Source organism: Dipteris shenzhenensis, chromosome 22 (genome assembly GCF_047967505.1).
Source record: "Dipteris shenzhenensis isolate YYH24624 ecotype China chromosome 22, Dip_SZ_1.0, whole genome shotgun sequence".
Taxonomy (NCBI): Eukaryota; Viridiplantae; Streptophyta; class Polypodiopsida; order Gleicheniales; family Dipteridaceae; genus Dipteris; species Dipteris shenzhenensis.
This window is the reverse complement of record NC_141617.1, coordinates 11,141,628-11,213,716: the sequence shown is the minus strand read 5'-3', so window position 1 is coordinate 11,213,716 and position 72,089 is coordinate 11,141,628. Positions and strand designations below refer to the sequence as shown.

General features: G+C 41.2%; 1 protein-coding gene across 1 annotated transcript; it reads right to left on the bottom strand.

Annotated features, from left to right (window-relative positions):
- Window positions 1–43,311: 43,311 nt before the first annotated feature.
- Window positions 43,312–66,033, bottom strand: LOC147887725 (nucleobase-ascorbate transporter 12-like). Its single transcript, XM_087393166.1, has 10 exons — window positions 64,548–66,033; window positions 63,557–63,654; window positions 63,183–63,353; window positions 61,759–61,859; window positions 55,749–55,884; window positions 55,567–55,617; window positions 55,182–55,469; window positions 54,436–54,670; window positions 46,715–47,001; window positions 43,312–44,329 (listed from the first exon to the last, which is right to left on the bottom strand). Exons 1-10 carry the CDS (start codon window positions 65,092–65,094, stop codon window positions 44,108–44,110), a joined length of 2,136 nt encoding a protein of 711 aa, XP_087249292.1. The 5' UTR covers window positions 65,095–66,033; the 3' UTR covers window positions 43,312–44,107.
- Window positions 66,034–72,089: the final 6,056 nt, after the last annotated feature.

Here is a 72,089-nt window from a genome sequence, read left to right as displayed (position 1 = left end):
CACCCTACTTTACATCAGGTGCAACCCACTATATAGATAACATTCAATGATGTTCTTTTTAAGTGCCATGTCACAATTATAGATGTATCTAGTCACACAAAGATTGGCATTCTGCTTGAGAAGTTTCCAAATGCATTTTCAACTGGCAAATTGACTATCACTATAACCAAAATATTCCATGAGATAACTACAAAAGTCTCTCCTTTGATCTCAAGACCCCAAAGAAGCTCATCTCTAGAAGTCTCTAAAAGAGCATAAAGAAATAAATCAATAGGTTTAGAGTATTCTCAACGATGATATCAATCAAGATAAAAGAATTCTATTGTCATGCCAAACCCACCTCATTAATAAAGAAGCATTGATGTTAGGCCAACCAATAAATTGATAGGAAGAAATGTTGGGAGCATGTTTTTGACCAATCTGGTTAACAAATGACAACTCCGAGGGAGACTAGCTCAATGGGTTTTCCTTATTCAAGATTTAAGTATAAAATGCAATAATGAGATGGAAGACACAATATTCTCGTGTCAAAGTTGCACAAATGCAACTTCAACCCAAGGTCATCATATTCTATCAATCACTTCTGAGTTATCTCAAGAATACCCTTGCCAATTCCTTTGATTTAGATCTTTGCAAGCCCAAGCTCCTTTCATATAGTCTCTCTGGCAAAAAACTATTCTTCTAAACTGTAGTACTACTTACATGTCAATGATGATTTTGTTTACGTTAATGAACCCCATTGTCAATAAAGATTATTATTAATTAGCACTTTATTTCTATATCTCCATGCTTTTCATGCACTTTATTTCTATATCTCCATGCTTTTCATCATGACATATTTAGTGGAAACCTTAGTTTCATCAAGGTTTTGTCAAAACTCCATATAAGGATCTTTTAACCTGATATTCTCTTCATTTATAGCTCCAGTCATGTCATGTGTATAAGCACTATAAATCATCATCAAAAAAGCCAATAGGAGATATACTGTCTATAGCAGCTTGAGCCTCCTTTGAGCTTTGTCAAGGTTTTGTCAAAACTCCATATACGGATCTTCTAACCTCATATTCTCTTCATTTATATCTCGAGTCATGTCATGTATACAAGCACCATAAATCATCATCAGAAAAAGCCAATACCTGACATATACAATCTATAGTAGCTTTGAGCTGATTGCATGTGACATAAGAGGACCCTACCCTTCGTTGGAAGTTGGTAATTTATAATTGTACTAATAGATTGTGTGACTCGATGGGCCACATCGTAAAACCTTTGAAATATATTAGAGCATCACATGTAGCAAAATTTCTTATAGCGGAAGTCACTCTCAAGTATGGATGCCCCAACCAAAGTTTGAACCAAAAGTGATGAAATTTATGTCCAATATATTGTATAGTGTGCAACAGTTTGCAAGCCCTGACCATTCAAACTTAATAGTCTAATGAAGAGAATAATCAAGCTTATAAATACAAATATAGCCTTATAAGATTCGCCATGTCTCCCCTTACCTGATGGATCGACACTATGCTTATAATTCTTCACAGATGACACCATATGTCTATTGCTAGGTACATAAGAAAATATCAATAACCTACCGGGAGTTTCTGAGGAGTTCGCAATAGTTTCAGATTCAAAATATCAACACATCCACGACTAAAACTTTGTTCCTTGACTAGGAAGGATCCCTGGACTGGATAAATTGCTATCAGTTTCTGTGGGTGAAGTTAAGACAAATTATTAGGTTCCTACTCAAGTTGTCCCATTGGGTTGGTTGTTTCCTTGAATAGCAGGTTTGATTAATGCCTTCAAAAAATAGTTGGCAAATTTGCAAAATGGAAAAAACAAGAAACTTTCACTTGTAGGCAGGCTAGTGATAGCCAAACATGTCTTGTCCTCAATGGCAGTATACATTATGTCGGTGTTCCCCTTTTAGCAAGATCATGGTGACAGCTTGACAAGACTATCAGTGATTTTCTATGGAGAGATAAATGCCATGCCTTGCCACAATGCCTAAGATGGAAGGTGGTGGGCTAGGGTTAGAGAATGTGAAATATAAATGTGAAACTTTATGTGCTAAATGGTTCTTGCAAATCCATAGTAATTAGCCGTGGAAGGTCGCTATGGCTCACAGATTGGGCACTAAAGGGAGGCCTTCCTTTCATCAATAGAAGCCCCAAGTGGTGAAGAAGCTTGGCCTTAAAGGGATTGTTACCTTTAGGATCATTTGGGACGCTGGTGGAAGCCAATGGCATTTACCGAATTTCATATCACATGTATTCATGCTCACAAGAAGAGTGATTGAGGCCTTATTAGGTGTAATAAGGGGTGACTAGCCGACTTCTCAATCATTGAGGCCAACCACTAACTTTAGAGGATTTGTACTATAAAATGGAAAACCTTTGCATCAAGTCTGCATTAGAGATGTTAGGCTACCTACCACCAATTGGGTTGCTCAATCACAAAATGCATGAATAGTGGAATAATCAAGCACCGCGTGATGACCCAATAATATGGAAAATGAGGATAACGAGAGTGTGAAAGGCAACGCCCTCCTCTAGATTGAATATGCTATTATGGAGGCTAATTGTCTGTAAACTACTTGTGAGGGATAGACTTGCAAAGTGGAATCGAATAATTTCACCAATGTGCCCTTTATACGCAACGAAGAAGGAAACCCATATGCATATCTTTTGGGATTGCCTAACAATACACAATGTGTTGAGAAAAGTTTACAAGAGGCTAGCCGATCACTCATTTCTCATTCAATTTTCTTGGAAATTTGCACTCTTAGGCGATAAGAGCAAAATGTCAAATGACGTGGTATATGCAGGTTGGCAGCTAATTAAAGCAATTGTGATTGCTCACATCTGGAATCTGAGGCGTAATTAGGTGGTTTTTGATAAAGGAGCATACGTGGACTTTCCTGTTCAAGAAATTTTTTATCACATCTCTAGGACTTTTAGATACTTTGTTCAAATTTCGTCAACTTGCTGTGATTGCAAGCTGTGGCCTAGGGTCTTTTAGAATTAGATCCTACCCTTTTCAAGGACGTCATTCAACTTTTCTCGGTTTACATTCCTTATACCCTTTTCAAGGGGGTCATTCAACTTTTCTAGGTTTGTATTCCTTCTTTTTGGCGTGCCCCCAATGGATAGGCCTTAATAATCATTTGGCCTTCAAAGAGAAAAATCAAGTATTTAGTTATTTTTTATGTTCACTTTTTTTTTGCATGTATTCATTGGAGGAGCATGTGAGTATCCCATGAAATTCTTCACTTTTTCTCTCTCTCTCTCTCTCCTCTTCCTCTTCTTCATCCCTTGATATCCTCTACTTTTTTCTCACCCCTTCTTCTCTCTCTCTCTCTCTCTCTCTCTCTCTCTCTCTCTCTCTCTCTCTCTCTCTCTCTCTCAAGTTTGCAAATCGCCCCCTTTTCCGTTCAGCATTTAGGGGAGGCCACATGAATGAAATTCATCTTGTTTGTTAATAAAATTTTGATCCTCCTTTTCCACCATCTAGGGTAGGCCACATGAATGAAATTCATCTTGTTTGTTAATAAAATTTTGATCCTCCTTTTCCTGGCCACCAAATTGTGTGAACAGCACACTTGACGGCCATATTTCTCCTCTCTTTCTCGTCAGGTGTGCCATCCGCCTCGTCTGAACTGAGTCTAAAAGCTCTAGGGGTGAAAATGGGCCCTTGATGCTCGCAAAACGAATGGCCGAAAATTGCTTGCAGCTAGTTTTCTCCCTTGGTCCTTTCGATAAGAGTGTTCTATCGCATTGTGTGGTGATGTAGGCTGTCTAGATTAACGATCAATCTCGTGCAGAGAAAGAAAATGTCTCTCACAATGAATTGGAGTGCCAAAGTTATGATGCGTAAGGCATATATCAAAAGCTGGTAGTGCGTGTTCACCACGATAGATTGGAAGAGAGAAATCGTGAATCAGTTGGGAAATGAAACAGAAACACGTCCAAAGTTAAGCATATTGTCATCGTCCTTAAACTCTGCAACCAATCGTCCATCACTGCAATTTCTGTTGAGCGTTTGCTCTTGCAACGAGAGCCCCCATTATATAATAATTTTCATTGTCGTTAGCACTGCTCCTCCTTTGCAGCATGCAAGAATAAGAGTTGAAGAATGTGTCACCATTCCCTAGATCAAAAGGTCCCCGTGCAGGCCTTTCCTCGATCGTTTGATGACGACCATGCTCATCCTGCTGAAAGACCTTTTCCTCGTGGATCCCTTGTACCGACGCTGCCCAGAAACATCACAGTTCTAATTTCTTTCTTCACGATTATCTGCTCATATCTGGCGTTGAGACTCTTGAGACCCGTGAGTTCACATGACTGGTTCTCTGTTTGTTCAATACTCAATTTATTTGCTATGAATCTCGCGCAAATGTGTCTCACGATCCAGCTAGACTGTCCGAGATTTGGCATCGTGATGGGACGTAAAGCATAAGTCAAACACTGATCAGAATGAACAAGCAAATGTCCGGTACTGATGCACGATCGCCTAGAAGAGAGAAATCGTAAGTCGGTTATTAGAAAATGAAACGTAACAAGATGAAGGAAATAAGGGGGCTATGAGAGAAAAAATTCAATTAGCCGTTGGGGGAGGGGGGTGAAGGGGTTACGGAGAGGGGGGAGAGATGTCCCCCTGGGGACGACCTTCTAGAATTCTCTGAACCGCCATCGAAGCAGTATAAAGGGGAGAGAGCATGTGCCAGCTCCTTGCGCTAGCCTCCGTGCTCCACCTCAATTGGAACCCGTGCTTCGTATGGCTTCTTCGCATCGTAGTGGTTATGCTGGTGGCAATTAGTTGGAACGAATGGCGATCACCTGGGAGGGGAAATCGTCCCCAAAGTACTGTCGCGCATTTTATTCTTCGCTTCCATCAATATCATGCAATCGAGCAACAAACTCCAATGCACTGAAGTCTGTTGCTGTAGCCGGGCTTCCAGATAACATCGATGTAGACAACAGAGGAGCAAAGGCGACGATGGCAAGCGAGGCGGTGAGGGAGGAGCAAGTCGTAGCTTGGCTCTCGTCGATCCATTTCTAGGATTTAGGGTGGAAGGATGCGCATCAGGGATGAGGAAGGAGAGCTATCGACTGTAGGAACGGCAGGGCAAGGAAGCAACCATGGTAGATCCAATGAATCAGAGGGGAGAGGTTGCGAGCCGAGAGGCAGAGGGGAAGGAGTAATTAGATTAGCTAAATTTAGATTACATTAGCGGTTTAGCTTAGGTTAATGTTTAAATTAAATCACCAATGAATTTTGTCACTGAACCATGCAAATTTTCTAACTTTTGTTAATCCAATCCAAATTCTGAATGCCAAGACAGTTGAAACAAACCCAATGCAAAAAGTTTGATGTAAATCCAATGCTTGAGCACAAACTTAGAGAATTTTTAGAATTAGTAGACCCATTAGTAGTATAAGAGTGACAAAATTAGTTGAGACAACAAATGATGAGTGTGTTAATTCTAAAGTCTTTTGCTTATTATATGGGTTGAGTGGCACTTTTGGCTTTGCTGTTCTATTGCACAATGGTGTTTAGCACAGTGAGACCACCGCAGTAAATGCACATTTGCGAGACAATCAGCATGTACTTAGCAAGCAATAAGATAAAAGCAAAAGTAGCGAACTAGGACTAGGCATTCCGAACTAATACGCTAATCCTGCATGTACCTAACTTGTCTAATGATTCCCAATCCATGCACCTGACCATGGTCTCTCAAAAGGGTTACCTCCCATTTGTCAAAGCATCTATCACTTCTATAGGAAAATGCTCTAGCAAGATTTTCCCACCTTTGATTTTGTCTTGTGCATAGTGGAATCAAAGCCCAATGTGCTTTGATCTCTTGTGGAACCCTAGGTTCTTCCCAAGGAAGATGGCTCCCTAGCTATCATTCACGCGTGTGGTCCCTCCCACACTATGGAGAACAAAATCATCTAGCCTAGAAAGTTGCCATGTATTCGGCTTTTGTCAGGAAGAGTGTAACTATCGATTGTTGTCCACTATAGCAACTTATTTCTATACTAACGCATCATTGTTGTCCATTCTACGAACTTATGGCTACGTTTTCATGAAGAATAAGTACTAGAATGTTGACTCTTTTGTATCTAGGCTACCTCCAAACTCTGCATTGATATACAATGCCACTCTGCCAAGATTGGTTGCAAGCTTTGCAAAGTACCATTATTGTTGAGGCAATGTTTGGCTTGGTGGCCACCATCATGTACATCAAGAAACCCACAAGATTTTGATAAGGCACATTTTGCATATCTTCCTCTTTACTTGGTGTTGATCAGCTTACGTTTATGCAATATTGCTAGAGGTCACTTTAGTGGAGTTTTTATAACTTGCAAAGTTTTGCAATCAATTTATGGTGGAGTAATCTGTTCTAAGACACACATGCTCAATGTGTCAAATGTGATGTTTGCCAGAGACGGGTCAATTGTTAACACAACATCATATGCCACTTCAACCAAGCTATCCATGGGAAACATTTCAAAGTTGGGGCTTGGGCTATATCCATGTATTCAAAAATGTGGCTTAGTTAACAAAACAAGTACCATCATAGTGGCCACAGATTGTGCTACCAAGTCAGTAGAGGCCCAGGCATTGCAAGACAACTCGACTCACAGTACAACCAAGTTCATCTATGAGAATATCATTTGCAGGTGTGGTTGTCCAATTGAGTTTGTTAGTGACCAGGGAAGACATGAAGTGTTTACATCTCTGATGACAAAGTACATGGTAATGCCTTGGGTTACAACAACTTATCAACCTTGATGTAATGGCTAAGTCGACTCCACTACTATTCTCAGTAAAATTTTGACCACATTGGCGGGATTGGGACACCAAGTTGCATGCTATCTTATGGGCATATTGTACAGCATACAAGGTAACCACAAATCTAACTCCTTCAAGATTGCATTTCGTTTGGAAGCTATGGTGTGCCTGGAATTTCTTGTCCTGAGTCTCTAAGGCAGTAGCAGTTAAGCATCAACCTAGAGAACCCAAGGTGATCACCAAGTGATTGCAACAACTTGCAGAGCTAGATGAAATGAGTATTTGTGCAACTTGGTTGCGGCATGTGATCAAAGGAGAAGGAATACTTGGCACGACAAGCACAGCATCCCAAAGAATTTCAAGAAAGGGATGCTTGTCTTATTGTATAATACCAAGTTGGGTCTACTAAATCCAAATCTCAAGCTTGGTTGGAATACACCCTATAGGCTCATCAAGGCTTTCAATAATGGTATAGTGCAACTGGCAAACCTCCAAGCACAAGTAATTCCAAGCTCCCAAATGGGATCTGAGTCAAGCCTTACCAAGCATCAACATGTTTAGTTGCATATATAGATTGTGTGCATGAGGGATTCACACATCGACAAAAATGTCTAAATCAAGCCATAATGATGAGTCAGTATACAAAAAATATGCAATTCACTAAGGTCAAGGTGTCACAAACTATTGTTGCATGAGAGATATGGGGAGCTTCATACACCAAACTTCTTAGGTCATTTCTTCCTACTTATGACATCATAGCCTTATCATCACATCCCCTTAATCCCATCAACACCTATTTCTCTTCACCCTTTCTTTAGTATGGTCTTTTCATTCCCTAAGATAGAAGAGAGATATGTGTCCCAATCGAGATCACTATCAAAACAAAATTCATGCTAAAGTGCAATGGGTTGCGCCGATTCTTGGAGCTTCCATGGGAGGAAGCATAGGATGCAAACACTGAAAAGGAGATGCTTGAATCATATCTGGCTACCAATCATAGCATTCTCATCAATGACCAACATGTTTGGATTAGTAAACCACTATTGTAGGAGGTATTCTTGCTTTCCCCAAGTCCAAAGTTGATGCCTATACCAAGCAACCTGCATTGTAATGGCTATTTTGAAGACAAGATCTACTCAACATCACAAGGTTACTTGATCGACAAGGGTTTAGAGGCGGATGCCCAACCTTTTGGTTTCCTTCGTAGATAGTAAAAGCCTTAGCTACGTATGAGGATAAATTAGCTATTGGCTGCCTTGTTATAACTGTTAAGAAATTTGATGGAATGCTCCAAGCTGTAATCAAGTTCCAAGCACATTGCCAACTTGGGCCCCATTTATGCATATTAAGATAAAGGTTGACCATAATCCAAGTACCTTAGCAGCATGCCTCCACTCAAGCTTTACTCAATAAACCTGGCACCTCAGCTGCATCCTAACTCTGTTGTTCCTTCTACCTAGGCCTCAACTGTTTGCACCCCTTCCTCCTTCAAATCTTGTAGAACAAGTGATACCCCTTCCTACCTCCAACCCCATAGATCAAATTTCTCCCTCCAACATGATAGATCAAACTTCTCCCTCCAAGCCTACAAATCTAGCAATACCCATGGTTCTGAGGAATAGCAACCACACACTCCTAAGAAACCTCTACTTGATGAGGGTGTTGACCACCTAGGTGAGGATGAGCTTAACGATGGAGAGAGAAGCCTCAGGGCAAACAAAGAAGATAGCAAGGTGGATTTAGAGCAACCTAACAATGAAGTTGAGCCCAAGAATGAAGGCAAGGAGCTACCCTCCAAATAGCCTCATTTCCAAGGAAATTCTGACAAGCAACATCAAGCCCTTGAGGAACCTAACAAATAGGGTGAATCAAAGTTGTCAAGCGGATCCCCAGCCCCAATTATTTAGTGCACCTATCACAAAAAGTTTCCATCTAAGAGGGCATTGATGACCTATTCTACTTTGATGATAATGTCTCCAAATGAGCTTAAAGCCAACCGATGGACATTGAGGGATGAAGTGAGCATTGCCACATGGACCCTACACTACATTGCTTAGAAGTGGGCTCCTCCCCAAGCATTGCGTTACAACAAGTGATAGCACCAAAACTATATGCACTAGCTCACAAAACATTTTGCTATTGAGATAACCACCAAGAATGCCAAGATCAATCAATTTCAAGGAGAACTTTGCACTCTAAGCATGGCCTTCAACACCTTAACTTAAAACCACAAGAAGTAATAGGAGGAGAACCAAACCTAGACCCTTTAGCTCCAAGAGACCAACTTATGACAAGGGAAATGGATATTATGCCAGGTCTAGTATCTCTAGATCAACTATTCAACAAAACAACAAAGCACCCCATTAATTGACATGCATAGGCGGATGTTCGTGCTGATATATCATAGTGGTTCTAGAAATAGTAGCCTCTAGTGGTGGATACAAATGGTCCACGTTAGCCATTAAACAAGAAGAGTTTGGTATCCAACGAAGCAAGTACACCCATGGCTCTGGCTTAAAGATGCATGATCAAATAGCGGAACAACTCTGCGTGGGAAGTGGTTCATTTTTTGGATCCGGATATAATCTTTGAGAAGATTTAAAGAAAAAAATTATGAAGATATCAATTGAGTAGTTTCTCTCCCTCGTCCCAGATTTTTGTCAGCAACTATGTCAATAGATCATGAAAGTAGGACAATTGGAGGTAGATCAGTCGCACATGTGTGTACCAATAGTCTATACAACACATCCATATTTTTCTACAAGGGGTCAAATGTGCCCATTTATGATAAAAATTTTAGGTTCATTACAACGTTAGTTAATGGCCGGTCCATTTGAGAGATCTACTTGATGGGGACATAGGTGTTAACATTCTATCAGATGCAGTGTGTGTGCAATTGGGATTTATCAATTGGAAGTCTCTCCATTTGTAGCCTACATGTTGGATCAATGGAGGGTGTCACCTGTGGACCTGATCTATAGGTTCACGATGACCATCATAGAATATGCATTTATTATCATGGTATTCATATTATGGTGGGAAGATATGAAAAGAGCCTTTTAGAAAAGCCATGTGGAGCTATTTGGCTTTTGTTAAACTTTCTATTTTTACCTGCATTGCACCAATCATTGCGGATGAGCACAATCTTGAGAGTGAGTAGTTATTCCTCAATGCCCAATATGTAGGGCTCTTCCTCTTGTATGTATATGTTTCTATTTTTGGGCATAAAATATGTTATCACATATTATTTTCCAAAAAGGATATTAATTATAGTTCAAAATAAAGTTTCACCCTCATGGGGGAATAGGATAAAAACAAAATACCAATGTAGCAGTCATGTACCAAAGGCACATTCATGGCTATACTATCAAGACACATAGCAGTGAACAAAAACCCATCATTGAAGTGAGAACCTGAGTAGCAATGGACCTATAGCACATTCATTGTTCTCCCGTTGTGGTAGTGGGCCAAAAACCACTATTGAAGTGAGCATCTATCTTAGCAATCCTATTTCACATTCACTATCATTCCAATGTGATTGGAATAGGTCTAAGGACTTATTAACTTGTAGATCCTGTCTGGGACAAATGATAGGGAGAAAATAACTTCTCTCCTTATTCCCATCCTTTGGGATAAGTTTGAATATGCCTCCATTTATATGTCCTGGAAATTATTGTTGAAGGACACTCTGTTGCTAGAGCATCAAAAGATAGGGCCCTATTACCTCCAGAATTCCTTGTGGAACTCTTTGTGCATGCCATCTTTCCTATATGTTTTCCAATTCGCCATGCCTTCAATAGCCTCTTAATCTCTTTCAGAGTTAAAGAATTTTGTAGGTGTAATTTCTCAAAGTTTTGCATTTCTTTCTCTCTTTCCTACTAACCCTTTTTCCTTGCATTTATGACCTCCACACTTGCTTGAATAGAGGTAGAGAGAAGATCTTGATAATGTTGGAAAATTATCATCATTCTCCTCTATGAAAGTAGAATTTGTAGAGTCCCCTTTTACCAAAAGAGGTAAATCTTCAAGGATTCTCTTCCTCCTCGAATAACCCTAAAAATTTCCTTAATGGGTCTATCTATTTTACCAACCCACCCATTTTTAAAATGTATTTTAGACTCATTAAGTTTAATTTGTTCTTGAATTTAAGTCCCTTTTGCATTCTTTGATCTCTTGCTATGTATTTAGAGCCTCTTGCTCCAACCTCTCAGTTCTTTCTCCAACCTCTCAGTTCTTTATATTATATTTTCCATTCTATAGGCTCTAATAACTACTCTATTTTTTATGGAATTTTTGAGGAGTTCGTGTGGGTATTTGCCACTAACTCTAACTATGAAAAAAAGGATGGTCTATGATCAACAAAAGATAATCTCTAGATAGTATTTATTTGCTCCTTCACACTCTTCAATTAGAAGATCTTAGGTCAACCTGAAACTAAGAGGGAGATATCTTGCCTTTGCCAAAATCACAAGTTGTTAGGAAGGGCTTGTGCTCTAACAATGTAATGGTAGAAAAGGCATGAGAAGAGTAATTGATGGTTTTTTCCAAAAGTAAAGTTTGTCCAATCTAGCCTCCCTCCTATTATCCTCTATTTTTCTATTGCTCTAAGAAAAAATGCATGCCTTTGCCAACATCAACTAACTATAGAGCATCCCTCATATTTTTTGAGACATGCAATTCAGCTCCTTGGAATAGAAAGCCTCTATACATCCATCTATCCACTTGACTCTCATCCATATTAAAATCCCCAACCATAATAATGTTAGCCCCAAGCAAGTTAGTGATTCCTAGGTCGATTGTGCCCCTATGGAGTGTACATAGAGATGATTGTGAACTATAACCCCCTTTACTTTGCATTGCTGGTTCAGCCACGTCTCCTCGGTATCATTCCAACATCTAATAATATTACCCTTAAATTGAGAGAGACCCCTAATTGTACTCCCCCCTCTACCTTCTTCATGATTCGTGTAGAAGCAAAACCTTCTTTTGTCCATTATTTTCAACCTCATCTCAAGACTTTATTGAGTGATTTTAACTTCCTATAAAGATACCAATGTTGGGGAAAGAGACTTTGACCTCAACCAGCTACTAGCAACTTCCCACTGGGCCTCTTGAGGGGTCAGTCAAACCAACACATTTGGTGTGAGGAAGGATAAGGGATTACTTATCATTGTTGCCATTTCCCTTCTTAGGCATGGGGGGTTTTAGGCAAGATTGTTACAAAAGCCTCTTTTGTTCTTCAACATTGCCATAGACTTCCCTCGTACTACAAATCTCTTTTCCAACCATCTCAGGGTGTGGGAACCTCCTTAGATTCATCTTCCTCACCCAATTCTGTGATCATGGCATCTCTTTGATTTATCTCATTCTCAAAATGCATTGACCATCTAGACCTAATCTCAATGTGTGACATTTATCCTTTATCTTCTTGACACTTATGAGTTTCCCCTTGGGTTAATGAGCTTCTCCTTTTTCATGCCAACTACCTCACTCAATACCCCATATAGCTTCGCTGGTTGGTTGGACAAAGAAAGAGAGAGGTCTAGAAGTTCCACCCACACTTGGATTTTTGTTAAACTAGACTTGTTTGGGGTAAATTTAAGAGACCAAGGCTCTAAATATAGGGGCCTATTTTCTTAGGTCCTTGATGATGCATTCTTTTTGATTTTTTATTTCCTTAATCATTTTATTCTTTCCAATGAAAACCACTCTCTATTGGATTCTTCAAGCTCGTTTGGATTGCTCCTTGTTATCTTGTGACCACCTTTGTATCCACCTCTCAGTAGCATGCCCGACATAAGTGCTTGGTGGTCTCAATCAAATGCATTTGGAGCATCTCGAGTTGTTTCTTCCACAATCAACATTCTCTCTTCTAGTAGCCTTTCCTTGCCATGGTAAGTAGCATGCCATTTTGGTGCTCTTCAATCTATCCCCTTGGTATCATATTCTTGTGTCTTGCTTTAATTGGTAGACATCCACCTTTTATTTGTGCTTATTGAACAAGTAGTCTTGGGTCGTGTAGCCTGAGCGATTGCAAATGTTGCAATACTTACCCGATCAACACTCATTCATATGTGACCATCCACTTTACACTTGTGGCACAATGCTTCAACCTTCTTGAAGGTGCCTGTGATGCCCATTTCAAGCTTCTTTAGCTCGTTCTCAATTTTAGTGTCCTTTTATATCACCACATCATCTTTGTCTTCTTCATCACTCACCACCTATTGGACTAGCACTTCTTTTTTTGGGGTTCCATGTTCCCCTTTTCTATTACAATTAGCTGTATTAAGCAATTTGTCATCCATTGTTCTTGGGTAGGTGAGAAACTTAACGTACATTGTCATTGGGCCAAATCTCACCCAAAATCATTGGAGGTTGGGTTTTTTGACTCTTTTGGTCACTTCCTCTCTTTGTTTGGCATTGGTTATGGCAAACTATTCGACACACTCACTTCCCTCGTTCAAGCTTCTTCTTATTTGGTGATTTTCTAGATTCCTCTTGCCGAATTTTTTAATTCTAGAAATCCACTCTTCTCTTTATTGTTGGTATTCTAGCTGAGGTCATATTCTTATGTCTCTCGTTTCTAACATTTACAACAAGTTAGTTCACTTTCACTCACCATTGGTTTCATTCTCTAATGCAATCCACTTTGTGTTCCCTAGTAGGATTGCCAAATGTTGATATCTATCTAGGTATATATACATGTGTGTGTGTGTGTGTGTGTGTGTGTGTGTGTGTGTGTGTGTGGTGTCAAGATCAATGTCATCACTAGAAATTGGTACTATAGAAACGAGGTCATTATTGGACAACCTTTTACATGTTGGGACAAGCAAGTTCACTATATGGATTGGGACTATAGGAAGGATATCACTATTGGACAATCTTTCATATGTTGGGATAGGTAAGTTCCTATTACTATCCTTGCACAAAACCTATCTCTGGACCCAATCATTAGGAATGTGTGACAATGTTTGAACATCCACATGAAAAATAGAAATGTTTATAGTCTCATTAATTATTATTCAACTATCGTTCTAAAAATTTTGTAGATTCTCCATTCAATTTAGTGACATTAGCACATGAACACAATTACTTACCATTGCTTGAGTAATATCCTACTACATTGTAGCTCCAAAGAAATCAATCAAGTGAAATATGTATAATAATGTTGTGAGAAGGTATAGACCGATTGATAAATAGAAACATAGCCTCAATGAATAGCTTTGGCCAAATTGATGGATTGAAAATAAGAAATACCTTATTTACATTTCTTTTCCATTATGGCCATGGATAGCAAGATGGAAAGATGCTCTTCAATTAATGTTTGGAGATGAGAATCCCTACATTGTTCTCCATGTACTCACATCATAGATCATACCTCTTATTAAAGTACCAAATCAACTTAAACCATGATTTCCCAAAGGGATTTGAAGGGAAAAAAAGATAGAATCCAAGAATTACTAAATTTAAAAAAATCAAAATAATATTAAAATTTGAGATACTATTTGTAGTAGTTTGGTAGTACTACAGGACAAAAAGTGTCCTTTTATTGAGGGTCTAGGAAAAAAATCATATCTCCTTCACAAATAAAAAAATTACAAAACCCTTTTCCAAGGCATACCTACACAATCAAAGGTATATGAATATATTCTAAAATGAGTGAAGAACAAGACACATGATGGTGAAACCACCCACAATGGACATATATGCTGTATTTTGTGTATGGCAAGATGAGGATTTACAATTTTATATGTAAAATGGAAAATAAATGTGTGGGAGGTGCTAGAAATTTTTGAAAAACCTTTGATATCCTATGATAGTGGAAAGTGCATGCTACATATACAAAAATAATAATTGTTCTTAGTAATTAAATTACTAAGTAAGGCATGGCTACATACCACTTTGTAAGCTAGTCTAAAGAATATGCTTCAATGCATCAAAACCTTGGATTCTATGTGTTATATTGTCTTAGCCTCTACTATTCATATTTTTATGTACTTAAATTGAGCCAAATCGTAATATAGTGACTCAAACTAGTATTATACACATGATTGGCCCTCTTAAAACTAAAATTTACTCCTTGAAATCATGTGAAAGGTACACACAAGATTTTGTACAACATGGATCCTAGAATTTAAGTGAAATTTTTCATCAAATCCAAATTCACCCTCGCCATTAACATTTTCAAAAAATAATGTATTTGCTATGATTGAATATGTAGCTTTGACATTAGCTCTTTTACTAAAAATCCAAATTTACCCTCGCCATTAACATTTTTAAAAAGTAATGTATTTTCTATGATTGAATATGTAGCTTTGACATTAGCTTTGATATTGTTATTAAGCTAGACACATTAAAAGATGAAAGGCCTTGAAAATAATGAAAAAGCTGTAAGTAAAATTTTCCATTTTACCCTTATGCTTTCATCTGTATGGCAACTTAGCCATTCAACTTTTGGTTAAAGTCAAATTTAGATTTATATTTGCTATTCCACCAAAAATTTAAGGCTTTTTCAGCACATTAGGTTGACATGACAACAATTAGGACTGCTTTTTCCTCTACCAATCTTCTACAGAGAACATAGATAGATCAAGATTTCCGCAAGCTATTCGTAAGGATAGAATTAAATTTGATAGTGTCATGCTTACTTAGTTTGAGATATGTCTCAAAATGGAATGGCTATTGGTTTATTTTCTTGTATCTTTGATTTCAACAAGAAATTGCTCACATACCTATTTGTCATGCTTCTTTAGATGTCCTGACAGTGTTGAGCTATCCTAGCATGACATCTTGCACATTCTGCTTGATCAAATGATATGCGCACTTATCTTTCTTATCCCATTCTGCCTATGCTCGAGCAATGGCAAGATCCGCTATAGGTGCGAAAACTACTGGTGTAGCTGGAGATCCCACTGTAGATCTCGCTACTGGTGCTGTGACAACAAGTGGAGTAGAGCTACTGCTGGCTAGATTATCCAATGGTCTAGGTGTAGATCCATCAACATACTCCCATTTGTCCAGAAGCACAAGAATGGTCTCCATTCGGTATTTCCATGTGCCGTAATTGGAGTTGTCTAGCTTAGCAGATGCCTCCACATTGAGGTTGCTAGTCGTAGACATGGTGCAAGAAATGTACTCAAAGTGTTGTGAAAATCACTATTTGAATCAACAGCAAAACACTGACTATGGCAAGTGAAATCTGAGCTGTTGATGAAGGTAGAACTACAATATATATAATCCAATCTGAATTACAAGGCTTGTGGGGCAAATGATGCTGGGAATAGCCAAGAGGCTTTACAAGGCTGAAATAAAGTGCACAATGCCATGAAATAGATGAATAGGATTTACAATGATGGCATGTGTGTGTGAAATCAAATCATGTGCTATCTGCCCCCACTGATCAATTGAAAATCCTCTAAACACTCTGAAGTCTGCTCACTGAACTGATGAACATCAGGTTTCAGGTAATGTGATGATGTGAAACCCTATGTGAGCATAGGGACTGACTTCAAGCAGCAACTAGTCAGGAATTTGGGGCATGGCTTAGATTGGCAACTTGGGGAAATTCAAAGTGTCCCCTCTATGGCGATCTAGTCTACTTTGATCTAGATTTATACCAACCTTTGATCAATGAAAGAACAATAAATAATTTCTTTTCTTTGGTTCTTTTTATGTGCTAGGTCAAATGCATTGATGTAGAGGCTGATGTGCATGTAGGAAGTGGTTTTGTTGGCGAGGCTCAAAAGTGAGTGATAATTGCACTAAAATGTGTGAGTGATGTGATGAGCACATAGAGCATAAAAAATTGAGCGATTTTCCTTTCTGGAGTGCCCTCAAATTCTTCTTGGATCAAGAGATACAACTTGATCTAGGTGGAGGGGCAAAAAAGAGTGAAATGTGCTGTGATGATGTGTCACTGTGAGTCACATGCAATGATGACGTGGCACTGTTCTTAGCAAGAGGTGTGGTAGTGGAGCCCTGTGGTAATGTGGTAGGTATGTTCACGTGCAGTGGACTGTGTGTGCTTGCCAAGGGGTAAGAGTGCTTGTTAGGGGACTGTGTGCCACGTGGTACTGATGATTGGATTGATGATGTGGTAGTCCACGTGGACCTAGTGACATGGCAAATGATATGGTAGACTGTGTTGACTAGGATGCTCATGTGGTAGGGCTGACTGGACCTACCTACGTGGTAGGTGATGATGTGGATGCCACATGTCGGTGTGACATGGCTGATAAGCCTGTTGATGTGGATGGATAAAGTTGACATGGCAGTCTGCATAGGGGTGCCATGTGGCAGATAGGGGTTGACACATGTCAACACTCACACCACACCTTGGTGTGTGGTAACCTCACTCTTAGGGTGAAGGTCTACCACCGAAATCTTAGAAGATTTCGTTAGGAATCTAAAGGTTATGTCTCTTTTCTAAAGATTTCGTTAGATGGAGTGGGCGGTTTGTGAGGCATCGTTGGCCGGTAGTAAGTCACGGTGGCCACTATGCGACTACTACTTGGAGTTTTGAGCCTTGGGAGATATAGCATGTGGTTGTAGAGTGTGGAGGAGTGGGAGTTGCAGTGTAGAAGGCATTGCCGTTTGGAAGCCGCTCGCTGAGGAGCTTGTTGTAGAGCTCTTGGGCTACCCGTCCATTGAGAGAGTAGCATGGGCTACCAGTTCACCTATCGCGCCATTTGCCTTCAGGAGCTGTGTGGTCGGTGAAGCATTGAGGCTGCTTAGGCTCTTCATCTACAGCTGTTGTAAGACGTGAAGAGCTGGAGTCGCCTTGTATATGCGTTGCAAAACGATGGCCAAGTTTCAACAATCAAGTGGAGTAATTGGAGTTGCTGGCTGATCCGTCATTTGGAGGCTTTAGCATGGATCGCTGGAGTCGTTGTCTATTCATAGGTGATAGAGGCATATCATTGGAGGCACGCTTTGGTAGAAGGTCTTTGTTAGAGGCTACTCTCATGACGGCCGTAATGCCAATGTTTGCTAGAATTTGCCAGAATCTGTTGAGTTCCCACCTGTGCTCCCAAGCTTGCACTGATAGTTTTTTGGCATTACAGGTGCTTTGGTGGAGGCGCATTTGCTTCCTCTCCACCCGAGCATTACGTGGTTGCATATCTTTTCAAGAAAAATCCAAGCCTTTAACTCACATGCCTCCAAAAAAGCTTATGTAATTCAAAGGTGATCGCTAGGTAGTGTGCCGCGGGCACGGGAGCTATGTTTTGCTTGCCATTTCCAGGGCTTGTAGTATATTTGCCAGCCCTGGCATACATGGGAAAGCTCTCTTAGGTGTCATTGCTTGTTGACTGCTCGTATGGCTAGAGGTGTCACCTGTTGAGCAGGGAGTTGCTGGGCACTTACAGAGAGAGAAAGTTGAGCCTGGAGTCTGTCGTTTGATGGAGCTAGAGCGTTGGCAGACGTTTGGGCCGTAGATGTTGTACACATCAGCTGCTAGCAGAGCTGCCTTGGAGATGGTGATCTCCTTCGTCAAGCATCACCATGGAATAACGTCTGGCTTGGGCACGCTGTGTTGTAGTCTGCTCGGGGGAGTCGGGAGCCCGTTGGCCTTGGAAACTTTGGTCGTGAAGACAACAGTAGGGTTGCGGGCTGTTGACGACTATTGACGGCGGGTTATTGCAGGCTGTTGATGGATGCTCACAAGAGTTCAATGAAGTGGCATGGCTGAGTGTACAGTAGGAATGCTGAAGTCAATGAGAGGCTTGTTGGAGACAGGGTTAGGGCATCTAACCCTTTCCTTTATAGCACCCTATTGGGTTAGTGCTATGCACATATGATCACATGATGGTGCTATGCACATATGATCACATGATGTTGAGCGTGAACTCTCAACATAGTCTACTTTGTAAGCCCCCCATTAAGAGGATAATCCATGAAGAGGAGAAGGCATTTGAGCAATGCAGATTCTTGTAGGTAGGTCCTAGTCTAGACATTGGATGGAGGCTGAGTGTGGCTTGGTGGTCAAAGATACAAATGTTAGTTGAGGTCCAAGACATAGCCTCAGCTTGGGGATCTCAAAGGGGGAGTGGCCGCTTGGTGGGAGTTCAAGGATGAAAGACCCATCTTAACAGTACGGGCTATTGGTCTACATGATTGTGGGCCTAAGCTGACTAATTCTAGGGCCGACTAGGTCATCCTTCGACTAAGCACCAATAGAGCTCAACGTCAGGGCTATACAATGATAGCCCGTGTAACCGTAAAATTTTCACTTCCAATTTCCCTTCTATTCACCTAGCATATAGCATATGTCGACTACTCTTTCCAACACACCATCAAAGCTGCTTTATTAAAGCACATGATTGGGAAGAAACTACCATGAATTGAAACAATTTGTAGTAATGTAGTTTTATTCTCCATTCTCTCTTTTGTATCTCTCTTTCATCTAGGATTCATGAAACAAAAGCTGTAACAATTGAGGTATATTTTTCAAACACTTTTTGACATGATAGGTTTAGGCATATTACATTTTACTTGGGCATTAAATTTGGGCAAAGCAACGATGATGTTCGCAGCTAGCTCTCTACGACTCCAAGAACACATCCAAGATTCTCACACTGAGAAACCAAATCAACTAGAGTTTTCACAAAAGCATCGAAAACGGTCATGTTTACATACTCACGATCAAAGGCTACAACAATCAACTCGACAGCAGTAGGAGAGACCATGAATCTAGCAGAAATGGTTCAAATCATCCTGAATGGACTAGGAGAGGGATATGAGAATCTAGTACAATGTATTGCCATTCGATGGCAAATTTTGACACTAGAAGAACTTCAATCAGTCTTACCTAGTGAAGAACTCAGGACTTAGGCCATTCATGCATGCAAAGGTCATTCTAATGATCAGGCATTCACAGCTTCAAATAGAAGCAGAGGGAGAGGTAGAGGTAGATCATTCCAGAGAAGTGGTCATCATCAATAACAAAGTCATGAGCAAAGTCAGCATCAACATCAGCATCATCCTCAGCAAAGAGGAAATCATTCCAATCGAGGAAGATTCAAACAAGGACAAGGGAATGCATCCATGAACGTGACAAACATCCAATGCAACTACTATCATAAGTTTGGACACTATGAAAGAGATTGCCGTAAGAAGCAGTATGACCAAGGCGGTCAATCTAGTAGCAATCAAGGGAATTTCCATGGAAGAGGAAATCATCGTGGTGGACATTCTAGTCATAATCATTTTGCAAACGAGGAAATGCAAAAGATTGATACAGCAGCGTACCTAGACACTGATTGTAATCCAAAAGAGGACTTCAGCTATCAAGTTGACCAAGTAGATCGTGATCCTTGGTACATCGATAGCGGTGCATCATGTCACATGACAAATCATCAAGAATGGTTCACACAGATGAAACCATTAAAAGGTCAAAAGAATGTCATCTACACAGCAGATAATACACTGAATCTAGTTCAAGGGATAGGCATTATCCTTATGAACAATTTTACTGGTACGAAGGTTTCTTGTTAGGTTTCTTGAAAACGAGGAAATGCAAAAGATTGATACAGCAGCGTACCTAGACACTGATTGTAATCCAAAAGAGGACTTCAGCTATCAAGTTGACCAAGTAGATCGTGATCCTTGGTACATCGATAGCGGTGCATCATGTCACATGACAAATCATCAAGAATGGTTCACACAGATGAAACCATTAAAAGGTCAAAAGAATGTCATCTACACAGCAGATAATACACTGAATCTAGTTCAAGGGATAGGCATTATCCTTATGAACAATTTTACTGGTACGAAAGGATTGGTGAGAGATGTACTCTACATTCCGAATCTCAGCAAGAACCTCTCAGTAGGTCAAATGATAGAACACAACTACCGAGTCGTTTTCGATGGAGATGAATGCACTATCAGAGATAAATCTAGAAATTTTCAGCTAGTAGAAAAAGGTGTCAAGGAAGGATGCTTGTACAGAATGCTAGCTATAGTACCAAATTTGCATGTCATGTCAGCTCAACCACAACAGATGCCACTATCTACAAAATGGCACAAGAGATATGGTCATGTCAATTTCAAGAGCTTGTTAGATCTCAAGAATCACAATATGGCAATTGGGATTCCAAAGCTACAGTTTCTTGGAAAAGTTTGCAAAGCATGTTGCTTCGACAAAAAAGAGTGGACCAACTTTGGCAGAAGCACCTCTCAAGCATGAGGTATTCTTGATTTGATACATACAGATGTATGGGGTTATGCCCAGACCCGCAACATCAATGGTTCACTTTACTACTTGATTTCATCAATGACTATAGCAGATATTGTTGGGTCTACAATCTGAAAGAGAAATCTAAAGTGTTTTCTAGATTTCAAGAATTCAAAGCCTTGGTAGAAAATTAGACAGGCAAAAAGATCAAAGTCATGAGATGAGATAGAGGAGGTGAATACGTCTTCAGCATTCATGAACTTTTGCAGAAGTCATGGCATTCGAAGACAATTCACTTATGCAGATACTCCTCAACAGAATGCAAGAACTAAAAGGAAGAATGGTACTTTAGCAGATAGTGCTAGAGCAATGCTTAAGGAAAAGCATCTTTCGAATCAATGTTGGACAGAAGCAATAGCCACTGTGAACTATTTGCTTAATCGGCTTCCTACCAAACCGATACAAGGTATGACACCTTATGAAGCATTCACTAGACACAAGCCACACATTGGGCATCTCCACATATTTGGTTGCATAGCATATGCCCACATACATGATGATCATCGCATGAAATTGGATGTGAAGTCACACAAATGCATCATGGTTGGCTACAGTGAAGAAGGCAAAGAAACAAGTTGTATGATCCCATCAACCACAAGGTCATTATCTATAGAGATGTAATATTTGATGAGGAATCAAAATGACAGGAGATAGATGCACCAATTTCATAGTCATCTATAGAAAAGCTTGATGAAGAAGAGCAAGAATTGCCAGAAACACATCAAGTAGGGCCACAGCAACTCAAACGATCTGCTAGGGAAAGCAGACCACTAGCTAGATTGACATATGCTCAGAAAGGCAAAGCAATTCAGGTTGAAACCACCAACTATGCTCTTATGAATACCATCATGGCCACAGAAGAGCGAGTGTACTTCGAAGATGTAGTAGACAACCTAGAATGGCAAACTACTATGAATGAAGAAATGGATGCTTTGTACAAGAATAATACTTGGATATTATGTGACCTTCCACCAGGAAAGAAGGCCATAGCAAACAAATGGGTATACAAAGTGAAGTACAATCCAAATGGAAGTATTCAAAGATACAAAGCCAGACTAGTTGCAACAGGATTTGCACAACAATATGGTCAAGGTTATGATGAGACTTATGCTCTAGTAGCAAAGATGGATTCCATATGGTTCTTGATATCACTAGTGACACTCAGCAGATGGAATGTGTACCAGCTCGATGTCAAGAATGCATTTCTCAATGGTTACTTAGACGAGGAAGTCTACATGCAACAACCAATAGGTTATGTTGAACCACGAAAGGAGAATAAGGTTTGCCATCTTAAGAAAAGTCTCTACGGCTTAAAGCAAGCACCCAAAAGTTAGTACAATAGAATCGACAAGTATTTTGCTAATTTGGGATACATAAAGTCCATTGCAGATCATACTCTCTACTACAAAGTTCAAGGGGAAGACATTACTATTACACTTTTGTACGTAGATGATCGAATTGTGACCAAAAGCAGGGATAGCTTCATTAGAAAGGTAAAACAAGACTTATCTACAAAATTCGACATGAAAGATCTTGGACTTATGCACTATTGTCTTGGAATTGAGTTCTAGAGAGATTCAGACGGCACCTTCATGAGTCAACTCAAGTATGTTAACAATCTCTTGAAGAAGTTTCATATGGTAGATTGCAAGATTGCAGCCACTCCCATGGAACAGAGTTTGAAACTTACAAAAGATTTATAAAAGCCTACAGTCAACGATAGGTACTACAGGCACCTCATCAGATCTCTTATATATCTGACTATCACACGGCTAGATATTTGTTATGCAGTAAGTTCAATTGCATAGTTTATGGCAAATCCAAAATAGTCTCACTAGAATTCAACCAAAAGAGTATTGAGATACATTAGAGGTACAAGACAGTATGGAATAGAATACAGAGGAAGTCATCCACGGTTGCATGGATACTATGATAGTGACTATGCTGGAGATCATGAGACCAAGAGATCCACATAGGGATATGCACTTTTCCTTGGTTAAGGTGCTATATCATGGTTGTCAAACAAACATCCAATTGTTTCTTTGTTTTCGACTGAAGCAAAATATAGAGCACTCATTCCATATGCATGTAAGGCTATATGGCTCAGAAGACTGTTGTCATAAACATATTACTTTGATGAGTCAAAGCCAACACAATATACTGTGATAATCAATCAGCTTAGGCATTGGCCAAGAATCCATTATATCAAGCACATTGATGTCAGATAGCACTTCATCAAAGAAAAAGTATTACGTGGTGACATCACACTGTAACATTGTGATAGTAAAGAGAATGTTGCAGACATCTTTACCAAACCAGTTGGTAAAGAGCTTTTCAAGAAACACCGACAAGCTCTTGGTTTGACGTAGAGGAAGGACATTCCCATAAAGGGGTGTGATGGAATGTAATGTTCACTCCTTCCTCAATTCCCCAGAATCATCATCTTGAGGGAAGGCTTACTTCATGATGTTGATCTTGAGGGAAGTTTTTGAGAGTTCACGCTCAACATCATGTGATCATATGTGCATAGCACTAACCCAATAGAGTGCTATAAAGGAAAGGGTTAGATGCCCTAACCCTAAATGGGTTTGTATATATTCTACATTTTCAACTAAATCTAGTGGACAATTAGTCATTTGTGGTGTGCTCTCTAGCTGTGCCCTCTCTCCTCATCTCCACTCTTCTCCTCTCCCCTCTTCATATTTTGTCAGACTTAGCCTCCATCCAATGTTTATACTAGGACCTACCTACCAAGAATTTGTGTTGCTCAAATTCCTTCTCCTCTTAAGGGGGGTCTTACAAAGTAGAGCTAGCCAGTACTCGCATAGTTTGCACCATTTAATTCTTGCTTTAATTCAAAGTCTATGATAAACATGATTATCTATAACGTGCAATGCAAATTTTTGGTGTGGCCATACTAAACTCTATCATGAATTTGATGAGTACAAGAGTAGCTATTTGTGTGTGTTTTTTTCTAGCAAAAGTTGTATGATTACACTATAGCCAAAATGCAACACTTCGAAGTAGTATTCAAGATGCATTTTACATGGGTGTCCAATAAATCTTATGCTCTTTCTCTTATCATATGCTTTTTCTCTTATCATTTGTGATGTAAAGGAATTTGAATATTCTATTATTGAAAATAAAATTTATAATCCCTACATAAGAAGTAAATTACGTATATTAAATTTCTTTTAATTATAAAATTTTGCTGTAACTCTAATTGATAAATGTTGTTAGATTCACAATCATATGTTTTTTACTACCTTCTTCTAGAGGATTATTTTTTCCCATGATGCTTCTTCCATTTCTCTATTAAAGGATGCACTTTCCATAAACATACTATGGTCATGGCTTATATCCCATCCATATATGTAAAGGTTTGGTTGTATTCTAGCCACTTTCAATCACATAACACATCAGACTTTATGTAATATAACACTTATAAATTTTCATCTCTCCTTGAATGTATTCCATCTTTAATTATTTTTATGTTTGTAGTTTGAACTTGAGGAACATCTAGATACTAAATACAATGGTTTCAAGTACAAGTTCATGGTGGTTAAAATAATTAATCAAATATGATCAAGCCTTATAGCAATGGGGCATACTTTGTATGGACTAATTCTAAAGTGTGGTTTTACTGTAATATCAAGTGACTCTTCTAATTTATAATTTTACTAGTACATCATCAAGCATGTTATTTCTAATGTGCATTTTATTTTTTTAAACAATAAGGCACTGTAGTTGCGCTTAGAGTGAACCATCCACCCAAACCTTATCATCACTACATATTATATGTGAGCATCAATCTGATTGAATGCCATCTCTATATCATCCTTATGAAACTAGATCATGATGTGTGCATGATGATCCTCTATTTCAAACTTTGTAGCAAATGATGTGATGTAAATATAAAATCCCTTTATCACTTAATATGCAACTAGCAGCTAAAGAAGATTTGTAGTTTGTTTGAACTAGTATTACACATTTTAGACAATCTCCCCATATGATGATCTCACTAAATTGTTTAACAAAATATTATAGGTGATTAACTTTGCTTCACCTCATACTTGATATCAAATCTACCATATTCACCTACCTACAATTTTTGTGCTTTGATATGAAGTTACAAATCGAGTGATGTATTCTTATGATTATGTTCATTAACTTGTTAGTAGAAATAGATGAGGTGGATCCCATGTGTCTACTATAGCCATAAGATCTTTTAATATCCTTCAATGCTCCTACAATGAAGGTCCTAATAGTAATCTTAAGATCCCAAATTTTAATATTCTTTTGATTCTTACAATTCTTGAATTCTCTCTCTTTTGCCTATCAATATCCCTATGCAAAATCATGGTTTGAGTTGAGTTGGCTATTGCAATACCTTGATGGATTTGGTACATTAAAAAGAGGTATGGCTCCTAATGTATAAATACAGAGAACAATTATCTTCAAAGAATTACTAAAGAGGATCTTTCCATCATGCTATCCATGGTCAAAGGTCTAGGAATGGCTATAAGGTTTTGTTTATTGTCAATCCATCAATTTGCTAAAGCCATCTATTGACACTAAAAGGTTTCCTATTTATTCATCATGGATGCTATTTCTAATGTCCCCATATAGCTCAACATATGTGTATTTTATTTCTTTTGACAAGGCATTTTTGTTGCATTATGAGTGAATATTGATCTAAATATGCTATGTGAGAATTGAATACCATCTCTATATCATCCTTATGAATTTAAAGTATGAGGTGCATATGCAATGATCCTCTATTTTGGACTTTGTTGAGAATCCTTTTTCATTTAATATGCTTTTGGCTAAAAAGATTGCAATTTGTTTTGAAATAGTACTACACATTCTATGGGAAATTCTTCTTAAGTTTCTTAATAAAATCTCCCAGGTGATCAATTTCAATCCACCTCATACTTGATACCTCATCTACTATATAGATAAGGTAGATCACGCATCAACCATAGACATTATAACTTCTACTTTCCTGAATCAATGTCAACATGATGGATACCTTGGAATTGAGCTTAATAGTGTAGCTTTCAATATTCTTCTCATTAATTTTAATTAAGTTAGAAATAGATTAGGTGGACTCCATTTATCAACCATAGATGTTAGACCTTTTAATGCCATAATAGATCCTCGAATTGACCTTAGCACTAGTTTTGTAATAGGAGATAAAAGTGTTCTCAGACACTTTTATGTCCTCTTAGTGACCAATTTCATAGAGACTTAAAGTTACAAAGGCCATTGGTGTTCTTAGTCAATGTGTGCAATGCTCTACTTTCAATTATTGGAAGGTATCCAAAATTTTTCTTTAATACATACAAGGTGCCAAAAGTGCTCTTCAATATAAGGTTACAACTACTGTTTGGCTTACTTATTGCATTATGGAGGAGATAACGATTTGAAATCCCATAGGTTTGTACATCTTGATTGGGTCTCCACCTTGTATAGATCCACCTATAGCCTATGATGATTGATGCCTCCCCACTATAAGATATTGTTTGCCTTTTGATTCCATTTTGTGGCTCAATATGAAGGAGAAAAATATTCCTTCTAACTAAGTGATGTCAAAATATCTATGATGGAATGCATGTGGTTGAGAAAGTTGATACATGATATAACTATACACAACATCTACTATGAAAACCAAAGGACTAAGTCTCCCCAGGTTGTGCTATGGATGAACCTAATGATGTCCACTGCAATGGGGAAGGACCACACTGATGCATCAGTATCCTTGTGCCAAGGAATGATCTGCTGATCAAAAGAGGTGGTGATAACTGGATCCAATGGTGGTGCAATGCCGCATGACTGAGCCGATGCTAGAATATCCTAAAGACTAATCCTCTTATCTAAACTATGGTAGGAACCATGTCCATGGTATGCTCTGTGTTAGAGATAAAAGCATCAAGGATTAATGCTGGAATGAAATCACCTAAAGAGCTGAATGCATTGTGGAATATATCTCCACATGCAGTTGGAGATGTGAGTGCCTCATACAGAGGACTTACCTTCTTAAAAAATGCATGTATCACTGGCTAGCTCCTGTTGAATATCTATTTATATAATTTATGGTGATAAATGGAGTCAAATCCATGCATGAATGTCATCGTTGTACATCATAAGAATTAGACTATGCTGTTGTAGATGAGATTTCCTTATACTAAGAGGACTTACTGTCAAAATTGCCTTATGTTGAGGGCTTACTACTGAGTGTGCCTCGTGCAGAGGACTTACCATGAAGTGTGCCTCCTGCTGAGTTCTTACCATCTAATGTGCATGATCAAAATTTATGGGCATGTGGAACATGTCTCCAATTGCTCAATACCAATGATCGGCATCATATATCGGTACATACCTTGTGGTAATGAATGGTTGAAGAAGGTTCTCTTTCCACTCATGGATCTTGTCCGAAGTCATGACTGGTGTATCATCAACTGCATGATGTGAATAGCTCCATGCTAAAGGTGGTCTAGTGCTCTATCCCAAGAGGCTTACACATGTACTAGTGACAGTGTCTACCCATGAGAACACTATACAAGAGCTGCCACTGGGGGGCTTACACTAAACTGTAAAAACCAAGTCATGTGAGAACATGTGTATGCCAAAGATCAAGCCTATAGTTAATGATGACAACTGGGTGTCGGGAGTAGCAAAGAGGCTATACAAGGCTGATGTGTATGCGTGTAGGAACCAATGCCAAAAATACTCAACAATTATGACTGTGCATGGGTGTGTGTGTGCAAGATGTGCAACAATCCTGAATCCAAGAGAGATAACTCTTCCCAAGTGTCACCAATCGTGTGATGAACTACCAAATGCCAAGAGAGATGAACTGGTGTCAGATGTGTGAATGTGTACACTGATGATAGAACTGAATGGGACTGACACCACTCGGAACTAATCGAGTAATGTCGTAATTGTTAACTTGGCTTGGTGGAGTTGGATCTCCTCTATGCTCCTCTAGCTGAGTTCCCCCATCACTATTGAGGCCCTTGTGGAGCAAATCCCATTCTTCATTGGCCCACACTTGATTTTCTTCATACCTTGTTACCATAGTTTTATAGTAAAAACATGGATATAACACACATGACGTGCCGATGTTTCTATTGATTCTACACTTCTCAATATTTTGAAGGAATATCAACCCATACTATCTTCCATTTGCTTTTGCTTTAGAACCATACTGCATCCCTTTCCCAAATCAATCTTAGGCTTTGTAGATGACAGCGTTTTGTGGCTTAAGGTGATTGTAGAGCTCCACCAAGGGCCCTCCTAAGGAGATCCTTATGTAGACCTTGGATGGTGGCAAGTTTAGATGGGTTACAACCTACCCTTATAGTGTATGTCGCATTTCCTCCCCACTATCAGGAAGCACCTCTTGATGCGATAGGAGGAGTAACTTGAATTTGAGTTTTAAGATGATATGGTCCCTTTCATGGGAGACACTACTAAGAGATTAAAGCCTAAGGCTGTGGCAAAGAAGAAAATAGGCAGAGCCTCTGAAAGGAAGAGAATAACAAAGGGGTTCTCAAGGTTATCCCTATCACACCTGATGTATGACTTCCAATAAGCATTTGACTAGAACTCCCTCCTATATGCAAGGCAAAGACTCCTTAGATCCATTGGTTTGAGAAAAACATTCTCCACATGGTACCCTCACACTCCACTCCCTCTTCATTTTTTTAAAATTTGTTTTTAACATAAGGGTGATTAATAGGCAATAATTTTGTCCTAAGAGGATGGAGGACTTTGCATTATTGACCTAGAGATGCAAAGTAGAGCCTTTCTTGGAAAGCTTATAATGCACAGCCCTACATCCTAGGTTTGGAGTCCTAGCTCTTGCTTCTATGAGGGCTTCTTAAACCCCCATCCTGCATAGAGGACAATGGTAGAAGTCCCATTGTTGGATCTTCTCTAAGGCTCCATTCATGAGGGTTCACCATTGATGAGAAACTTACATAGAGTGTGGCAGTGTTATGCTGGTTGACTCATCCAAGCCATCCCTTAATGTCGAGAGGAGAGCACAAACCCCTTCTCTTGAATTCGGAGGTCCATGTTTAGGAGGGATGTATGTTAGGATAGCGTACACATCTTGTATGGGAATAGTGTAGCTCAACTATATCCTTTAGAGCATGGAGTCGTCTTCCTTGGAGATGGAGGCATAATGAGAGCCTCTAAAATCTAAGAGGGGTAGCTACAAAGATGTTGGCAATAGATGGTGCCATCCTCAAATCCTAGAGGAATTATTTGCATAGAGCCTCATATGCCTCGAGTCATATGGGTAGTTGTCAAGGATAGGGGTTCCTCTATAAATCCTTTTCAAGCATTAAACCCTCAATTCTTCTAGCTCCATGAACTATAGAGGGGGACCACAAGGCATACATAAGCCAAAAGCAAATGTCATCTTGCCATAGATGATTCCTTCTTGGGCATACCCCTTGGCCACAAGACATCCATTATGTATAATGGAACCATACCCACTTTGTATTGCATGCTACCACTCAATTTTTTCCTTTGCTTCTTAACATAACTAAGGTGCAAATTATTTTCAACGCTGCAAATTATTTTCAATGCTGAATTACCAACTTGAGGCTTACTTCATCCTACACAAAATAGGGCCTACATGGCCTTCTTAAATAGTTTCCTTATAGCCTCTAGGCACCCTTGGTTGCACATGTGATGTCCCTTGTGTGAACTAAACAAAGTATCTTGAGTAGCATTTCTAGTGTGTCCAAATTTGAAGCATTTACAATGTTGGTCTCAATGTCTAGCTTTGGACTAATCTAAATATATGGCATACGCTCATCTTCACAAACCATAGTATATGTAAACATTCAGGTATATTGCTATGATGCATCAAACAAAGTATGTGTAAAAATGTATCATGTATTATCGATAGGAAATTGCATCACAAGAGTCTTAAGGAAATACGCTTGTCTTTGGCACACTTGCATTTTTATACACTTGGCAATACGAAAATCCAAGGGCATGCATACCAATATCCAAATGTGCACTCCCTATGCAATTCTATTTGGGCATTGTTATGTGTGCCCATTCGATTTCTGTATTGCCAAGTATTTCCTTAGATGTATCTATAGATTGTATCTATAAACATTCAAACATATATGTATGCAATGTTTATAGAGCGTATCTTCACAAATGATAGTATGCATACACATTCAAATAGATGTATGCAAAGATCCATTAATCAATGTATGTGTATAAGCATGCAGCATATACTATGGATAGAAAAATAGATCTATGGGCACACATGCTAATGCACAAATGGACGTTGCATTTGTATCTATGCCCATTGATTTGTGTACTGCAAAGTATTTTTGTTGATATATCTTTGAGCAATAGTATATGTTTCCATATATTTGTGTATTGCCAAGTATACAAACATATGTGTAGCTCCTAACACATACTGATTGGGAAGGCAAACTTCTCCCTGCTCCCAAGCTTCCCCCCCACTCCCCATTTCTTCTCCCTGCCTCAGCTTCCTTCCCCACTTGTCTCCCCCCCTCTGCCTCTACTCCTCCCTCCCATGCACTTTCTTCTCCCCCCCATTGCCATTTCTCTAGCCTTCTACCCCTCATCTGCCCCTTCTTTCCCTTCGCGGCACCAGCTACTTCCCAGTCCATTTCACCATCCCTCCCGTTGCTAAATTGTATTTCGGAGTTGGGATTCCCACATGGGGTCTTGGACTTGTGCTTGGGGCCACTTAGTCCCCCGTGCTACTCTTGTGGACCCAAGGGGTGCCTAGCCCCCTAAGACTCGCTTGCTCTCATTCCAGGCCTTAGTGGTGGAAATCCCCCACAATTGGGCCGTCTCAGCTCATGGTATGAGGCCTTCCAACGCCTAATTTGAGGCTATGGAACAGCTTTCAGAGCTGCCCTCCCAAGACTATTTTGAAGGCCTGTTGTTGGTGGAGTTTCTTAATCAATTAGTGAGTTGTGGTTTAGCTATTGTTGGTGGAGTTCAACTACTACTAGGAGCTTGCTCATAGAGCCCTTTCTTGCTCATCCTCATTCTAGCTTTGAGTTGGGATCCAGAGAAGAGCCCTCTTGGGCAAGTTGGCTGTCAGGGGGTGTAGAGCTCGGAAACTCCTCCTAAAATGCAGGTTCCTTGGGAACACCTCCTGCACCAATGGGCAGTGGCAGCGATCACACAGACGGATTTTTTTTAGAAGGGCTCTCCTTTAATAATGAGCCTTTTTTGCATTTGGCAGCGCCTTTCCAATTGTCTCATTAGGGCCAGGCTGTCTTGCAAAGACAAGTTTGAGCATCAACCACTTAGGTGGCACCCAGAGGTCTGAGAATGAGAGGGGCATATGCTTGGACAGTGGACACATATTGGGTGGGCACTATGGGACAGCGGGCCAGTGAGGTCTTTTGGGGCCTACAGGTGACTACCATATGAGGCATCAGTAAGGTCACAGACGTTATCTCACCTGAAAGGGGGAGGGACACATATTGGGTGGGCGCAATGGGACAGCGGGCCAGCAAGGTCTTTTGGGGCCTAGAGGCGACAACCGTATGAGGCATCAATAAGGTCATAGACCCTATCTCACCTGAAAGGGGGAGGGATCTAGATGAGAGAGATTTAGGCAGCGATCCTCGTGGTTGGAGGGGCCGGTCAGTTTTCTCGGACAGGGGTACCCCTTAGGGTCAGCTTCTTCTAGGAGAATCTCCTTTCTTATAGTTGTTTCTTCTACAAGGTGGGACTAGATGGCATCTTACAAGCTGAGTCAAGGAGTGATGGCAGGTATGTAGGAGATTTGTGGGGATTGAAGTGGCGGTGGATTAGGGTAGCAGGCTAACTAGGCAAGGCATGACACATAGACTTGGACACAATTCTCTCAGGATCAGAGATGCAATTTGGTGCCTTTGGTTGTGGGAGGGCCGGCCTCTTCGTGACGTGGAGTGGGACCCAGGTGAATGGTTTTGGCCTCCATGAAGTAGGAGAGTCAGGCAGAGTGGAGAAGGTGCCCTTATTCTCCTGCACGACCCACATTGGTCATTGGAAAAGCTAGAGGCCGCATCTTGGACCCCATCGAGGGAGCACCACTGGGTGGAGCAGGATGCCCTTAGGGAGGTCATCTCACGGTTCTGACCTTGCCTTTGGACCTGCCTGAGGCCACACAGGATCTCCTATTTCTTCTGGTTTGATGGCTCATGAAGGGCTGCACATTGGTCCCTGGCTAGTGGTCCCTGGCTAGAGCAAATGCGAGTCGATGGGGCAGATGCCTTTGTTGTTAGAGGGAGTACTGGAGATGATGCCCCACTGCTTGTGGGGTTGCAGGACTATGCAAAGAATCTAGTTTGTGACCTTTCAAATTGTGGCCAGCACACAGCAGATGAAGAGAGACTTCACTTGGGGGATGGTAGCATGGTTCATGGAGGGAGGGCATGCTTTTTCCATTGACCCAATGTCACGAGCTTACAAGATCCATGGACAACAAGTCTCCCAAATAGAGACCTTCGACGCAACACCACCCACCCGTTTACAACTAGCATTCTCACCAAAGGATAGTGTCTAGGAGATGGTGGCCAGCATCACCGCCTGGAACATTTGGGTTGCTCAGTGTAGCCAGGTAATGGGGAGATAGGTGATGAATCCAGTAGCTACCCTTGTGGCCATCTAGTAGGACATCATGTTTAGACTATGCAGTACTTGGAAGCATGATACCCTAGGTTTGAGAGGGGCTGCTAAAAGGTGGGATTGCCTCTGTAAGGTTTGGCCTACAGGAATTTTCTACACTCATTGTGTGAGAGATATTTATATGATGTATAGACCACCTCTGTGGCTGTTAGCCTCTATTCTAGAGGCAACCTAGGCAATGAACCAGTGCCTTGAGAACAGGTTGGTTTTGCTTCTAACAACCTCTCTTTTGTATTTACTAGTTATTGCAGTTCCTCAGGGAGGTTAAAAGCACCAGTTGTTTTTCAAGCATTAATAGATCTTTCTTTTCTTTGGGGAAAAAAAACCTCATGCCAATCACTACCCCTCCAACATAAAAGAAAAGAACCCCCTCCCCTTTCACAAGTCCCTATAAAAAAAAAAAAAAAGTTCATATGACAATGGATAGTACGCTTCTTAACTTATTAACTAAGCCAAAATAAATGCTCGATAAGAAGTATGACATAGAAATGGTATTTGAAGCAACGTTGGTCTCACAGTACTACAATAACTTGACTTTTGGCAAAAAGAAAAAGAGACGCATAATTCAAAAGTGTTTGTACTCAAAGGGTAACTGAATAGATAAAATGGAAGCCATCTATGCGGTTGCAAAAATGCAATAGTAGACCGATAAGAATCTGACACCAAATGAAAATTTCGAGAAAACAAATGCTAAAGAACCAAATATGGAATATTCTAGCTCAAATCCTAATCCTTATGCTTATTTGCCAATGTGGCTTGATGATGTAGCATACAAAGTCACACCATTTGATAGAGCATTTATTAAAGCGTGTTAACTACAATCATAACTTCAAACGACTTCATTGTGACACTGTAAAAGTCAATCCTTAAATAAAAAGAATCATGTAAGAGAGTTTGTCTCAACTATGATGCAAGTGAGAAGATGTCATCTTGCTCAAGGACATCATGGCACCATATTCATATTCACAACCATTGGTAGAAAGGTACCACTTATGCCCCCCATCCAATTATTTAGGAATTTCATTCGTAGAAGAGTCTTGGAGCATATATCAAATGCACAATCCATTCTAGTCATCTTGGAGCATATATCCATCTAATACAAGGTTCAATCATACCACTCGTGAAGAGAACCTGAGCTGTTTGGATGTCATCTAATCCTTTGAGTCATCCAGATTAGTCCAATCCTTTTCTCATCCCCATCTATTGACTAATATACCAATTGAAAACATTTAGCACTAAACCTACATTTAAGACTAACACAAAATATAACAAAAGCAAGATCTATTTTAAAATGATGAGTGTTTTCACAAAAAAGTCAAGAATGCTTGTGTGTTTCACTCACTTCCACCTTTTTGCAAGAACTAGATTAAGCTGTACATGGTTTAATGAAAACTCCCAGATGCTTGTGGTACTTTAAAGAGACGTTGATTACATTATTGCATAAAAACTCAATAAATCACTTGTTTTGTCCTCATAGCTAGAGCTTGATAACAAATATGCATGAGATCCGTTTGAAGAAAAAACGTTATATCTTGTCAATCAAATCTACATTTCTTCAATGGATATTTTATATATATGTATGTATACATATGTGTGTATGTGTATGTATGCATGTGTGAGTCATGCATTTCACCACAAAAAGAAAAGTGTGCACACGCACGTGCATACATGGTTTACCAATAAATCCCAAATATTTGTGGTTTTTAAAAGAGACGATGATTGCATTATTCCATGAAAACTCAATAAATCACTTTGTCCTCATAGCTAGATCTTGATAACAAATACGCATGAGGTCCTTTTGAAAAAATATATATTTTTTGTCAATCATCAATCCATGTATGTGTGTGTGTGTGTGTGCACACGCCTACCTACCTTTTTTAAAAAGTATGCACACACACACACACATGCGCTCATGCATGCTTGCTTGCACACACATGTCTATACATATATCCATGTTTGTGTGTCTATGCATGTGTGCATTGATGCACATGCACATGTAAGTATGTATATGTGCTGAACGTGCACACGCACAGATATAGCCTCTACTAAAAGTAGTGTATTATCATGGCACATTCAAATCTAGGAGTATATAAGTGCTCATGCATATTTAGGACCAAGCCTTTTGAGTTCGTGTTCAAAAAATATCTTATGGAGTGGACCACACAATCTACAAAATTCAAAAAATACATAGCTCTATAAAAAATGCCAAAACAAAGCAAGGCTTGATGCAATGTGAATCTTATCACATGGAGCGAGAGAGAGAGAGAGAGAGAGAGAGAGAGAGAGAGAGAGAGAGAGTTTATTAAAGTCTACTAAAGACCAACAGGGTCATGAGATCAATAGAAAACCTGATACAACGAGCAAAAGGGTGGAGCTACTAAGCGAGCATCCCAACCCATGCCAAAAAACTGTGTAGAACAATCATTGTCATAATCATCAATGTCACCATAGTCTTGGTCCTCACTAACATCATCATCAAAACAAATACAATCTAATCCAATACAATTCAACAAACACGTGTCATGAAACATTAAGGTATGCTCGATGACGGGCTAGGCAATGTAGGCAAGAAGACCGTGATGGATCGTTTTCTATTGCCTGAAGGAAAAGTAGTCTGTTGAGTCCTCTTGGCAGTTGCTATACAAGTGACAAGTGCCACAGTAATGCTTGTCAATCGTATCCTTAGTCTGAACATAGATGAGATGTCAACTAGCGTGATCCATGAATTCGTCCTCTATCACAATCTTAAGTGCGCTAGGTAGATTGGAGTGTATCCTGCTGGTATAAGGAAACCCTCCTTAGAGATCGAGCTTCATACGAAGCTCTATCTGTGCCAACAAGGTGCCAAATGTATGTAACTGTAAAAGATCCTCTCGATGATAGGATTGAACTCGTTGCCTTGAAATGGGACGAGCACAGCATCAATGCTATACTAAAAGGATGGCAATCTATCTATATGAAAACCCAATTTCTTAAACCATCTGCATGTTTGTGCGTGTCAACATCTCTGATCACCCTGAGCTACTAATACCATCGAAAAGGATAGCACCAACCAAGGTAGTTTGCACCGCCCTGCAAGACATGAGCCATAATCTCGCACCCAATTTAGATAAGTGAGTCTGGAACGTTGCATCTAACAACAATGGAGATGCCACAAACTTAGCTTGAATAATCTCATGGAACTTACTACATATCATATTTGATAACAAGAGAACCTCCACTTGAGTCCACTGTATCAACTAGGTCTAGTCCCTAGCAACAAGGGCTACCATACATGCCTATAGATCAAACCTAGAAGTCAAAAAAGAGAACCTTGGTCCAAGGATCCTAGAAATGTAGAAGCCCTGTCTCTCCAATCGAGCAAGGAGAGAGAGAGAGAGAGAGAGAGAGAGAGAGAGAGAGAGAGAGGATAATATAATGAGCAAGCAAAAGTGGAAGGATGGAAAAGGGGGGGAGAGGGTAATAAAACGAGCAAGCGAAGAGTGGAATAGGGTGAAAAAGGAGCAAGATAGAGAGAGAAATAATACTAAGAATGCAAAAGTGTGTGTGTGTGTATGTGTGTGTGTGTGTGAGAGAGAAAGAGAGAGTTGAGTGTGTGTGCGCGCGCACGCGCGTGAGTGTGTAAGTGTGTGTGTGTAGTGTGTGAAAGCGAGAAAGAGAGTGAGATTCTGTGCTAGCCATCATGCTCCCATGCTATAGCTGCTTGTTTCTCCCTTAGTTTGACACCCTCGAGGTTCCTTTTGACGTCCGTTTTCTGTCCATACGCTGTCAGAAAATTCAAAAAAAAATTCATACTGTCAAAAATCCGTACGATTTCGTCCATACAGTCAAAAAAATCCGTACAATCCGTGCAGTCGGGGAAGTCCGTACAGTTTGCAAATTATTGTCAAAAATCCGTACAGTCAAAAAATCCGTACAATTTTGTCCATCTAGTCAAAAAGTTCCGTACAGTTTTGTCCGTGCAGTCCGTACAGTCTTGTCTGTACAGTCGGGGAAGTTCGTACAGTTTCCCTGTCAGGAAAATATATATATTTATTTATTTATTTTTTTTGTACTATCAAAAATCCATACAATTTCATCCATACAGCTAGGAAAACACCGTACAGTTTTGTACCTGCTATGCTTTCCTCCTCGTAAAGGGTTGCTACTTCCAAGTTTTTTCCTTAACTCGAATGGCGGATTATTTCTATGAGGAGAAAACCTTTCACAAATACAAGTTGGTTTCCAACAAGAAAAAAAAACAGGTGATGGATTCAAATGATTCCCTTCATGACTGTGCTGAGGCTCAGCTTGTTTATGAGGTTATGCATGAAGGGTTTGAAGACACCCGTAAAGGTTGGAAAGATCCACTTCCCACCACTGGCATTATGGTGGAAGTGGATGATATATTTGATCCAGTTAAGGAGTATGCAAATCATGCCATTATAATTTTCTTCCCAGGATGGATGCTTGCTGCTGCAGATGTTGGGAATTGGTTGACTCGAACCCTGGGTGGTTCTTATGTCAAAAAAGTTCATTATGTAGCAACGGGCTTTCTTGAGATCATCATGGCTGATGAGGAGGACAATCAAGTTTTGCTGGAGCACTCTCCTCTTTTCTATGGCCAACAGATGGTCCATGTTCTGCCCTAGTCTCCCACCTGGGATTACCAGGCATTGATTCGGCATCGTTGCCCTATTTGGGTAGAAGTTGTGGATTTTCCTCAATGCTTGTCTTCTCTTCTTACCTAAAATTGCAGCTTCCCTCGATAAGTGATATGTCCACCATGACCCAATGGAAATTCAAATCACTTCTGCATTTTGTGGGATACAGATCATCCCACTCCAGCTTCATATTCATTCACTGTGAATAATGTTTCCATGGGGTTTGCCTTTTACAAGCTCAAGTGGGGGCAGTTTGCAGGTGCTTGCTTTGAATGCAAGCAATTTGGGCACATGGCTTCACAATGCCCTTCTCGAGCTCCACGGATGCCAGTGCAAGCTGAAATGGTTCAACCTTTGAATAAGAATGCAAATGCCTCTTCTGTGGTCAAAAACAAAGGGGTCAAATAGTTTTTCTCTGTTCAAGACAAAGGCAAAGCCCCGGCTGTCTCACATGGTAATGCTTCTTTTCCTGTGCCTTTGTCCTCTCCACCTCAGGGGAAGGGGGAAATTTTTTTGACTGATGGATGGCAAACTCCTCGCAAAGTGATCTCCCCTAGGCGACCTTTGCCTTCTCGGACTTGGAGTGGTGCATCCTCTCATGGGAAAATACCTGTTGAAAACTCTGGTGTTGGCTTGACCTGGGTTGCTGTGACCGCAAATCGGACCTTGTTTCTTGAAGAAGAAGTTGCTGCACTTTTGTCCTCTCCTCAAGCTGATGCTTCATCCCAGGGTAGAGGCACGGACATTGAGGTGGAAACGCAGACGTAGACATCCCATTAGTTGATGTACATACCTATCCCATAACTGTAAATATGCTTGATCATCTGAAGTGTGTTACTCTCAATGTACAGGGAATGTGTGATGGTCGCAAATGGAAACTAGTCTAGATGTATATCAGGTAATTGCAGCCTAATATAATTGCTTTGCAAGAGCATAATCAGCATATGTATGCTGGTCAAATAGGCCATTTTGCTGGTTATGATATCTTCTATGCTAGAGAGCACTCCTTTTCTGGTGTGGCTTTTTTAGTAAAGCACGACCTTCAACCTGTTGTGGCTCTCAATGATCGCCATGGTAGATGGATTATTGTTCAATGCCTTGTTCAAGGGGAAATTTTTGAATTTGCATCGATTTATGTCCCCAATCTTCTCGTGATAGAGCTTTGATCTGGGCTACCATGCATACTTATCCATGGCGACAACATGCCTTCTTTGTGGTGACTTTATTAATGCCCCTATATCGGGTGACAACACCTCAGGCCACACACATATGTTGGCTTCTGAAACATAGGCATGGTCTGATTTTTTGCTTCAATTGCGCCTGGTTGTCTCTAGAAGGAATTACAACCCATGCTTCCGAGTTATACCTTTTAGCATAATGCTCAATCTTCTTATCGGGCACGCTTGGACAGATGGTATCAAATTGATCCACAGCATTGTGATGCCTGATCATGCTTTCACACATTGGGATGATGCTCCTCTTTGGTTGAGGCTTTCCTTATATGAATTTCCCACTGACAGATTGCCTTGCCGAAGGCTTTTGCTGATTAATAATAGTTATTTAGAGCATGCTAACTTTAAAGCCTTGGTCTCTGATGCTATTCAGCCTCTCTCTTCATCAGATATGCATTGCTTTGGATTATGCCTGGTAGGCTTTTGTTGCTCGGAGGCAAGCAGTTATTCCAGATTATGGCAAATCCTATACGCAAGCCACAAGGGAGACTATAGCACATGCCAAATTTACATGTCAGAGTTTGACTGATCTTGCTCATCTTCGTCCTTTGTCTTCAGAGGAAAGCATGCTCTTATGTCAGGCTCAATTCTCTCTTCAATCTAATGATCGCAGAAAGCTTGCTAAATGGGAAACTCAATCCAGACAACGGGCATTTTTGGATAAAGGCTGCTCTTCCAAGCAATTTTTTAAGAGTTTACACTACAAAAGACAGGCTGCCAATATCTGTCAGATCCAGATGCCTAATGGTTCTTGGTCAACATCTCGTTCAGAGCTTGCTGATTTATGTGTGCAGCACTTCTTCACTCATTTTGGGCATCTGGATACTCTTTCTCTGCGAGCCATGTTTGCACGTCAGCTTCTTTTGCAACATGTTCATCCAATTCTGTCTGATGCTTAGGCTTTGGAAATTGAACATCCCTTCACCGAAAGGGAATTATCTGATGCACTGAGATCCTGTGGCAGATGGAAATCTCCAGGATGGGATGGTCTCACTGTTGAATTTTTTCTTGCATTCTGGGATCTTCTTAAATTCACTTTGCTGCAAATGGTAAATACAGCATGGCAAAATCAGCAGATGCCTTTGTCATGGAAAAAGGGTCTTCTAAAGCTGATTCCAAAAAAGCAGCTATGTGATTCACTGGGTGATTGGAGGCCAATCACACTCATGCCAGTCATTTACAAGATCATTGCCAAAATGGTGGTTGATCGGATTAAAGGTTATTTGCATGATGGGTTGCATCCCTCCCAATATGGCTTTGTTCCATGTCGCCATATCACAGATAACATTGCCAATGCTTATATTGGGATTGAATATGCCAAATACACACAACAGAATATTCTACTCTTGCAGGTAGATATTGCAAAAGCCTTTGACACAGTTCAATGGGATTTCATCTCGCAAACTATGCGAGCTTTGGGGTTTGGACAAAAAATGCAGCAAGCTATTTACTGGCTTTACAGAGATAGCAACGCGGCTTGCATTATGTCTGGGGATATTTCTGATGAGTGGACTCTTCGTTGTTCGGTCCACTAGGGATGCCCTCTCAGTACTTTACTATATGCCATTGCTACTCATCCTATGCTGCAATATATTGATCATCTTGTGGGTACACCGATCACCTCATGTCATGGAATTGGATGCTAATTGCCATTAGGAAAAAAGGGAGCTCATTTTGGGGCCCTGTAAGAAATTCACTATTTTCTCTTTTCTCTCTCTACAAAAGCAAGAAAATATGGATACTTGCATGAGAAATGTCAGTGTGAAAAGGAATAAATATATTCTTTCACATGCTTTACATTCAATGTTCATATAAGAGCAACACTTTTCTGTGCAGAATTTGGTGATTCTAACGCCGTAGACGCATCCGGAACAGCCCAAAACCCCAAGAACGGCACTAGAAACGCTGGAATCGGACATCCGGAGGCTCGAAAACGGCCAAAAAAGGCCGAAAAACGCGATTTGCAATTTCAAAAGTGCCAAATCGCGTTTTTCTATAAATTTTTTTGGCTATTTCCGGGCCTCCAGATGTCCGATTCCAGTGTTTCCAGTGCCGTTCTTGAGGTTTTGGGCGGTTCCGGACGCGTTTGCAGTGTCAGAATCACCAAATTCTGCACAGAAAATAAATTTTTTAAAGATTCAAATCAGATCACCTCATTAATGTGACATGCTTCTACGAACATATAGTACTATTTCTTTTTCTTATTTTCATCTTCTTTTGTTGAATTTTCAACGTTACGTTGGCCCACTCCTGATTAGTTGAGAGCCTATTTTCTCTCTCTTCTGGAAAGCCCCAAAATGAGCTCCCTTTTTTCCTAATGAGCATGGTTGCTCAAGCTTGTGCTGATGATTCTTTCTTTACCCTAAAGATATGCCCCATGATCTTGGTGCCTTGATGCATGCCCTCTCTATTTATGGTTTGGCAACTAGTCTTCATGTTAATTTTCAGAAGTCTAAGCTACTCCCTTTGCATTCCAAAGACTGGCATAATCTATTATGGCCCGGAGATATCATTACACCCATCAGTGTGTTCGTCATCTTGGTTACCCTTTGGGGTGGAAACTCACTCGTCGACAACAAACTGATTGGGTTTTACTAAGCTTCGGAAAAAGCTTGAGTATTGGAAACTCGCAACCTAGCCTTTGCACGTTCGTCTTCAAATAGTGCAGTCCATCCTTGTGGCATATATTCAATTTTACTTGCCATTGATCATGTTCACTAAGGCAGATCTTACATCTTTCATGTCTGTCTTTATGGAACTCTTCTGGCGATCCAAACATGGCAAAAAAAGTCTTAGGCTTCTTTCGATGCATCACATTGTTCTCCCAAGATGCATGGTGGATTAGACATCACGGATATTCATGTGCATGTTCTTGCCCACAAGGGAAAAATGTTGCTGCAATTTCTACAAGGGGATCAGCCTTGGGCTCTTATGATGAAGACTCTGGTCACTCATATCAATATTTCTATGTTTGGTCATTGGCAACTCGATCACTGGGATTTCTTTTTTGGCTGCACTTTGCCTAGATGCCCTTTTGTCTCCCGCTTGCTTCTTGACTGGAAGCATGTTCTTTCTCATCTAGAATGAAATGGACAGCAATCTTTGCTTGTGAATTCTTTGAGAGCTGAAAGCATTCACTGGTCGAAAGTCTTTCAACCTCCCTTGGCTTTACAAGAACCTCAACGTTCCTACTTTGTCTCATTTAAAAGCATCACCTCAGTTGCTGAGGTTATAGATGATGCTAATACTGTACTTCCCTTTTCTCTAGCAACCACTACATCTGGATTGGACTCTCATTATCGTCCTTTGTAGCGACAAATTACTTCTATGCTTTCGCCCTTTGTTCTGATTCCTCCTTTGAAACTCCAAGACCGACTGAAAGACCGAACTTTGACTTCTCCACGGTCCTCTTCTCGTCCTTTGAGGCTATCTCAGATTACTGCACCTACATTGTATAAAATCCTTTAGCCTCAACCTTGGGTTTCAGAGAGAGGTGATTATGTTTGATGAATGCATCGCCCAACCAAGTGGTGGAGGAAAAGATTACAACAACTTTGACCCTATAAAGTACCGCTTCGACAACAAGTTTTCTTTTGGTGAGTTCTTTTGGGAGTGTTTCCGTCTAGATAGCTTTTAGCTCATCGACACATTGCTCCTACACTTTGCCATAGATATTCTACTTCTTCGAAGACTATGCCTCACTTGTTTTGGCATTGTCCGTGCTCTCGTGAGTCTTTTGATCTACTTCGACAACACCTACGAGCGAGATTCCCGTCTATTCCATTTGGAAAGTTCTTTTGGCTATCTCAGATTACTGCACCTGCATTGTATAAAATCCTTTTGCCTCAACCTTGGATTCCAGAGAGAGGTGATTATGTTTGGTGAATGCATCGCCCAACCAAGTGGTGAAAGAAAAGATTACAACTTTAAACCTATAAAGTACCGCTTCGACAAGTTTTCTTTTGGCGAGTTATTTTGGGAGTGTTTCCGTCTAGTTAGCTTTTAACTCATCAACACATTGCTCCTACACTTTGCCATAGATGTTCTACTTCTTCGAAGACTATGCCTCACTTGTTTTGGCATTGTCCGTGCCCTCGTGAGTCTTTTGATCTACTTCGACAACACCTACGAGCAAGATTCCCGTCTATTCCGTTTGTAAAGTTCTTTTGGCTATTTGGGTTTCATCCATCGAAACCGAAGTTTCATCTTTTCTTCGTTTGAGTTCACTACTGGACACTACGGATTTTATGGACATATAATTTTCTCTATTTTGCTTTTTTAGGCGTTCTCTGCAACAATCTTTCTCTGATTGATTGCAGACCCATTGCATAGATCATCAGGTCTTTTTTGCATATACTGAAATTTTCAGTTGCCGTAATTGTAGCACCTTTATTTGATATTGCTACTCATAATATAATCAATCAATTATTTCACCCCAAACAAAAAATGTGAGAGAGAGAGAAGCAACTTGCTTTTCCATTTGTCTACCGGTCACACTCCATAAATTAATGTGGATTAGCTAATTTTGGAAGACTTGGACATGGCAAAGTGAACTATTATATCAGTAGCAAAGATAAGGCATAGCTTCATCATTGTCCAAAAAACAAAAAGGGAGGAGGGAGGTAGGAAGGAATATCCTTTGATTGAACTCTTCTGTAGATTCAAAGTTTGATAAATACCAACTAGTTGGTTCTTGATTATCAATATATACCATCAAACCCTTTTCCCAAGGCACTCAAAGAAAACCGCTTCTAAATGCAGACATCCAATTCAAATGGTGTTTTCATGTTGGTGGAATTGCTTGGTAATAGTAGGTACTTTCATAATGTCACTGCAGAGCGCATGTGTCTGGGTTTGTGTGAAAAAATGATTCCAGGCTCAGGGGAACATAAGATGCCACAAATTCAAACCTTGCAATCTTCACGCCATTCGGCATATAATTTTTACACATCAGTTTTTACCACAAGGTCCATCAAAGAACACTGCATTCTAAACCAAATCTTTTCACACCTTGAGAATTTATGAAAGCCTGGTTGACGGAAAGCCATTTCAAGGCAGGCTTGCTGACAAAAGATATACCCATCAAATGCCTGCATGGCAAGAAAAAATCATCATCGAGGCCATGCTGAATGAAGCATTTTGTATACTGGCAATAGTACCTCGATGTTCAAAAGAATAGTACAAATTCTCCTCCTGTATAGGGAGCCACTGAAAATTTTGAGACAAAGCAGATAGTATGACCGCGAACTCTCAACACAGTGCATCCCTGCAATAAAGGCACAATAATCACAAGCCTCTAAGGCTATGGCATCTGAAGAACCCATGTACCATTCTTTGGAGACCATAGACTTTAAGAAACAGCAGCTGTCCCAATACTGTGTCTGTAAACTGCACCATGCACTCTGAAGCTCGATTTCCGTTTCGATGGTATCACATTAAGAGCTTCCACCGGCTATGATTACACTGCTAAATATTCAACCGTCAACCCTAAACCAATGATCCATACAATCTTACAAGCCCACCCACTTAACCCATCTGAAGAATCTTCCTAGTCCTAAAGGCAGATCATAGTCCATCGAAACAGCTGGATCATCCCTAGCATTTTTTGATTTCGACCAGACATACACCCCTCTTTCCTGTCTACTGCCAGGAACAGTATTGTCCAATATAATCGCAACAACAAATGACACCACCATGTTCATGGATAGAAGTGTGTTGAGAATAAAGTTCAACTGCAATAAGAAACACACAAAATCAACCAACTATTCGCTGATGAGGGCATGTCAAGTCACTAGCTTAACGCTAACCCATGTTACAACCCTCTCTCTCCCTCTGTCTCTCTCTCCCCTTTTACCCAGGGCCCTGACAGCATAGGACCAATGACTTCATCAGGACAAGAGCCCACATCGAGTGGCCACCACAGGTACATAGGATTCTGAGCCTGCTCTTTATGGATGCCAGACCAGCGTGAAGATAGGCACAGCACCAGCAAGCAGATGCCCCATCGAGGGACTATCCTCAAAGCATCATATTGCCAGGCAGCCTCACGACACCCACAGGTACATCCCATGGAGAAGAGTAGAGGGTAAGAAGCGGACCTCAGCCAGGTTCAGGTACAGTTCAGATCACTCATGATACATCCTGAACTGGATCCATCTACTTCAGACCTATACACTGCCAAAAGTTTCATGTTTTCCAGTTTAACTTCAGCTTGTTCAGCCTACACTAGGTACTGAATTGCTAGACACTTCACACCCTTATGGACAGTAAAATCAATTAATAGTCAGAGGACAGTGATAAGAAGCCAAGACATCATGTGCAATGTCACAACACACCACATGATATATTGGAAAGGTCACCTTCCCATCTGTAAGAACCCATATGCGGAGAGCGTGGGGGAGGGAGACCTAGGGCAGGATGTTCCCAAGAGAAAAGGAAGAAAGGGGGGGTGCCACATGGGCAGCACCTCACATCAAAGAACATGGAAGGCACCTGGAGCTAGGATGGATCTGCAGCAGCAAAAGGCAACCAGTAGCCAGCACAAGGGAGCCAGAATAGGAGGCGATGACATGGCACTGACATCTGCAGGGTGTACACATCTGTACGGAGCTGGAGAAGGGCCTAGCATGGTGTGGGTTACCAGCAGCCTGGTCGGCCAGGTATAGGGCTGGTAGGGCCAGCAAAAGTACCATACCTAGAAAATGGCAGGGAGAGGCGGGCTGGACCCTGCATATATAGGAGTGTTGGAAAGGTCACCTCCCCATCTGTAAGCCCCAAATGAGGAGAGCGTGGAGGAGGGAGACCTAGGGCAGAAGATACCCAGAGAAGAGAGAGAGGGGGCTGCCACATGGGCAGCACCTCACAAGAAAAGAAAACCGTGTGCAAGGAAGATGGCGTGGATCTGGCCTGGCAAGACAAAGCTTCATGGCAGGCATACGGACTGCAACAGATCCCCATCAAAGGTGCGATGACTCAGCAGGATGTACAGAGCAGTACGGCACAGGACACGTGGCTGGAAAGAGCCTGGCAGAGGGCAGAACCAGCAGGCCTGGTAGAGCAGCAAATGGGGCTGCCAGTGGGCAGTGGCATGCCTTATATAGGGCTGGGACCTTGCCTTGATTGGAGGGCCAAAAGCCCTAGGAGTGTGAGCCAAAGGGCCCTAGTTTTGTGAGCCCTTATAGGGCTGTTTTGGGGCAGACTGGTCGGCCCAAACAGACCAGCCAGTCGGCCCATTTAGGGCTGGCTGGTCGGTTTTCTCAGCAGGCCTTAGGGCCTATAAAAGGAGCGGCTTGTGGCCTCATTTCATATCCAGCAAGTCAGCAAACAGAGGAGCAGCAGGAGCAGCAGAAGCCTGATCTTTGGGCCTACATCCAGGAGGCAAAGCAGGGCCAGAGTTGCTGGGCCAGTCACTGTCTGTGGCATGCACAACCGTGAAGACTTATCATCATTTAAGAGTCCCAAATGTTGCGTACCTTTCAACTATCAAAAGACATGTTTCATTGCTTGGCAATGCTGTGGATTGACCTAGCTCATGATCACCAACCATACAACCATCTTAACCAAAGATTTCACAATTAATATACGATAGGACGCTAGAACCAGACCATAAAGATTTACTCCCATGATCAGATTGAATAGCATGAAGTGGCACAGCCAAAGAAATCCCAAGTCATCACATCACTAAAGATGGATTGCAAAAAATCACACGCATATAAACAAGAGCCACAAGAAGCCTTGAGCTGTGGCAAGAATGGCTTATAAATAGAAGAAAGTTGTGCAGCGAGCAACAGTCAAATGACAATAAAACAACATATCAGGGAGTAATACTGCACACAAGGTTGGAAATTGATAACCCGCAAGCAGCTAGAATCTCACAATAAGGTCATAAATTACAGAATAAGAACTCTTGATATAGCACAAAATTAGCAAGGTCTATCTTGGTGGATGCAGATATGCCATTGGCAACAACTCGTAGGAGAGCAGCATAATCTCTCTCTCTCTCTCTCTCTCTCTCTCTCTCTCTCTCTCTCTCTCTCTCTCTCTCTCTTACTTATAACATTCAAACCTACAAATAAATGTTATGTCTCTTTCCTGGAGTCTGAATATTAGTAACTTACCCCAATGAAACTTGTGTGAACAGGACCATGTGCCGCAATGGTATACGGCTGCAAATTGCTTGGTACAGTGGCTACAGAGTCCGCACTGACACCATACTCTTGGAAGTATGCAGGCACTGATAAGGATAGAAAAAGTGCAAGCCCCACAATGAGAACATTGCGAGAGCTCCCAGTCTCACTATACCTAAGATTTGAAAGGCCCAATGCTGCTAGCATAGCCCACATGACACAAAGAAGACCAGCTACAATAACTTGAGGAATCGATGCAATAATTGCTCCAACTTTACCTGTAAACAAAAAAAAAACCCAATTGATACATAGAGCTACCACCTCTCTCTCTCTCTCTCTCTCTCTCTCTCTCTCTTGCGCGCGCACAAACAACATTGATGGACTTGGATGGAATTCCTTAGACAAAACCCAACACATGTCGGATTCCTGTCCATATCTTGATACTGATCTGTCTGGGCCCTCACATAAGATGCTCAAGGAAGGGTGCAATACAATTATTGAATAAAGTGCAGCAACTTTCCCCTCTCTGAGGATATGTCGTTCACAAAGAGGGAAAGTCTCTAGAACTGTTGTAAATACTCCTAGACCATGCTAGTCAATGATAATTCATAAAAATCATCCAAGTATAATGCTTTAGGATGAGTGGGGAAACAACAGAGGTGACCATCAAGTATAGTTACAGGGTAAGAGTGTTAGAAAAGTGAAATCCCACCAGAGGGTATCCCGCAGCACGAGACCGATATTTTAGCCCAGGAATGACACGCGGAAGTGTTTCATTATGGAATCAAGCTTCCTCAAGTGTGTGTACTTCACAACATTCATGTCTATGTGCAGACTAGCAGACAGACTGTGCTCAGAGACAAATATAGAAGCAACACTCTATATTTCCATCCATCCACAAACTGTACAAGACACAATACCAAAACGTTCTCCTACTAAATGCCTAGCACCTCTAGATCTATGAACCCGAGTGCTCCACTGAGCATATGTAGACTCTCCGTCCAAAGGATCTCTCCACCTCGCTGTCCGGAACTCCAGCTTAGGTGGGCTGCCACTCAAGCTCAGTCTGCAGCTCCTTCAGGTTCACCTTCACCTCTTGTGGATAGGCCCAAGGCTCCTGTCTGCTCTCAAAAGGCTGCTCCAGTTGATGTGTTATGAGGCCAATGGCCTCTCCTTTTATAGGGCTGGGATGCCCAAAATAACCGACCAGCAGGGGGTTTGCACTGACCCCCCTGGCAAACTTTATTTCTGCCCCCCCACTCACTTCGTGGGGTTCACAAAACCGGGCCATCAGGCCCTCGCTTCAATGCAGGGGCCCAGCCCCTAGGTCTGCTCCAACCATGGCCTGGTTGGCTGGCTCCAACAACCAGCCCAACCAGCCCTCTACCTCACCGACCCTGCTGCTGTTCTCCGTGCCATGTCAGCGCCATGTTCAAGGCCCTCTGCTGGCACCACAACCTGCCCATACCATGTGCCCATATGCCATCTGTCCCTGACAATTTGGCCCTGTTCCAGGCCATCTCATGCCTCCATCAGCTCCATACATTGCTGGGTGGTCCCATACATGCCTGTACCATGTACTACTTATGAGTTCCACTGCCAAACTTTTGGGAATCTGCCCATACCAAGCGAACCACCTCATCAGCCTTGCTGGTATCACTGCACAAGCATGCTGCATCCAATCATGGATTGACACGTAGCAGATCCAGCCTGTTGCAGTCCATGTCATCATAGCTGGGTACATTCCCTTGCCTTGTGCTGCCCATGTGACAGCCCCATGCTTCTCTTCTCTCTGTAAGGTCCAGGCTTCCAGCCCCCCGATGCACACGATGACCTGATCTATTCCAACAAAGCGAACTTCCGGAAACGTCCGATGCTGGAACTGGAATGCTTTGGCACAACCCAGAAAGGGACTACCAAGTCCTATGATACATCATCAAATCACATGGAAATATACTAGAATATGAAAAAAAATAACTTTTTACAGCTCTCATTTTCCATTTCAGCTTTGAACCGTTGAAAAGACATAAAATCCATATAAAATTGAAATGTACATCGATGATATATACTTGCAACATGCTTTATGCCATAGAGGTTAGAGGATGGAGTCATGGATGATACATCAAACTACTAACTATATATCAAGGAGCATAGAAAAATGCAAAATAGAAGAGAATGAGGCCTTGATCCCTCAATACAAAATAGACAGAACTCAAGACTCAAGAGAGGTAGATGGCATAGTCCTCTCCCTAGCTTTTGTATCGCATGTGTATGATTTTATTGTCACGTCCCCCCCCCCCTTTTTTGGCACTGATTAGCATTCAGCATCTCCATCACCATGCCAGCAACAAGACAGGACCCTCCGCCCCCCACCCGTGTTCAAAATACACTCTTCTGACCATCCCTTTATGTGGTTTACATGAGAGATTTGTCCCATGAGCTACTGAACCCCCTCGAAGATGATGCAGACCCCGCCCATGCTTCAAACACTCTGGTATCAATGGTTCAATAAGCCACCGATCCTTCTCCATGACTTGATCTACAGCACACCTCATAGCTGGGAAGATGCCACAAAACCCATGGTTTGATGATGGGTGCCGAGAGATAAGATCTCACATAAATGAGGGGACTTTGGGACAGCTTACGATGCTTGAGGCGCAGCAGATATCACATTGCGTGACATAGAATGATGACATGATCAAATCCTTTCGAGGAGAGGATATCACTATTGCATGGGGGCTTCTCTTTGAGGGAAGTCATAACCCCATCACAGATCTAAGCGATTAACACGTGTATGTGACCTTGCTATACGATGTCTCGATCCAAGCACTGCCTGATATGTCTTCTCTGCCCAGACCCACTAAATCCATTTGGTTCAATGCACAAAATGTGCGAGCTACACTTCGTCAGCTCCACGAGGGGCTGTGGACTAAGTAGTATGCACATGGACTGAAGGTCTTGGCTCCGATCTTCGCACAAAGGTTCAACCAAGCCGTATGCCACGGCTTCCCCCTACTTGGAGTACTACCACCGTTGTGCCAATACACAAAGCAAGAGATCCCATGGCACGGAGAACTACCGCACCCTCATGATTGACCACACACTAGCCAAGATCAATGGATTGGTACTAGAGAGCGAGATCGGCTCATACACAAAGACACACAAGTAGAAGGTCTTGGCTCTAATCTTCGCACAAATGTTCAACCATGCCATATGCCATGGATTCCCCCTTGGTTGGAGTACCACCACCATTGTGCCGATACACAAAGCAAAAGATCACATGGACACGAGAACTACAGCACTCTCATCATTGACCACACACTCGCCAAGTTCAATGGATCAGTACTACAAAGAGAGATGAGCTCATACATAGCAGCACATGGCCCTTGGGATAGGCTGGTTTCCACGAGCATCTTGACCCATCTTCACCCTACAATGCCGTCATCGAGGAGGCTAGATCGAGATCCCAAAAAGACTATGATTGCTTTATAGACTTTCGGAAGGCCTTTGACATAGTCTTACAAGCTTGCATGATTAGGAAACTCAAAGAGATGCAAATCCTAAGAGACTTGATGTAGGGAGTGATTACCTTATATGAGTCAAATAGAGGGAGAGTACACACCCCTAAAGGCCTGTTAGATTGGATTGAGAGCAAGATCGAGTGAAGCAAGGATGCCCCGACTCACCAACACACTTCGAGCTCTACATTGATGAGATCATGACTTTCATTGATCGCCTAGGAGGGGAGGGATCCCTGCTTGCAGATTTGATGATACAAATACTATTGTGTGCAGATGACATAGTCCTCATATCCTTCAACACCAAGCCTACAAAGATACCTAGAGGCCCTAGAGGTGTTTTGCAAGTAGAAAGATCTATCAGCAAACCTTGGCAAGACCAAGGTTATCACCTTCAATTCCCCACATGTAGTGCTTCACCAACATAGCTTCACTTACCCAAGAAACCGGTTGAGATCGTGCAATCATAAACCTATCTAGGAGAAGTCTTCACAAGGCCAATTTTCACAATGATTCATGCAACCAGGGCACAACTAACACGAGGGCAAGGACCTCTAGCTCGACTAAATTGACAATGCTTCAGACACTTCCAACACCCTTTGACGAAGGGATAGCTATTCGATACACTTGTGAGATCGACAGAAATGTATCTAGCACCCTTCTAGCAAGGTGACCTATCAGCAAGACTAACTAGTATGCATCCACCCCCCTCCTACTCTACCCTCACAAGGGACAGCACACCCACAACAAAGGCCCTCACTCAACCTAATCTAGCCTCTCACTAGGCAGGCACACCCACAAGGAAGGCTTTTTCTCTCTCTACAATGACATCAAAAGATGTTGACCTCAAATAATATCTTCACAAGGTCTAGGTCCTACCTAACTGGAGAATACCGAGGTTGGCACTATAGCCATCCAAACAACTAGCCGAGAGAAGGGTTAACATGGCTTGGTGTGCGCACATATCCAAATGGATTGCCAATCAAGGTCTTCAAATGGACCACTTCCCTCCCTTCCACTACAGCTTGAATGCCTTATCCCTCTAGATCACCGGATATGAAATCAAAGGTACGATACAATTGGATCTACTCCAACTTATACCACTGACTAGGGGAGCCAAGAGTTCCCGACCAAGGTCAAGTTCTACCATGACCACTGCCTAGAAGCATCAGAGGATGGAGTGATTATCAAACCCAGCTATCTGGCATACAAATAGTCTCACACACACTCAGATAGCCATCGAGCAGATGCAGGTCTCATTCTGATCAATTGAGGATCGAGGGAGGGAGAGCCACAAGCACGCCTGGAGAGCAATGAATATGCAAATTCTGCACACTAGCAAAGGTGGAGGCAAAGGAGCACCTCCTATGTACTTGCCTAGACTATTATGAGATCCAAGGACGGTATCACTGTTCCTTTCAGAAGGGGCAAGGATTTAAGTCGGTCTCGAGGCTGATCTACTTTCATGAACAAGTTTGCGTAGGCCTCTCTCTGAGGAAATGTGGTACCATAAAGAGAGCCTATTGCGACAAATCAGGTGGCAACACCACCAAAAGACAAAGATAGATTGAACACGGTGACATGCAAACGATTTCTATGCACTCAAGTCAATCCGGAGACAATGTGAAGTAGAAGAGAGGAGATAGCTGACATGAGAGCAGAGTGGATCAACAGGAAGAGACGATGCAGAGCGGCTAAGCCAGAGAGATCTAAGGACGATACCACTGTTTCTTTCAAAAGGGGCAAGGGTTTTGAGTCGCTCTCGGGGCTGATCTACTTTCATGAACAAGTTTGCATAGGCCTCTATCTGAGGAGATGTGGTACCATAGAGAGAACCTATTGCAACAAATCAAGTGGCAACACCACCAAAAGACAGAGATAGATCGAACACAACAACAACATGCAAACGAGTTCTATGCATTCGAGTCAGTTCTGAGACTATGCAAAGTAGAGGAGAGGAGATAGCTGACATGAGAGCAGAGTCGATCAACAGGATGAGACAACGCAAAGTGGCTAAGCAAGAGACGCATATACCTAGAATGATGCAAAGGGTGACCAAAGCACGCATGATGAAGGTTAATCCCATTTCAACCCTCCTTAGAGAAGGTCGTTCGAGCCGAGATATCTCTCTTTACATGGTCTACCGAATACAAAGATCACGAAGACCACCGCCTCCCCACAACAACAGATGACTCGACAAAAAGGAATACGAGACATCTTCACATCCCACCGAAGACAAAAATGCAAGACATCTTCGCATCCCATCGGAGAGCCACCATGGCACATGGATATGTATTTTGTGAGCACTAGTTTTGAGTGTTTGAGTTTTTTAGATTATTAGCATAGCACTTAGCAAAGGGCCTAAGCGAGCCCTTTGCCTCAACCCACAGGGCTAGTATGAGTCACTCTTTAATTATACATTGTACTTGGTCTTATAGTCCACGAGGCCTCTCAAACGATAATCCCTCTCTCTCCCTCTCTCTCTCTCTCTACCCACGTGGGTCTTGGTGGTTGAGGCTCTGGTTCGTGTCGTGTGTGTGTGTGTGTGTTCGATCCTTGTGGTCGACTTCGGATACATCTACTATGTGCGTCCTAGGATTGTTCCTACGAAGTTAAAAACTCTCTCTCTCTCTCTCTCTCTCTCTCTCTCTCTCTCTCTCTCTCTCTCTCTCTCCAACCTATCCCCATCACGTGCACCACCTGCCAAAAAGCAATGGTTCTACAAGTTATGCACCCTGGAGGAGGTGGAGAAAAACGAGAACTCCTTATGTACTTTGCCAATCTACTATGAGATTTGTAGGCCATACCACTGCCTTTTCGAGTAGAGGCACCATTTTGGGCCACTTTCATGATCAGGCCTACATTGGTCTCTATCTGATCGAGATGTGACGAAACGTAGAGACCTTGTTGAGACAAATCCGACAACAGGAGGTGAGGGTGACACAAGAGGCTGAGATAGACTCGACATTGCGGCACGTCACAGATTTCTGCATGTTCAAGTCAGAGAGAGCTGGAGACAGAGAAGCACTTCCTATGTACATGCCCAATCTACTATAAGATTCGTGGATGGATATCAGTGCCTTTTCCAAGAAGGGCACAAAATTAGGACCACTTTCTCGGCTGAACCACTTTCATGATCATGTCTGCATTGGTCTTTACTTGATCGAGATGCAGCAACAGAAAGAGACTCTGTTGAGCTAGATCAAACAACACGAGATGATGGCAACATGGGAGAGAAAGCTAGACCGGAGACAGTGGCATGTCACAACCTTCTACACCACCAAGACACAATGGAGTAGAGGTTTGGGGAGGATTAGCTAGCTGATATGAGAGCTGAGTGGATTAGCCGGAGTTGGGGGGGACGAGCCACAAAGACCATAGGGCAGTGAGGACAGATCAAAGCACACACGATGGAGGTCTAGCACACACACACACATATATATACATATGTATATACATATATATATGCATATATATATATGCATATATATATACATATGTATATATACATATACATATGTATATACATATTATATGCATATATACATATACATATGTATATATATACATATTATATGCATATATATATACATATCTATACATATATATACATATATATACATATATACAGATATATATACAGATATACAGATATATATACAGATATACAGATATATATACAGATATATACAGATATATACAGATATATACATATATATACAGATGTATACATATATATACAGATATAGAGATATATATACATATATAGAGATATATATACAGATATAGAGACATAGATGTATGTTTATACATATATATATATACATATATATATATATGTATGTATGTATGTATATATATATACATATATATATGTATATATGTATATACATATATATATGTATATATGTATATACATATATATATGTATATATATATGTGTGTGTACATGCATACGTATGTATGTGTGTATATATATGTGGTGTGCAGAAGGCCTGTAAGGGGACTTGACTACCCCTTACACCCCTCCCTTGCAGCCCACATGGCTTCATATGTACGTATGTATGCATCCGTATACAAACTGTATCGATAAAACGAACAGATGAAACTAGAGCTACAAGGGACTTCCAAAGCACAGACTTAAAGATAACAGGAGACTTAAGCGAGAAGATCTCAAAAGCACAGATTGCTTACCAATAATTGACAACACAATCAATGCACAAGCACCCAATTGCACAGCTCGACGACTTCCCACCTTTGTTACTGCGATAGTGTGCACATTCTCAGTGAGAGTTGTTGCACCAGTGCCCATGCCCCATAGACCAGCAAGTGCACTGGTGAGGCCTTCCATCCCGATGCCCCTGCTTACTACACCAGGTGTTGGAGCCTTTGAAGCCACCAACAATGATGATGCATGGTATGAGCCAACCTGCAAATACTGATTTTAATTAGAGATTAAGGAAACAACAAGTGTAAAAGCACCTCATTTGGAGTCAAACGGTGCAATGCAGATATCATCGTCCCTTGGACACCCAATAAGAGGCTGAGATTACAAAAAAAGTGGTGAATAAATAAACACTTTTAGTTCTTCAACCTCTTGGAGATAACTGTTCTTTCCTTTTACAAGGATGACTTCAAGAGTCGTGAGATTCTTGATGCAGCTGCACATAGTGGCTTCATTGCAAGCTGCTGGGTTTTTTGACATGTATATTGCTTCTTTTATAACTGGAGGTATGACGTGTATCTTGCTTCTTTTACAACTCACGGCATGCACTAAAGATACCTTTTACAAAATGATCATGCATCACAGAGTTACTCACCCTCTACTCTATCCATCTATGCAGACAATCCAAGCATAATATTACAAGCATCACTTCAACAAAATTCAAACATGCTATTAACAAAGTCTTGGATCAATTTCGTGAACAGAAACTACTTACAGAATCCACTGAGGCTATGATAGAGACAACAATCATAACAATCGCTGTTTTGTAATGAAAGGTTGGCATTCCCCATTGAAAAGGGTATGGAAACCTAATCCAAGCAGCTGTCTTCATAGCATTAGAAGTATCAGTGCGGCAATGCTGCATAGTATACACATGCCTTCTACAAGTCTCAGAAATAATATTTGAGATAGGAACATTCATATCACATCCATGGTAGTTGTAAGCTCCTGCCGCCGTAAGTAGGAATGCATAAGCCCAAGTGATTGCAAGGCCCAGCGGAACCTGAAAGAATAGACATCATAAGACTGCTTGGTAGAGCACAATTACAAGAAAATTGAAGGAAAACAGACTTCCCAAAGAGTGGGCTACCAAAGCATACCGCATAAACTTGGAAAATCCTATGACCCAATATTGAGATCTTCCTGAGATGCTGCCACATGATAACATAATGTCAATTCAGTTCCAAGATAAACTTGGAATATCAATTTATTACTTGATGGATTCAAAATATTTCGATGACGCAAAGCCACTATGATCGGAAAAAGCAATCAGCATGTTTACCAAGGCAAAAAATACTATGATGAGAATCTGTGGAATGCCAATCTCTACACATGTGCCAACAACTGGAAAGCCATATGTGAAGAATGAAAGGCCTACTGCTGCCACAGTTGGTGCCACCACCACTGGGTTGATTAACCTGAAAGCAACAAACAGCCACTGGGTAAACTCAGCTAGCTTGAAAAATACCACCTTAAAGTTTGTTGCTAGCATCAATAAGCAAAAGCATCAATTCATCATGGAGTCCTTCAAGATTGTGCAAGAAATAAATATGAGAACTCCATGAGAGATCATCACCACATGCGACAAAAGTCTATGTATGCCAAAACAGAAGAAGGTCCAATCAGCTGTCCAATTAGCCAGATGATATATTTACTCAGGCAGTACAAAAAAACACAAAGCTTGAGAGGTAGTCGTATATCCAAGAATGATGAGCAATTGGTCGATATTTTCAGCCCAACCTGTATTTGATAGCAATTGAATGATGAGCAATTACATTACCATTTGTTCTAGACAGTACTTAACTGCTGTCCTGACAGTACCAAACTCTGTTAATTCATTTGCTACTAGGATCTACAAAGAGCTACTATATACCTAGATGAATCCAAGAACATTCCCAAACTCATCCTCTAAAAATACAACATAGTGCAGTTTCAATCTCACGATAGTCACTCATAAGATTGAAAACCATAAACTCCATCACGCATAGCAGGGACTAGCTACTATGACATCCCCACAGATGTCATCAGCGCCCAACAGTGGGTGTAGACCATAGTATAAAAATATGCTCACACATACAAATCTACACACCCACACATACCTAAGCATCCATTTATACAAAGTCTTCGTGCTGAGTTCCTGTCGGCACTCCGGAGATGAAGGGCAGACTCAGCCATGACGAAGGCTAGCACTAGAGGAGAAGGCTAATCAAAAAGTAGTCCAAAATCTCTTCATTCAAGCTACAACTGCTTGTGAAGTCTAAACAATTTCATTTTAGTCTCTCCCAAACGAGCATCTAAATCTAGCTAATAGGGCAACACACCATTTAAGATAGAAAGAATTATCGCAATACCAGCAGGCTGCAACTTGGTCGAAAACTAAAATTTGCATGTCCACTAATACAGCAAAAGCATATACCTAGATGAATCCAAGAACATTCCCAAACTCATCCTCTAAAAATGCAACAGAGTGCAGTTTCAATCTCACGATAGTCACTCATAAGATTGAAAACCATAAACTCCATCACACATGGCAAGGACAAGCTACTATGACATCCCCACTGACGTCATCAACGCCCCCAGCAGTGGGTCTATGTGTTGGTAAACTGAAAGGAAAGCATGGAGTGAACACAAACTGAGAATTCTTACTTATGGAATGAAGAAAGATGAGGTCCTTAAGTAGGCACCTCTTACATGATCACTGACATCACTGATGACCTCTAAGCTCCACAATCATCTCCTCAATCTGCTCCTAGATTCTCTCAATCATCCTATGTGGCTTCTACAACCACCTAACAGTGCTTATGGGCACCTAACTGTGCCTCTAGCACACACACATAGAAACCAAGGTGTGCCTGGGGCATACACCTTGAGATATCCCAACATACCCCCCCTCAAGGGAATGCCTCAGGCTATGTCAAGGATACAACTAGCACAAGGTGTCACATGCCATCTCATGGTGGTCATGGGTCTATCAATGGCTAGGATCTCAAGCTAGCAAGGGTTCCCATGGGTGTAAGGTAAACAAAAGGGATACAAAAAAGACCTTCCAATGGTTATCTCCCCTGCATGTACATGCACACAATATCTGCAAGAGGTACCATGGAAATACATACACATGGCCTACATCATATGGTGACCAGAGGTATTTACAAAACACACAATAGTTTATTTCATTCATTTTGGAGGACTATCCAAGCTGAGTATCTTGACTCAACAAAAAAGAGAGATCTGGAGCATACATGGAGATGATTCAAAAAGCATAATCTTCATAGAATGCCTCATCTTGTAGAGGCACATCAACTGAAAGTAGATTGGCATTTTCTAACTTTGAAGTTGCTTCCTTTTTGGCTCTACAAAACTTTCCATGATGATTGTTTTTGCCACAGTGTTTGCATGGATTGATCTTGAAGCAATCTTTTGAGAGGTGATTAGTCTTCCCACAATGATTGCAAGGTGAAAACTTGCCCTTCTAGATTTTTATGGCATAGGCTGTGTCATTGCCTTTCCGGAGTTCCATGTGCCTTTCTTCTTCTTGAAGAGCAGAGATAAGACCTTCAAGATTAGGATTAGGAAGATTTTTCAAAGTGGTAACAACATGATCATAATCTTCAGGCATACTCTTGAGCAACACTGCCATAGCATCATCTGTAGTGATAGGAGAGTTGATAGAAGCAAGTTGAGTCATGAGACTCCGCATGTAATTGACATGGGCAGCCAAAGGAGTGCCACTAACCATCTTCAATTCAAAGAAAGCAATCTTAAGTGACAATTTTGAGATGTGAGAGCTAGCACCAAAAATAATGTCAAGCTTCTGCCAAGCTTCTGAAGGAGACTCTAAGTCAGAGATGTGATGAATATAGTCATCTCCTAAGGTAAGAGCAATGATGCCATATGCTTTCTCCTCTCTAGCAGGATCTCTTGCTGGGTGTGTCGGAGCTGAGGATTCTCAAGCATTGGAGGCTGTTGAAGAAGAAGTTGAAGCCGGTTTGACAAGCCCCCAGAGGTTTTCCCTCATCAATGCAAATTTCACCTTCATCTACCATGTGTGAAAGCCCTTACCATTGAACTTATCCATATTCAAGATGGTAGCCATGAGAGGGTCTAACCCAAAATGGGCAGTGTCTACTCTCTTAGAAGGCTAGAAAGAGTTAAAGAGCTTCAAAATACAAGCATTTAAAATAGCAAAGGCTTGCGACCAAATTCCATACTACAAAACATGATGTTTTCACTTGCATACTTCATAGAGGTGGCTAAATGAAAGCATTCCAAGCAAATCCAGGTATAGCAACTGAAAGCAAAGCTGTAGCCACAATTGTACTGATGCTATTTAACACTGTAAAACATTAGAAATGCTAAAATAGCATCTAATGTAGCATCACACTCACAACCTTGTCAAAACTGTCTAAAATAGAGACCTGAACTTAGAGGGCTTGTATCTCACTCTCCAAAGCAAAGAAAAAGGGGCTTTCTGAAGCAAAAGAAAGCTCATATACCAGAGAAGATCCAGCACAGAGGTTGGGCAAAATGGCACGCGATATTGTTGGCTGGAGCGTCGTCAAAATCGACTGGTTTTTGCTTGATTTCTCCTTGAATATGCAGCCATTGCTGCTCAGATTTCAACACAAGATAGCCCAAGGTATGGAGAAGCTTTCCCTGAAAGGAATTAGAGAAAGATGAAGAAGACACAGAGAAATCACAGAAGATAGGTTCGACGATTTTCGTGGAATGGCGACTAGCAGCGACGATGATTCCTCAATTGCTTGCAGGTGGAAGTTCGCCCATTCGAGAGGTATCTCCAACAGGAAGGGCTTGGAGAATGGCGGAGGAACGGAGGAGAACAAGCTTTAACAAGATTTGGGAAGAAGGGGAAGAAATGGTGAAGATGAAGAAGAAGAAGATGGAGAAGAAGAAGATAATGTGGCACAAATGGGCTCAAGGAGGATCAAAGGGCTCTGATACCATGTTCGTAAACTGAAAGGAAAGCATGGAGTGAATACAAACTGAGAATTCTCACTTATGGAATGAAGAAAGATGAGGTCCTTAAGTAGGCACCTCTTACATGATCACTGACATGACTGATGACCTCTGAGCTCCACAATCATCTCCTCAATCTGCTCCTAGATTCTCTCAATCATCCTATGTGGCTTCTACCACCACCTAATAGTGCTTATGGGCACCTAACTGTGCCTCTAGCACACATACATAGAAACCAAGGTGTGCCAGGGGCATACACCTTGAGATATCCCAACACTATATACCTAGATGAATCTAGGAACATTCCCAAACTCATCCTCTAAAAACACAACATAGTGCAATTTCAATCTCATGATAGTCACTCACAAGGTTGAAAACCATAAACTCCATCATGCATAGCAAGGACTAGACCATAGTATAAAAATATGCTCACACATACAAATCCACACACCCACACATACCTGAGCATCCATTTATACAAAGTCTTCGTACTAAGTTTCTATCTACAAAGAGCTACCACTCTTTGGGTGACTATCAATTGCAATTGAATATAAGTGTAGGTCTAGTCCATGCATCCTACCAACACCCTCTGCTAACCATGTGCTGTCCATTGGCATCTCAACAAATAGCTGCACCATGTCCCGAATGACCTAAGAAGGACCCATAAAGTCCGTATGGCTAGCTTTTGCTGGTTTTGTTGCTTTTTATGCAAAGCAAAAGTCCTTGCTCAAAATCTCCCTCTTTGAACTCCAAACATGTCCTCAATCGGCATTCTCTCTCAATTTACCATCATGCATGTTGTTTTATGCATGTCTTCCATCCGTTCCAATTCACTCTTAGCTAGCTGATTCTTATAGCCATGTTACAATTGCCGAAGACATCTCAACCTTGCATGCTATGACATCTCAACCTTGCATGCTATGACATCTCAACCTTGCATGCATAGCATACAAGGTTGAGATGCCGAAGCTTGCATGCATAGCATGCAAGGTTGAGATTCCTTCGGCAATTGAAGCATGGCTATAAGAATTAGGAAGCCAAGAATGGATGGAAGCTCTCGTGTAATTTGAATAAAAGAATATGCATAATGGTAAATTGAGCAAGTATGCCTATTGAGGACATGTTTGGAATCCGAAGAGGAACTTTTGCTTTGCATAAAAAGCAAGAAAACCAACAAGAAGCTTGCCATATGTACTTGATGGGTCCCTCTTAGAAGATTCAGGGCTTGGCTTATTTGTTGAAGTGAGACATATAGAACCCACTCTTCTGTTCATATCTTATTGCATAAAGATCTGTGTTTGGCTATAATGTACATTTTTTTCGAAACTGCCACTGATGGATGAGGAGGGCCATATTCTCTTGGGCCATCAAATGTGTTTGCGATCTCCCCACCTTGAAGGCATGTGGGTCCCAAGGTTCAAGTCTACTTACAACGTCCTTCTATGGAGGATGTGGACCGCAAAAATGTGCCTTTAACGTCCAAGCCCTCAAGAATGAAGACCTTAGTGGGGCACCTAGCATGAGGCACAATAAGTATTATTGAATACCTCACTACATGCCCAGTATTATTGAATACCTCACTACATGCCCAAGCCACACCATTTTGTTACAATCCCATCCTCCATCCTAAGGATCAGCTCATATAAGTTGCTTTTATGCTAGCATCTCCGAAAACTCTGAAGAAAAATTTTCTTTTGGGCAAGAATTTGTAACATAGGATGCTTATTCTATATATAGTGGCTAGTTTGGATAGTTCTACATGTAATGCACGCCCCTCACTAGAGCTGGCTGCCTTATCAATCAAACCTAGAGGCACTCTTCTATCCCCAGGCTTCTATCATTGTCCCAAGGTTCCATCCTCAGACTTTAACATTGAGCATTAATGTAAGGCAACACTACATGTATCCTTCCAATCTTGTGGATGTACTACTTTTAGCTGTAACAATAAGAGCTCTGAAAGGAAGCTTTGTCTCTCCCGAGAGACATCCCATTGTAGGGCTTCTTTGCTTGACAGGTGAAGCATTCCTTGAAATCCGGATTTTCTCCATGAAGTAAACAAACTCATAAATATCAATGAGTCTTTCCCAAAGAAGCCCAAGGCTACACTAGTAAAAAGCTTCACAGAAGGACACTCACAAACATTGCAATCACTAATAGTTCAATGAAAAGGGACACTCAAAGAGTTTCACTGATTAGCCAAAACTATTGCAAATGGTTACCATATGCACTCCTTGTGTGAGCGAGAAGAAATCCAAATCATGTGCACATAAACAAGAGATACACAAATAATAAAAAGTGGCAGACAAAGTTTCACACACCTTAGAAAGATTGCCATCAATCCTGAGTATCCCAAAAGCATTTGAAACACTGAGGCTACAATGATTGCTCCCTGCAACTCCCTCATAGTGTCTTTAAACCTCTGTATTTCAAATAAGCAATTATCAAAATGTGCCAGCATATTCTGCAGAATGCAAGACTTTTAAGAGCTCCTTTAATTATTGAGTAATGCAATCAGTTTACTCGAAATGACCTCCGTAGTATGCAGTTCAAAGGACATTACATAGTATTGCTAGCAATGACAAAAATGGGCATATGTATTCATCACATGCATAGCCCAAGCGTAGCATCTTGTCTTAAGTATGAAAATCCACTCTAAGTATGCTTGCTGTGGAACATAACAGGTGTCCTACGGGCCCATCCCTGTGCATACGCAGGTACTTATCTCATATAACACACCAGGTTTGATTTATGCAAACCATTATACCTTTTACAAATTCAGATTTTTTTTATTTATGCAAAACCATTATGACAACTTTGACAATTCTTTGCAAGCGTATTTCAGCACACTGAGTGTCTGTGGCTTCTTTCCAGTTACATATATCATCAGACATATTTCTGAATTTAGTCTCATAAATCGAAATAAAAACGAGCCTCGACTTGTCCATTAGCAAAGCTTCAGATAGAGGGATATTAGCAGTCTTGTCCATTGGCAGCTTACATCTTTTTGGTGCAGGCTCTGCAGCTTACACCTGTAGAAGCTTACATGTTTTTGGTGCAGGCTCAGCAGCTTACATCTTTTTGGTGCAGGCTTAGCAGCTTCACATATTAGCAGCTTACATCTTTTTGGTGCAGGCTCAGCAGCTTACACCAGTAGTTCCATACCACATGCATGAAGGTCAAACTCTGTTACCTACTCCCATCAGCAGCTCCTACTACACCACTGGCAGGTCACAAGCGTGAAGACCCTATTTCTTATATTTGCTCGAGGGTAAACATATGCAAATACTATGCCTCTCTAAAGGCAACCAGTTGACACAACCATGATTAAGGATAGCACTAGAGAACGCCACTAATGAAATGTAGTCCTCAATCAAGTTGTAGAAAGTCATTCTCAGAAGAACAAAATATCAAGATGAATGCGCAGAGATCATATTTATGCAAGGAGCATATGGAAAATATCCCATATCTAAAGGCAAGTACTGACTCGGTCCTGATTAAGGATAGCATTATATAACACTCATCAAATCTAACCCTTGAAATTTGGAGAGACAGACGCTCAATGGAAAGACACTATTTGATCACTTAACCTCTTTTTTTAAAGAACAACGTAACATATATTCAGAAGTTTTACAAGTCTATTCAAGACTGCAAACATTATCCTTGACAAAGGCCAGCATTAAAGGACCATGAACCAAAGGAAGTCCTGCACTGAATAAGTAACTGACATGCGTGAGAAACTTACATTGTTACTTATATTGGAAAAATCTGGTGAGTTGATGATTGCAAGAGCAGGCGCCAGATAAACAAACGATGCCCCTTGAATAAGAGGGAGCCTTGAACCAAAGAAAGAATGTAAAAGAGTTGTGATCCCGGAAACCAGAAGCACAGTTGAAATCACATACGCGGTATCCTTCTGAAAAGCAAGTAAAAGCACAGCTTCATCAGCAACAAAAATAAAACCTTCACCCCAAACATCGAGGCAAAGGTACAATCAGCGAGTGTCATAAAAATCCTTGACAAGGACAAACCCAGGAAAGGACTTGAAACTTTCATAAAGAAATTCCATCAAAACTTTCAGATCTCATTACACAAGCCTATTAGTAGATTTTCACTTACATCATCCCCTCCCATTGCTGGCACAATCACCAGTGGAATAAGGACAAGAGAGCCAATTATGGAGACGTAATGCTGAATCCCGTAAAGGACAAGAGGAACTGTGCACAAGATGCAGCCACAAAATATAGTTTGCCATGAGACTGAGAAGCCAACAAATCATTCTGACCAAAATTAAAAGCTTTACTGCTATAGAATTAAAGATCACATTCCTAATCGTCGGCATTGCATTCGTTAGAAGAGGTAATATAAAAAAAGACTTGGCAGAGCACGCGCCAAGACATGCTAGGTAAAATTCACATCGATGCAAACTTTCAAACCACTCAGGAAAGGGTAACGACTATCGAGGGCAATTCTTGTTTTGAGAGAAAACTTAATGTTTTGCCTTATGGTTTGATGAGTTAAAGGTTGCACGTCAATCATCAAAATCGAAATAAGCCAACATACGAGTGACACGTAAGAGTCGTCTAATGATGATTTCCAACAGAACTGTCAGAAATGTGTCGAGGTTGGATGCGTTAGCTTTTGAGTTTAAAGGTTCAACTCGACGCTCAAAAAGCAGAACAGTCTGAAAGAAAGATGCTGCTCTCAGGTCCAACCACGCCTTTGCATTGCCAAGCCGATGGTCTTCGAAAAGCAGATGACATGCACTCTGATCGTTCTAAGGATCGTAATGATCTGAGAACTTTGAGATGCCTAAAACTAAAAGACAAGCCTAAATCATATCGATGGCAGTTATATACTCCTCATCTCCTTGAATGATTGGGCTATGTCTTGGAAAGGGATCAACGTGTGCCATTTGTTGTCAAGAAAGTAAAGTCTGGAGATAAGGATCATTGAAATGTATGTAGGCTGATAGGAGAGCAGAAACACCGAACCCTCAAACTTACTGATAGAGTCTATTTCTCGCACAAAACTCACGCACTGCAAATAACCAGACAGAAAGGAGAGCGTGAAAGAAGCACTGGGAGACAAAAACGAAACGAAAACTCACGAGGTCCCGGGCTTTCTCGGATCTCATACTTCATATGCGACTGCTTCGCCATCACATCCTCTGCGTCTTGGGATTGAGACATAAGATCCACCTCTGAGTCCTTGAAACCTTTCATGGGTACCTCGATCCGAGTATGCAATCCCTCTCCATCGCTAGCTCCTCCTCTGCCTCCAGGCCTTCCAGGAGGCGGCGGTAGTGATGGAGGCGGAGGAGCAGGAGGAAAAAATGGCGGAGCAGCAGCAACTGGTGCTGCTGGCATTGCTTCGTTCTCGGGGACTCTGTGTGGAATCTGGACTTCCGCTCTGGTTCTGCCATTCTCTCGTCGTCCATTGCCGCTGCTGGAAACCACCTCTGGGACGGGAGCCTCTGCTGCCACCGCTGGAGTTACCGTCTTCCCCACGCTCGTGCTCATCTCCGTGTCCCTCGTCTCTGTATCGCTGGCAGCGCTCCCGCTCTCGCCAGATAGATTGCTCTTGAAGCCCGTCCTTCGAGCCCATGATCCAAGCACTCGCGGGTTGTGGCTGGGATCAGATGGTGAATCCTCCATTCTTGATGGATAAGCCTGTAGTCCGTTACTCGTCAAGGAAGGCGCTTCAGCATTACGCTCAGATCAAGCACCGATGACCCGTGAGAAAATCTGGAGCTAGCTCGGCCTCCAATCTGTTCGAAAGTTCTTATCTTTCATCCTCGGACCGCAAGGCAATGCACTGTCCCCACCGTCTTCTACAGTCCAAACGTGAGTCGCTCCCACGTTAGTCGCGAGTCTCCCCTGCTGCACGGCGCTTCCCAGATACGCCAAAACACGAGATGTTCCCTGTGTGCAAAAGTCAGATCTACTGAGAATGTGGGTGGCGACTAGCGGTGGGAGAGCGAGCTCAAAGGAAGCTTATACTGAGCGATCAAGGAACAGTAGTAGAAACAAGTGTGAGTGTGAGAGAAGACAGGCTGGAGATAACGCTAATGGGGGCGGTTAATCTGAGGGGTAAGGGGGGGAAGGGAGACGTTGATTGAGGTGTCAAAGCGCGCTCCGGAAGGCCCGGGCCCCGGAGGGTCGTTTGAAAAGGACTAGAGGCACTCGCTGTGGCAACGAGGAGATCAGTCAAACCTTGGCCCTCTCTTGCATAGGGAATAATATGCATTGGAGTTGCGGTTGCAACTGGGAGAAGCCGGCAAAAGGCTTGAAAGATGCCACATGCAGTGGAAGGCAACAGCAGCAAAAAGCCTTGCACTGCTCCGCAGAAGGAGAGAGAAGGGACGAAGAGTCGAAAGAGGATTCTTTGGAGAGAGGGCACCTGATGCAGGGTAAGGCAAAAGCTTCTGTGTGTGTGTGTGTGTGAAAGAGAGAGACAGACAGACACAGAGAGAGATGCTGCTGAGCAGAGGAGGCAAGCTTGTGTGTGTGGGAGAGAGAGAGGTGCTGCTGGATGCAGACGCCAGAGAAGGCAAGCTTGTGTGTGTGTGAATGTGAGAGAGAGAGAGAGAGAGAGAGAGATACTGCTGATGCAGAGGATGCAAGCTACTGTATGTGTGTTTGAGAGAGAGAGAGAGAGTGTGTGTGTGTGTGTGTGAGAGAGGTGCTTTCACAAAAAAGTGTGTGTGAGAGAGAGAGAGAGATGCTGTTGTGCTGATGCAGAGTAGGCAAGCTTAAGTACATCACAGATTTCTACTCCTTCGTTTCACGATCATCACAGATTTCAACATTTCAAGCTGCACTCTCAGACAGCTCAGAGCTCTGCTCCATGTCATAAATTAATGGAGCAACAGATGCAGAGATGCTAGAGCGACATTATACATGCCCTATGAACTCAACAACATACCTATGTAGTATGTAGTATAATGCTGCTAGAGCAACATTATACATACCCTATGAACTCAACAACATCCCTCTGTTCCATTAAAAAGTTCTTCTATTTTCTTCAGTTCCAAGGAAGAAATGTCACTTAAGATCAACCTATGTTGTAATTGAGTTTCTTCAGTTCCAAGGAAGAAATTTCAAACCCGTTACCCACTCTCTTGATGGAGTAGATAGCTGGCAAGGAAGCTGGCAAGGAATTACTTCCAGAGTGGTCCAATGGACATTGGTCTATTATTTACCTACTCTGATTCAACAGTCAGTACTGGTACTGTTTGTGTTTTGTGCTCCTATGATCTCATTATGTGATGGTGATGGATTGGACCTCCCAGCTCCAACTGCTTGCCTATATATTTTATTCAATACAGAAAACTCATTTCTATATGGAAGCCGCCAAAAGCAACCAGCTCTCAGTAACTGTCAAACATTTTTTGCACCAGATTTTCCGCATCCAAAACTTTGACCAACATCACCAAAGCATTTCAAACATTGCAATACACGTATTTCCTATCGTCGAATTTCTCGCATCGTTGATCTTCCCGCCTCATGTCCTTGCACAATCTTGGCTGACATGTTATCCATTTTATTATCCATGCCCATGGCTTTTATCCAGCCGCTGTGAGCTTTATAACCGACAAGATCAGCACAACTCTGCTCCTGAGCACCTTTCTTGTTAACTGAGAACTTCATTGAGCAACCCAACAAGCATTTGGGCATAATAAACTACCTTCCTTGTTCTCGCTTGATGCATTTGGCCAGCTGGTTAATTGATGGTAACTGCATTGCTCTCGTTAAGGATCCTCCTCCACAAATTTGGCCATTGGCGACGAGATGAATGAAAACCAGAATTTTAACAAGATGAATTTTTGTTGGATGCTGGGTTCCGATGAGCAGGGGCGCATTATCTTCAATTACCCAAAGCCTTCTTGCCTGTCAATTTTGGCCAACACGTCAGGGCAAGAAGCAATTGGGAGCCTAAAATCCTCCCCAGATGTGCAATTTCCCCAATGGCATAGTTTTTGTTGCGTTTACGAATGTGGGTAACATGTTATGATCGGGTGATTCCGACGACCCAACGGTTGCCCGTTGCCCGCCCACTGACTGGCAGTGAGTGCGACCTGGAAGACAGAACGCAGAGCCTTTCCCTGTGCAACTTTTCCCCTCTGCACCTCCCGCAGCGAGGATCTTTCCGTCTTCTTTTTCATACGACCAAACTTACTGTTTACGCCGTAGCTCGTCAGTTTTTAGCTCCGAAAATATTGTTTCGCGGTTCAGTTCAAAGAAGATAGGCTTAGCTTAGCCAAGTTAGACTTGCTAATATAGTTAGTGTCAATTTATGCATGGAGAGCATGCTAAGAGAACATCTTGCCACCCTCAATTGCTGCCGCACATAACTTCCATACCCATGTTCTTCGCCGCAAATCTCCCCTAAGGCTCAGTGCACACGCGGTAAACGATGCACACGATGCGCCACTGATGGAGTTGGCATGCATTTCGATGCAGGGATGGAGTGCCATTGATGCTCGAATTTGCACCTCCATTTTGGATATTGCAACTTTGAGCATTTGAACTTCCTTTTATGGAGGGTGTTCAGTAATGGGTAAGCTTCCTACCAAGAGCAAGACTCGCTAAGTGGAACCCAAGAATACAGCCTCACTCTCCATTCTGCAGCAACTTTAGGGAGACACACGTGCACTTACTGTGGGAGTGTCCTGTATCTCAGGAATTTTGGAAGGCAATTGAGAAGAAGCTGGCAGAGATGCATATACAGGTCAAACTCAGGTGGAAAACTGCCTTACTAGGCGACAAGAAGGAGCACAATGAGCTAATCTACCAGACGCTTTAACTAATTAGAGCTCTAGTTTTGATGTGCATATGGAAACATAGGAATGATGTAGTTTTTCACATAATACCAAGATCTAGAATTCCAATAGTCAAATGTTTAGACGAAATTTGGGCTGGTACTGTGCTTTTTGGCTTGTAAAACGAAGCTTGTAATGACCTTGCAAGGCTTTGGGTCTGATGTCTGAATCAACGTCACTTGATGGCAGTCAACTAATCACCATCACTCATCATATAAAGATTGGGACATATGGTCAAAGCTTCATATTACACCTTCCGTCATCAAACGTATGAGGCACCCTCACACGAATTTGACTTAACTAAGGTTATGAGATGGCCCTGACAAATAACAACTTTGGATGCTGATTGCATGTAATAGCTAATACCATGCTTTATCTATGGAGTGAATGGAGGGCATCGAGCACCCCCACTCCCTAGGGCAACTATCGACTTCACATCTAGATAAGAGGGTGATGCCCACCTTCCACAATGTTGGTGCTTAAATTGGGATCAACATCACTTGACGGTCAACTAATCACCATCACTCATCATATAAAGATTGGGACAGATGGGCAAAGTTTCATATTGCACCTTCCGTCATCAAACTCACGGGGCACCCTCACACGAATTTGACTTAACTAGGGTTGTGAGATGGCCCTAACAAATAACAACTTTGGATGCTGATTGCACGTAATAGCTAATACCATGCTTTAGCTATGGAGTGAATGGAGGACATTGAGCACTCCCCCTCCCTGGGGCAACTATCAGCTTCACATCTAGAAGGGTGATGCCCCCGTAATAGCTAATACCATGCTTTATCTATGGAGTGAATGGAGGGCATTGAGCACTCCCCTCCCTAGGGCAACTATTGGCTTCGCATCTAGATATGAGGGTGATGCCCATATCACAAGAAAGGTGGGGAATCCTCTTCCCCATATCGACAGAAAACCACATGTAATCTGAGGTTGGGTTGAACTATATTGATACAACAATATGAGTCTCTCTCTCTCTCTTTCTCTCCCCAAAAGTTGTTGCTTATGCACTTGTATCACGAAAGGTAAGAATGTAGCTTGAGAGAACACTAAAGCCAAGAAATTGAAGTGAAGAAAGGAGCATGCAAGGTGAGGATCCCAATGGTGAATACACTAAATCTAACAAAATGAAAATTTAAAATTTTGATGTTTTAATCATCCACAACAAGTGGGGATTTTGTATAGGGATTTTATATTTTGAATAGATGTCCCTTGTATAACATAACGCCATTAGTGAGCAAGAAATAGTTTTATTCAAAACATGCCGACATTTAAGCTTATCTCGAGAGCTAGATAGGTTATGAATTTCAAGAGTGCATAGTAGCAATCCGAGAATCAGATCCAAAAGCCATTGCTGTAAAGTCTAGTCCAAAGAGCCTTTGACATGTTGATACCTAGTGCATCCACTTTTGGCCAACCAAACCAAAGCATATCCCTATTAGAAATTCATAAATGATGCCATCTAAAAAGGCATAAACATGACATACATGCTTAGAAGTTTAGGTCTTACGGAGGTATAATCTCATTCATTGTTAATAGTTTGGATGGGGTGTGTGGACATTAATGTTGTAGTGTCTTATCACAACACTAGTACATAAGCTTTCACATATTTTTATTGAGTATGCTCTATAATCTTTTTGCATTGTGGTTAGGTGGAACAATGTGCTGCTTGGTTTCTTGCAAAAGTAAATAAAACAACCTATGGTAGACAGTTCGAGTTTCTTTCGTTGTTGTTCTTATGTCATGGGAAAGTAGGTCGTCATGTAAGTCCCTTTACCAAGAATTTTAAAAGGAGCTTCAACACATTTTATTGTGTTATTCATTAGGCTTTAATTTTGTTTTGGAGGATTACATATCCCTCTACTATTCATGGTATGATTGCTAATATGGGAAATGCCTCTATATATAGTGTATTGTAATTTTATACACCAAAAAAGGATAGCCAAGCTGAGCCAAAGATCGAATTGATTGGCTAGGTTGAACCCAAACAATATGGGTCCCATGTGTACCACCTCATCTTGGCCATTTTCATGGAACCCATAAACTTGTGGATTTTTAAATGGGTGTATGAGAAAGGGCAGCGTATGGTAAATAGTTTGCTTGATTCCATCCATTGAGATCATATTTTAATTGCCTTCCAAAAACATTTCATTCTTGGAGCATAAGCGTTGATAACTATCATTGCATAGACAATGGAGTACATTGGTTATTCCATGAAGAACCTATCAAATGAGTCACAAAGGTGATCTCTTCATATCAGTAATAAGTGGACTTAAAAAGCTCATTCATACTCTTTAAAATCTGTCCGCAATAGGTTATAAATGAAGATCTCAATCAATGAACCATGGTGGTGACCTCTTCATATCAAAAGCAACTATATGTGGATTGCCATTGTTAAGGTAAAATTATGTCCACATGAGGTATTTTTAGATCCTTCTAGAATGTACCTATGAAAATTTGTAACAACTAATATTTTAATGGATGCAAAAAAATCCATATCTTATGCCCAATATGTAAACAATAGGATGAGATAATTGATTTGCCTCCACAAGAAATTTCTTCATTTTCCCAATATGATTTTGAAATACAGAACCTTTAAAAATTTAAATGGGGGGTCATACACATGGACATTATGATTTGCATGGAATGGAGCCTATGTTATTGAAATTGTCTTAACTTGCAAGATAAATTTATGCATGTAGCATCCATAACTAGTTATGCTTGGCACAAGCACGAATGTATTTGATTATCTTTGAATATTAAAATGATAGACAATATGCACTTGTTTATTATCTTTTGATTGTAAAAGTAGATGTTGGTGCCTTTGAATGAAAGAGACCCACTACTAAGAAAGCCAGACCTCGTCTCTTTAAAAACATCACTTCATGTTGCATCTTGTTTTTATATAACCATTTAAACTTTGATAGGATGTTTGTATATCCATTTTTAAACCAAGTGGCACTAGACTCAAGGTAAGCACATCGATAATAAACTAAAGAGAAGATTCTAAAATAAGTGGCAATACCTCATATTGCATTCCTCATCTAGCTCTCCACATTTGTAGAATATTGAGTGACACGTTCATTTTCTTTCAACATTTGGGCCCCATATTGCATAATTCATTATGTTGACTGCTAATACGCTTTATGCTTCTAGGCATTTTAACTACAGGAAGATATCTAACTTGAAAAGTGCAAGAATATTGTATGCATCACAAAGCTCATTAAAAGGGCAAGAGAAATGGAACTTCAAAAGAGGGTCCATATAGAAATTAGAACTTTTGTGCAATTAACTCACAAGCGTGCTAATCTGGAAAACACCTTGAGCATATAGGTTGATGCACAAGTATGGTAGTATGTCATGCTACAATAAGTAACAACATGCAAATGATACACCTAGGATTGTCCAAAGGAAGAAATCACATCACTTTAAAGGATATTGAAGACTTCTATTGCATTAAACAAAGGATCTCCTTGATTAGTCCTTGTTGATCTCTAGGAACTAATATTCCACGATAGAGTAATACATGTGTTTCTTAATATTACTATTTAGAGTACTTTGAACCCTTAAAGTATGTTAGAGAATTCTTAGAGTATGACGACTTCTGTATTAATTTCTTGATAGAATTGTAGCAAGTTTTCCATCATGACCATGGACCATCTATTAAACCTATAGTCTTTATGTCCATCTAGTTTAGGATTTTGGTTCCAACCTTGACTTTGATAAGACATAGCATGAACAAATCAAGAGTAGGAGGTGTTACCATCCCTTCATGTGGTTTGCATGACATCTAACATTGGTTTATAGTGGAGTTAT

Bases quoted from the DNA above. Each gene is read 5' to 3' on its own strand.
- LOC147887725 (XM_087393166.1), bottom strand. From the start codon at position 65,094: ATGGAGGATTCACCATCTGATCCCAGCCACAACCCGCGAGTGCTTGGA. The intron at 55,885-61,758 runs GTGTGTGAAACT...TGTTGCTTTCAG, and splicing joins TTGATGGCAATCTTTCTAAG to GTTAATCAACCCAGTGGTGG. The intron at 47,002-54,435 runs GTAAGCAATCTG...TTTTGTTTACAG, and splicing joins GATTGTGTTGTCAATTATTG to GTAAAGTTGGAGCAATTATT.